The following is a 63,042-nucleotide window of genomic DNA, read 5'->3' as shown; positions in this document are numbered from 1 at the left end:
GGAGAGGGGGAGAGGGAGAGAGGGAGAGAGGGAGAGAGGGAGAGAGGGAGAGAGAGAGAGAGAGAGAAATGGAAGAATTGTCTCATATATACGGGTTGTGACGTAGTAGTTCCAGGTAAAGGTGGGAGTTGAACCCAATGGATTCTGGGAATATGGTGGCCGTTGCCCTGGCAACAGGTCTGTGGACCCGCCCATATATCTGCCGCAGGTTCTGGATGCTAACACACACCATGTTCAGCATTTTATATTGGTGCACTAAGCACACAGTTCATAGTTTAGAAAAACGAGATGTAACTTGCTTCAGGTGAAAACCAAGTTGACCTAAGATCACTGTAAACCCTCAAATAACCTGACCTCTGGATCCCATATGGGGGTCATCTAGACTGAGATATCCACAAAGGAACGCACTCAGAGACAAGGTTGGAAATATGGCTCCTTACAGGTGAATTGCTAAAAAACAAGAACAAATAAACAAAAACAACAACAACAACAAAATACCTAGTGCACAAGGCCCATGAAAACCAAAGCCTATTGGCGGAGTAAAAGTAGACAGTAATGTAACCGAAGGTATTACCGTAGCCAAAGAAAGAACGTGCAGATGAGAAGAGGGGGATGGGTTAGTGTGGGATCAGGGAAAACAAACTCAGGGTTGGAATTTCGCTCTTGCAACTCCTAAGTAGAACTTTCCCAGGCAGGAGGGGCGGGCTGATGCGGCAGGTGTGGCCTGACACAGGAAGGATGCAATGACAGCTGACTCACTCCCTCGCCTCCCCCACTCCAGTTCCGGTGGAGCCGGCAGGTCTTTTACCATTCGCTTCCGCCCATAGGGATTGCCTAATAATAGCTCCCACGTGTTGTGCGGCATCTGTGCTAGGCCCGAGCCTACACCCCTCCCTGCCTTTCAGCCTAACTTGGGGTGGGGTTGAGAGCCTGGGAAGGCTACCGGGCTTGCCCAACATCAGCAGCTCCAAGAAAGGCTAGAACAGGGTTTGGACACAAACTGGCTAGACGATCTCGTCTAGTCTGGGCATGCCCCGCCCAAAATATAATGCCTGGATGTTGTGTAGAAAATAACTAAGTTGGCTTCCTTCTGGCGTATGCCTTTTGTGAGATGGTTTCTCAACCGCCTTCCTTTCCAGTATGTACAGACTGGAGTTCTCCTCCTCTGCCCTCAGCTGCTCCCTCCCACGGACCAGCTCACACGGGAACACAGCCATTCTCCCATCTCTCTTGCCTTCCTTAACTACATTACCCTGCTCTCCTGGCATCGATCCTTACAAAACATCTATCACCCCTTATTGGTACTTGATAGCCTTAGTCCTGATTGGCAACTTGATAGGATGGAAACCCATCTCTGGATATATCTGTGTTTCCAGAACGGGAAAAGGGAAGATGTGCCCTGAATGTGAATATGATGTGAATATGTGAATGGTTCCATCTCAGGGGCTGGGGTGTCACAGGTTGAATAAAGAGGAGGAAAGCAAGCAAGCAAGAAGCGCTCTCTCTCTCTCTCTCTCTCTCTCTCTCTCTCTCTCTCTCTCTCTCTCTCTCTCTCTCTCTCTCTCTCTCTCTCTCTCTCTCTCTCTCTCTCTCTCTCTCTCTCTCTCTCTCTCTCTCTCTCTCCTTCCCAAGTGTGGATACAATGAGACTTAAGTGCCTCCTGGTCCTGTCGTTATGGCTTCTTATTAAGCGGCTTTTTGTCGACTGTTTGGTACTCAGCTAAAGAGAGGACTGGACGGGCAGTGGTGGCTTAATCCCCACACTTGGGAGTCAGAGGCAGGCGGATTTCTAAATTCAAGGCCAGCCTGGTCTACAGAGTGAGTTCCAGGCCAGCCAGGCCAGGGCTACACAGGGAAACCATGTCTCAAAAAAAAAAAAAAACCAAGAGAGAGAAAGGACAGAAGGTGAAAGGTTGCTTTCCTCAAACCAGTGAACAGACCACGGTTCTCCTATTGCCATGTGCCAGGGGCAAGCAGCATGTTTCTAATTATGCCTGGAACATGGACAAAGGCTAGGACTGACCCCCAGCAGAGGGGACATGCTCCACCCAGGCCCTTGGAAAAGACCTGAGCAGTGGCCTTGACTCACATCAGATAGCCTTGTGAACTTGGAAAAGGCGTTTAACGTCCTTGAAATTCAGATGCATCAGCTTGGAAACCATAATGACTGAACTGAAAGACTCAGCATTCGGATGCCCTTGTCTTCCAGGGCTGAAGAGGCTCAGAAGAAACCGCAGCCAGTCCCCGCTTAGTCCCCGCTTATGCATCATCAGACACCGAGCACGCACAGGATTTTAGACTTTTTTTTCTGCCTAGTTCTTTGTGGACAGCGTGGCAGGGGATGAGGGCGGTACCAGATAAAGGTGTCTAGGGGTTGTGACCCCACGGCACTCTCTGCCTCCTGGCTCCTTCTCTCTCCCAGGCTCTTTAAAGACTGAAAACTATCACATCAGGTGCAAATGCATGGAAACATATTCATGATTATTCAAATGAAGCCCTGAAAAATAATCAGTGCCTCTCTCATAAATATTCATTGTTACTGGGCTAATCACCAACAGTCTCACTGGAGGCTGTGCTTCTGTGTCCCTGCTCTCCACTCCTCTGTCCCCCCACCCCCTCCTTTTGTCCTACAGACTCTGCCCCTCCAGTCCTATGCTTCCAAATGTCTCCCTAGGTCTTCACATTTCTTATTCAGGGAAAAGATATTTCTGGTTCATGAGTTAAAAGCTTGCTTTATTTATCTGTAAGATGACGACTCTACCAGGAGGCTAACCTTCTCCAAAGTGTACATGATCAGGTTTCAACAGCTGCAGAGTCTCAGGCACCGTGTGTGTGTGTGTGTGTGTGTGTGTGTGTGTGTGTGTGTGTGTGTGTGTGTTTGTGTGTGTGTGTGTGTGTGTGTGGTGTGCACGTGTACTTTTTATTTTATTTCCTTTTTGAGGCAAAGTCTTAGCATGAGGTTCCAGGTCCAGCCTGGAAGTGCATTATATAGAGTAGGCTAGCCACAAAATTGCAGAGATCCACCTGCCTTGGCCTCATAAGTATTGGGAAATTTTAAAGAGGTAGATTTATTTATTTATTCATTTAGTTAGTTATTTTGGTTTTTCAAGACAACGTTTTTCCGTGTAGCCCTGGCTGTCTTCAGAACTCACTCTGTAGACCAGGCTGGCTTCTATCCAAGGCCTGTGCCACCACTGTCTATCTTACTGTGTAGCTCATGCTGACCTCCAATTCCCAATCCTCTTGCCTTAGTCTCCCAAGTCCTAAAAGCATCTCCTTCCCATACTTTGGCAATTGTACTTTTTTTGTTTGTTTGTTTGTTTTGTTTTGTTTTCCGAGACAGGGTTTCTCTGTATAGCCCTGGCTGTCCTGGAACTCACTCTGTAGACCAGGCTGGCTTCGAACTCAGAAATCCGCCTGCTTCTGCCTCCCAAGTGCTGGGCTTAAAGGCGTGCACCATCACTGCCTGGCTGGCACTTGTACTTCTAAATGCTCCCTATGATGGAGCATGAGGATGTGTCTGCCATAGGGTATTTTGGTCAAGCATAGTGTTAGAGCTGTGGGCCACCCAGAAGCAGGACACATTGCAGCATACTACCCAGGCAAGGCAGGGGAAGCAGCAAGCCCTGGGCATGGTGGCCTGCATCTGTAATTCCAGCGATGGTCCCAAATTCCAATCTACCCAGTTCCAGTCAGCCTGAGACGTGGGAGTGTTGCTGAGCGGATCGCTTAGCATTTAAGAGCAGTTTTGGCTTTGGCAGGTGAGTTAGGTTCAGTTCTCAGCACCTACACAAACGACAGCTCACAACTGTCTTGTAAAGCCGGTTCCAAGAGGATCTGATGCCCTTTTCTGGCTGTAGTGGCCTTACCAACGTACACAGCAGGCAAACACTCAGGCACATAAAATTAAATAAATATAGATAGATAGATGAGCAGAGAGAGAGAGAGAGAGAATCTGTTAGTGCTCTATTGGGGGCATGAACCTAGGAGAGTGGATCCTAAAAATGAGTCATATTAAAGTCTCATGCCATAGTCATCTTTATGGAGGGCACCAGACAATTTATGTTCTGAGAATTAGGCAAGGTCATGTGAGCAAAGTTCACTCAAGTTCATGTTGTATAGAGTCAGGAGGGCAAGGTCACATGACTTTAGGCTTATACAGTCCTGAGGACAACTGTGCTTGGAAACATTGTTCTGAATAATAATGGGGAGGATGATGGGAAATCTGAAGTATGCCCACTGCCGTCTGTTATACCTGGGAGGCGCATGAAAGCACAGCGGAGAACAAACCCCCCTGTTGTGTAGGAGAAGGGACGACAAGACATTTGTCTTGTTTACTTGGAGTTTCTTCACAAGCTCAGAATTCTCACACAGCTTCATTCGTAGACCGTGTCCTGCCAGGAAACAGTATTCTGTAATAATGTGCACAGTGAAATACGTACAAACACTGTCGGCGTGTGTGTGTGTGTGTGTGTGTGTGTGTGTGTGTGTGTGTGTGTGTGTTACAGTACTTTACCCTGTAGCCAATGAAACCCAGTATAGCCCAAGCTGGTCTTAAACTCTTTGCAACCCCCCTGCCTCAGCTTGCCCAAGAGCTAGAAAGATCGTGAATCGTCATACCTGACATCCCCTCAGCCTCTACACCTGGGGACCAAACTCAGGGTTTCACTGACAGTAGGCAAATGCTCTCCCCCTGAGCCCTGCTCCCAGCCCCACTCATCATCCTCAAACGCAATGTTTCCTGTTTCCTTCTTTCTTCCTGGGGCCTCCTGTGATTGGATGCAGCAATGCAGAGTTAGAAACAAGCCGAAAACAGGGGAGGCAGGAACATAGAGATCATTTAAAGATGGGACTGTGGAGATTCTGTGTTTAGATGAAGTCCTCTAGGGGCTTCATCAGCTAATAAGATTAGGTTCAGTGGCAAGAAAGAACCCCGATTCAAGTGAGCCAAGACCCAGAGAGGCCAGAATGCAAGGTTGGCTCAGACCAGCATTCTTTGTCAGAAGCAGGCAGAATGTTCCCAAAGAAGTCACTTGGGAATTTTATGGCAAGGAAGTGTCTTAAGCCATTATATCTTTTAATGAAATAGATAAGAGAAGAAGAGAAGACTTTGTACAGGGACTTTTATGGGGTTATTTGTTGTTATTTTGTTGTGTTGGGTTTTTTGGTTTTTTTTTTTTTTTTTTTGGTTGTTGGTTTGGTTTGGTTGTTTTGAGACAGAGTCTCTCTATGTAGTCCAGGCTGTCTCACTGGGTAAAACAGGATAGCCTTGAACTCACAGAGCTCCTCTGGCCACTCCCCCAGAGTGCTGTGTTTAAAGGCATACACCGCCATGTCACATCCACCTTTTGGGTTGAATGTGACAAGTTCACAACTTTACAAGTTCAGGTGTTTGAACATGATTCCAGGCTGGGGGCAGTTGTTTTGGGTGGTTATGGAAACTGTGGAACACTGGAACTGCCTAGATCACCGAGCGGGGGCAGGTCCTATCTGTTAAGTGGTATCTGACTCCAGTTTCAGTTAGAGCTTTCTGTATCCTGTGTGTACCACCAAACCACCACGTCCGTAAACTCTGCGACGACCTAAGGGTGGAACAGTCCCTGCACCTCGATCCCCTCCCCAGGCAGAGCAGACTGTTTCTCCCTTAAGCTCTTCTCAGAGACATTAACACCAGGGATTTAGAAATGGCAACATTTAAGTTGGGGGAAAGAATCATAGTGGCTAGCCCAAAATGCAGGAGCATCTCACTGTTATATCAGTTTATAAAAGTTGACATTATGTTTTATTTTGTGCAAGTTATTTTGTGCTTTCATCTCCTCCCCCGCTGTGGTGTGTGTGTGTGTGTGTGTGTGTGTGTGTGTGTGTGTGTGTGTAGTGCACAACTTGAGAAGAGCTCTCTCCCTCCACCAGGACTAGGACTCAGCTCCTCAAGTTTGATGGCTCAGTGCCTTTACCTACCTGCCGGACCACATTTACCAGCCACATTTTACATCTCAGGGTTCAAGGAAAATCTGCTATTGCTTATGGCTCAGCTAAGAATCATTTTCTCTATCTATGGGAAGTAGATTACTCTTAACAACCCAAGATATATAGGATGAAAATAGAGTTTCATTTGTCTCCGTAAAGGTCTGACAATAAAATAGCTTTTCAGAGAAAGCCACGTGTCTCCCTTTCAATGATGACAGAGAATGTGGCTGGGACAGAGAAAGAGCACGGTGACAAAAAGCCATTATCAATTTCTCACGGTTGATTTGCTAGCGGCTCCAGCAAGATAAATAATATTACTTTCTAATCCGAAGTGGTGTCATACCTGTATTTGCAACATTATTTCTTAGATCAACAGAGCTTTTTCTTGCTGGAAATTATCACACACACACACACACACACACACACACACACACACACCCAAATCAGGAATTCTTGGTTTGATTTAATGAGATCTACACAAAAGGGGTTGTCAGTAACCACAGAAACCAGGCAGGGTTTTCATAATGATGGTGCTTGAATTGTATCCCCGCCTGAAAAGAGCCTTTTTAATTATAGGGTTTGGGGTGGGGGGGAGTGGAAGGGGCAATGGTGGATGTAGTCTTTTATCTACTTAAAGGGAGAGCAGGTGGGCCCCTCTAACAAGTCTTAACCTCGGGATTTGGCTTAAAAACCCTAGAGGAAAAAGAATTTTTTTTTTCTCATTTTAACCCTATGTGTTTGCCTGTTCTTCCTGCCTTTAGATGACAAGGTCTGATTCAAAAGGGGCTCAGGAGGCCCACTAGACCAGTTCAGAGGTTTGCAGTTCCTCCTAAACACAGAAGTCCTGCCCAGGTCGGTGAGTCTGCAGGCTGCTCAGCTTGCAACAATGCCTGGAGCTATTTTGAAGTGGGTGACATTAAAGTCTATGACAGTCTCTGGAATATTTACAGGGTTAGGTAATTCTAGCCCCTCTCAATTTCTCATGTCAAGTCAGCAACAGTGTAATGCACGCTAGCAGGCAACACCAGTTAAAGAAACCAGCATACACCCAGGGCTGTTACTCACAGCCGTCTCATGGTTGCTCACGGCCATCTCCTGGTTGAAAAGTAGCTGCCGCCGCTGTAGACATCACATCACCACCTGAACAAAGGACAAAGAGGAGAGTTTGGAGTGACAATTGTTCCCTTTCATCAGGGAATGAAGAACTTTCCTAGAATCTTTCTAAAGTTTCTGTTCACTCCTCAGTGTCCAGAGCTGTCTGATGGTCAACTGCATCTCAGAGAAAATCAGACTGGAAACTTGGTTAGCAGGGTTGTCAGTCAACTTGGTCCTGGATTTGGTTCATTAGCAGAGGTAGGGGTGGCCATGGAGTAGGGGTTACGTAGATGTCTGCCACCACAACTGTTCTGGACACTGGAATTTAGTCTGCATTGTGTTGTCTGGTGTGCAGCTATCTTTGAAATTCTGGAACTGATGTTTCTCTGTATACACACTGGATCTCTCAAACACATGACTGTAATATGCTTGGCAAGGCCTGTTAGATGGCTCAGTGTATAAGGGTACCTGCTGCCAGGCCCTGAGAGCTGAGCTTGATCCCCAGAATCCACATGGAGGAGGAGAACTGCTTTCCTCAGGTTGTCTTCTGACACACACACACACACACACACACACACGCACACACGCACGCACACGCACACACGTACACATGTACACACACACACACACACAGGTACACACATACATGTACACACGTGTACATGTACACACATATACATATACTCTCATACACACACGTGCACACACACACATACATACATACACACACACACACACACTGTGGCATCCCCAGGAAAATAAATGAATAAATATAATAAAGAATGTAAATGCATGGTGGAACCTTTTATACCCCTGTCTTGCCCAATATGACATAGAATTTGGCTCTCTTAGTGGCGTCCTGAGTTACATAGCTGAAAATTAAATTTAACTAGGCAAAAAAAAAAAAAAAAAAAAAAAAAACAAGCAACATCCCAGAAATGAGATGCGTTCAATTTCTTGTTGTGAGGTGACATTTATATTGCTCATTAGAAAGCCATCAGATGAAAGTACGAATTATGTGTGCGTGCACACGACCCATCTGAAACGCCAAACCTATTGCACAGTATACCCAGTACATTTCGGCTCAGTAAAAACTGGCATGAATGACCTCAGGTCTGAGCCACACTAGCCGAGGACAGGAATGGAAGCTTAGTCCCCGTGGCTGTTTTTGTGAACTCAGTAGTAGTGCCTGCCTTGAAGCCTTATGTATGTGCTCCTCTGCCACAGCTGCTCTGCTGTCTGACAAAACTCTTAGATATTTCACCCAAAAAAAAGAAGCACAGGACAGGAGAGATGGCTCCATGGATAGCATGTTCACTGCTCTCGAAGACCAGAGTTTGGTTCCCAACATTTGCATCGACAGCTCACAGGGCCCTATAACTCCAGCTTCAGGGGACCTAATGCCCTCTCTGACCTCCACAGGCACCTACACATACAGAGAGAAAGAAAACATACTCTTACAGCTGGTGATGTGTCTATGTGAAAGCACTTCCTACTTCCTTGAGACCCCAGATTCAGTCCCTGGCACTGCATAACAAACACAAAACAACCTTTGCTTGGCTTTTACACTGAACTGAGTTTGATCCCTGGAACCCACAGGGTAAGAAGAGACAATGACTCTCCCAAGTTGTCCTCTGATATCCCCATGCCCACTATGGGGGCACCAATCTAATTAAATAAAACTAATATGTAGTAATATTATATACATATATACACACACACATATGTATATGTATGTATGTGTGTGAGCCATATATAGAGAGAGATGGCTCAGCAGTTAAGAGCACTGACTGCTTTTCCAGAGATCCTGAGTTCAATTCCCAGCAAGCACATGGCGGCTCACAGCCATCTGTAATGGGATCTGATGCTCTCTTCTGGGGTGTCTGAGGAGAACGATGGTGTACTCATATACACTAAATAAATAAATAAATAAATAAATAAATAAATAAATAAATAAATAAAGTTTAAAAAATACAAATGCTAATTTAAAAAAAATTTAAAAGTCAGAAACATGCTTTTAATCCCAGAACCCAGAATCAGAGAGGCATGTGAATCTCTGTGAGCTTGAAGCCAGCCTGTTCAGCCAGAGCTACATAATAGACAGACCCTGTCCCAATAAATAAACAAACAAGCAAATAAATAAATATAGAAGAAAGAAGCAGAATGAGACATTGTCTCCAAACCAGCAACAAAACTACCATTTAAAAAAAACCCAAAGAGGTTCCTTGTGTTCTTACTTTCTGATAAATGTAGAGTACTCCAGTGGACAATGTGGGTGTGCTTTGAATGTAGTAAAATTTAATAAAACTTAAGACCAACTCTGGCGAAAGGAAGTGGATACTGAAATGGCCCAGAAATCTTTAGCAAGACAAAGAAAGTAAAGAGTATTGCTGTTTCCTTGGGATTGTCCCACAAAAATCTCATGGGTGTTTTTGACAAGTGATGGAATTTCCTGCGGATAAACACAACAGGCCCTTTTCTAGAGAGGGAAATATTCACTAATTCAAAAAGAAAATCTCCCAGAGGATGTCTAAACGTCCACTTTGCTGTTGTCAAAGTATTGTCAAAATGAGGAACGGAAATGTCTGGCCACCTCCAGCCCACTGTTCAGGCTAGCAAGAGGCAAATGTGCATAAAGAGGAAAGCCAAGTAGAGGCTTGCTGGCTCTGCCTGGGACGCTGGCAGTGAATCATTCTAAAGAATGATGACTTCAACGAGTCTAGAGAGGGGGAGAGAATGGGCTGTCTGATAGTTGACATCCATCCTTCTGTAGAATGTGCTGGATCTCTCCTAGCTCTTCTGCGCTCAGGAGCTACGAGAGGCAGTGCCCCCTGCCCAACACCTTCTCTTGTTTTGGTTTGGTTTTGGTTTTGGAGATAGGGCCTCATATAGCCCAAGCTATCCTCCAGTCTGCTATGTAGCCAAGGATGACCCTCTTGCCTCCATGTTACAAACGCTGGGCATCATGCCCACACTACCACATCCAGTTTATGGGATCTAAGAGTCAAATCCAGGGCTTCATGAACGCTAGGCAATCAACTCTACCAACTGAGCTACAACAGCCTGGCTATGGCTTCGTGACACAGGACTTTTTGCCTCCAAACCTGCGACCCTTTCCTTAGTTGCAGATACATGCTTCCCTGCCATGCACACAGATGGTAAAGCTGCAGTAAGTTCCCTGGAGCAACACAAGTACACAGGCTTCAGGGAACAAGTGGGGTAGCCCAGTGGTGGAATGTGCACCTAACAGCTGTGAATCCATAACACCACCCAGCAACACTGTCCCCCCCACCCCCCCAGTAACCCAAACAGGACACAGGAATGGGTGGATACATCCTCTAGTTCCTCTCCTTCCACGGGACAATTCTCGGGGAGTCCTCTATAGTCTCTCAGAAGGGACTCTGCAGGATGACCCCTCCCCCCCAGGTTATGTAAAGAGATAAACCCATCAAGGAGCACACGCTAGTGTCTCGGTCACGTTCCCTGTCTCACTTCCTCATTCACTCACAGAGCTTCCTGGAGTCACCTCCCAAATAAACCACCAGTACCTGGGGGAATCCAAAACACAGCCACACCCTGGGGCCTGGCCACTCAAGCAGCCAGAAACCCAAACAAATAGAAAGCTTGCCTTGCAAAGACAGCTCTAAAACAGCAGCCTCCTTCCCTGTTCTTCTTACATAGAAGTTGGCAGGCTGTGACAGTCACTTGTATGGTGGGGTTGTGGAAGAGCCTGAAGGGGAGGGAGGAGACAAAGAGGGGATTCGATTTTATTTTTTAGTTCATTCACTTTGAGATCTGATCTGATGTATCCCAGGCTGGCCTTGAATTTGCAGAGTAGCAGAAGTTGGCCTTGAACTTCAGATTCCCCTAATGTTACCTCCCTAAAGCTGGGTTTACAGGTGGGCAGGATTGCAGCTGGTTTACCTGGTGCCGGGGACAGAAGAACCCAGGGCTCCATGCATACAAGGCACATACTCCTTCTGTGGAGCTGCATCCCCAGTAGACTCCTATGTTTAGATCTACCCATTTGGAATGATGGTGTCACCTCTGAGCTAGGGGTGGCTGAAAGGATGGGCGGTTTATGTTAAAACCTCATCGGGTGCTCATTTCTTTGCCTAGAGAACCTGGCGCCACATTCTCCTTAAGTGTTACCTCTTTACTGCATAGGTAGCTGCAGCTAGAACCAGATATACGATTTTTGAGTTTGGTGGCTCAGGCTCAGCAGGTAAAAGCGCTTGTCACCTAGCCTGACGATAAGTTCAGTCCCTGAGACCCACATGGTGGAGAGAATCAGTTCTCACAAGTTGTCCCCTGACTTCTACATGCATGCTGTAGCATGCATCCCCTCACACTCCACACACACAGAACAAAAGTAAAAATATAATTAAAAAAAAAACAAACAAACATAACAACGCGAAAATGCAAAGCTCTTGTTCCAATGTTAAGACACTAAAGACAGCAACAACAGAGCATTAAACCAAGCAAGGGAACCTCCTGAGTGCTGGGCCCTTTGGTACTTTGAACCTAGCCCCTCTTGAAGACAAGAGGAAGGGGCTAAAGCCAGGTTCTCACCCAGCTCACAGGCAATAGCAGCCCAAAGATGAAAACTGCCCTAGTTAGGCCTCTTTGTTGCCGTGATAAATGCTGACCAAAACGAATCTAGGATTAGAAAGGATTTCTTTCAGCTTACAACTCTCAGGTCACACTCTATCAGGAAGGGAAGTCCAGGGAGGGACTCAAGGTAGGAACTGAAGCAGAGGTCCTGGAGGGGTGCTGCTTAGGGGCTTGCTCAGCCTGCTTTCTTTTCTTTCTTCTTTCTTTTTTCTTTTTAATATTTATTTATTTATTTTATGTATAAGCTGCACAGATGGTTGTGAGCCTTCATGTGGTTGTTGGGAATTGAATTTAGACCTCGCTTGCTCAGTCCCTGCTTACTCTGGTCAACTCTGTTCAATCCAGACCAAAGATTTATTTATTATTATAACCTAAGTACACTGTAGCTGTTTTCAGACACACCAGAAGAGGGCGTCAGATCTCATTATGGGTGGATTTGAGCCACCATGTGGTTGCTGAGATTTGAACTCAGGACTTCTGGAAGAACAGTCAGTGCTCTTACCGCTGAGCCATCTCACCAGCCCTCAGCCTGCTTTCTTATAACACCCTGGACCACCTGCCTGGACCGGTGCCTCTCACAGTGGACAGGACTTTCCCTCGAATCAATCATCAATCAAGATAACATCCTACAGGCTTACCTACTGGCCAACCTGATGGGACAATCCCTTCAATGGCATTCCCTCTTCTCAGACGACTCTTGCTTATGTCAGGTTGACAAAAAAACCCAACCAACACAGAAGTAAACAAGATTTATAGCATCCCTTGTCTTTTAGAGACTCAGGCCCAAGTATTTGCCGACGAAACCATCGGATGTCTGAGTTCTTGCTTTAAAATAATGTCGGGGATAAAGAGACGCAGGGAGTGTTGTGATTGTCTCGGGGTTCCAGAAAGACCACACCAGATCAAATCGTTCCACGTGAGGCTTATTGAGAGAAAGAAGGGCAAGGTGGTAGCGGAAATAAAAGGAGGGAAGAGAGAGAGGTCAGAGGGGTCTTTCTTTTATTTGTGGATGGTGACATACTCACAGGTAAAGGTGGGAGGTGAGCCAAGTGGATTCTGGGAATATGGTGGCTGTTGCCTTGGCAACAGGTATGCAGGTCCCACTGTTACCTATGTGATGTCATGGGTTTCGGAGGTCCTGATACCAGCAGGGAGTGGGTGCGCTGCCTTGGATTCATCGCTGGGGTGAAGGGTACAGGAAGATGCAGCAGCATGTGCTTTAGAATTTTGTATATGTTTGATGTTTTCTATAATTCAAAAACACTTCAAGCCTGGCGTGGTGGTCCCTGCCTGCAGTCCCAGCTACAGAAGAGGTTTAGGCCCAGGAGTCCAAGGCTCTGTTCAATGTAAGCAGCATCGTAAAACTTTGTTTCAAACAAACAAAAAACACGGAGGGGTGGGGGAGGGAGTGGTTTGAATGAGAAATGTCCTCCATAGGCTCTAGTATTTGAGTCCTTGGTCCCCAGTGGTTCGTGCTGTTTGGGGAGATAAAAGGAAGCATAAGTGCGTAGTGCCTTGCTTGAGGAAGGAGTCACTGGAGACAGGCTTTGAGAGTTTACGGCCGTACCCTCACTTACAGCTGGTTCTTTCTGCTTTCTATTTATAGGTAGAGATGTGCTCTCTTGGGTTTTTGGCATTGGCTGCCTGCCGCCATATCTCCCCTGCCATTACGGACTGTCCCCCTGGAGCTGTGAGCTCAACTCTTCTTCCTAGAAATGGTTTTGGTCAGGTGTCGCTCACAGGAACAGAAACTAAGTGCAATGCACTGTGTGAAGCCAAGTGTGAGTTTGGTGGTGCCTTTTGGAGCCTGTATAATAGAAATATACAAAGTCCAAAAGGAACACATTTCCAGCATACTGTTAGCCCAGAACAGGACAGACCAGCTCTTGATGTGTAGCTCATCTGCCATTTAAATGACTCGTGTGCACGTGTGGTATGTGCATATGTATGTTTGCACATGTTTGTGTTTGAGCATGTGTGCATGAAGGTCAGTGAGAAACATTAGGCGTCTTCATCAATTACTCTTTACCTCATTTTTTTGGAGACCGGTGTCTCACAGAACCTTGGGCTCTCCGATTCATCAAGGCTGGCTGGCCAGTGAGCACCAGGGGTCTTCCTGTTTCTCCTACCCTGAGATTACAACTGTAGATGCTAGAGATCCAAACTCAGGTCCTCAGTTTACCAACTGAGCCATCTCCCCACCCTCCTTACTGGCTCTCTCCTGAGAGCAGACTTGCTCCAACATGTAGCTTGACTGGTCTGGAACTCTGTAGACCAGGCTGGCCTTGAACTCATTGAGATTCACCTGCCTCTGGCTCCCAAGTACTACGATTACAGGCATGCTAGGCTACTTCTTCCTCTTTTGAGATAGGGTCTCATGTAGAACAGGACAGCTCCAAACTTGCTGTGGAGCTGAGGATGACACGAAATCTTGATTATCTTCCTTCCATCTTCTGAGTGCTGGGACTAGAAGGGAATTAAAATTCTAGCCCCTCAATTTCTGTTTGTTGGATTTTTTGAGACAGAGCTTCTCTGTGTAGCCCTGGCTGTCCTGGAACTCACTCTGTAGAACAGGTTGGCCTCCATCTGCCTGCCCCTTCCTCCCGAGTGCTGGGATTAAAGGCGTGCACTACCACTGCCCAGCTTCCAGCTTCCATGCCCCCTTTTTTTTTTTTTAAGATTTATTATTTATTTATTTAGTTGTTAGTTTTTTCGAGACAAGGTTTATCTGAGTAGCCCTGGATGTCCTGGAACTCACTCTGTAGACCAGGCTGGCTTCAAACTCAGAAATCCGCCTTCCTCTGCCTCCCAAGTGCTGAGATCAAAGGTGTGCACCACCACTGCCTGGCTATTTATTGTATGTAAGTACACTGTAGCTGTCTTCAGACACCCCAGAAAGGGGCATCAGATCTCATTATAGATGGTTGCGAGCCAACATGTGGTTGCTGGGAATTGAACTCAGGGCCTCTGGAAGAACAGTCAGTGCTCTTGACTGCTCAGCCATCTCTCTAGCATCCAATGTCCAGTTGTATGCAGTGCTGAGAATTGGGACAATTCATGCATGGTAGGCAAGCACTCAACCAATCAAGACTTTTTTCTTTAGCCCCAGCCTCTAACACCTAAATTACAGGGTCCAGACTTGGGCTGGTGGGAGACTTGTCTTCATAGTAATACAAGATTTGGGAAGCTGTGTCCTGTAGGATCATAGCAGACTCCACGAGGAAGAGGAGGTGCTGGGGCTGAGATCCTAGTATCGGCAGGGGAGAGGTCAGGACTATGTCTTGGGAAGAATTACCCAAACTGTGGTTTCTAAGAAGATACATGCCTAAGTCACAAGACTTTATTTTATTACAGCTCTGGAAATTTGAAGCCCTAGGTCAAGTGTGGACAGGCAGGGCTTCTTCAGGCCCTTCCCTCGGTGTGAAATCCCTGGTGTCTTTCAATCCTTGTAAGGATGCTGGTCATACCTGGGTGCCACTTTTATGTTCTCATTTAACCTCAAATACTTCAGAAGGCCTTAGGTCCACAGTTACTAAGGGGTAGAGTTTCAAAACATGAATTGTGGAGGAACATCACTCAGACTCTCTCTGAACCTTGACTTCATCGTCATTGTAAAGAAAGGATAATCAAGGCCGGGCGGTGGTGGCACCCGCCTTTAATCCCAGCACTTGGGAGGCAGAGGCAGGCGGATTTCTGAGTTCGAGGCCAGCCTGGTCTACAGAGTGAGCTCCAGGACAGCCAGAGCTATAACAGAGAAACAATGTTTCTCTGTTATAGCTCTGGCTATTCAAGAAAACCTTGAAAAACAAACAAACAAACAAAAACCAAAAAACCATGCACTTTAAAAAGCAGCCCATTGGCAGAAGCACTGCTCCCACGGCCTGTATGACTTGGTCTCAGTTAAGTCTTGCCGCTATTAATTTTGCCACTAAGGGCCACCTCCTCCGTCCCTTCACTTACACCATTTGCCTCTGAATTAGTAATGATTTGGCTTGGCCTTGAGTGAAAGAAAACCCCAAATAACATATACTTAACAAGACAGACAAATCGAACAGTAGCGATCTGTTTTGGAAAAATCTTCAGGCGTCAGTCCTTCCAGTGACATCAGATTCCAACTGTCAGGATGTACGGGAGGGAGGGCGCAGAGGAGAAAACGGATAAACAACTAAACAAAGAAAGAGAACAAAGGGAAGGGCTGTGAGCCGCAGAGATTTCACATCCGTCCGTCCTGCTGGCTCCAATTTAGTCCATTGGCCACGCTTGCCTGACAAGGGCAACCAGAAATCATGTCCATTCTGGGTAGCTATGTGTGTCATTAAAATTTTTACTGCCAGGGGAGATGAGAAAAGCAAACATTGCTGGGGATTGGGAGTCGGAACTTCTGCAGGTCCATTAATCAACCAAGATGTTGACTGAAGAAAAAAAACTTTAATAGGTACAGCTTTATATTAAAAATCTTTTTTTTTTTCAGGGCTGGAGCTCAAACTCAGGGTGTTGTATATGCTAGGCAAGTATTCTACTACCAAGCTATATCCTTAGCTCTTTAAAGAACAACTTAGGGCTGCAGAGATGGCTCGGTGGGCAAACTGCCTGCTGAGCAAGCATGACGACGTGAATTTGGATCCCTGACATGTGGGTAGGCAGCCAGGCATGCTAGTGCATGTAACCCCAGTGCTTTCAGTATTTACAGAGATGGCAGATCATATGGGCTCAGTAGCCAGCCAGGCCTGCCAAAACTGAGAGCTGCAGGTTCAGGGAGAGGCTCTATCAAAAACCCAGGTGGTTGGGACTAGAGAGATGTCTCAGCAGTTAATCATCCTTACTGTCCTTTCAGAGGACTCTGCTGAGTTCACAGCATCTGCATGGATTAGAACTGTCCCGAATTCAGTTCCAGGTAACTGACACCCTCTTAGGGACTCTGTGGGGACCAGGCACACATGTGGGACACACATTCAGGCAAATGCATATCCGCATAAAATTAAAAAAAAAAAAAACTTTTTGTTTTTGTTTTGTTTTGTTTTGTTTTTTGTTTCTTTTATTGTTTTTTTCAAGACAGGGTTTCTCCGTGTAGCTCTGGCTGCCCTGGAACTCACTCTGTAGACCAGCCTAGCCTTGAACTCAGAAATCCGCCAGCCTCTGCCTCCCAAGGGCTGGGATTAAAGGCGTGCGCCACCATCACTGCCCGAATAAATCTTTTTATTGTTGTTTTGGTTTATTTTTTTTATTTTTATTTTTATTTATTTATTTATTTCTTATTATTATTTTTGAGACAGGGTTTCTCTGTGTAGCCTTGGCTGTCCTGGAACTCATTCTGTAGACCAGGCTGGCCTCGAACTCAGAAATCCTCCTGCCTCTGCCTCCCAAGTGCTGGAATTAAAGGCAAGCACCACCACTACCCAGCAGCTTAATTTTTTCTTGAGTATAAAACAACAACCAACCAACCAAAAGAAAACAAAAGAACAGAGTCTCAGGTAACTTAACTGGTCTTGAAATCACTGGGTAGCTGGACATGGCCTTGAACTTCTGACCTTCTGATCCTTCTACCTCTACCTCCTGAAAGCTTTAACTAGACGGGTGTGGGCTGCAGGTCCAGTTTACACGAGGCTGGGGATCGAACCCAGATGTTTGAGTATGCCAGAGAAGCACTTTCCCCACGGAGCCATGTCTTCAGCCCTCGAGTTAGAAATGTGTACCCGTGGGTTTAGAATGGGGCACACTGTGCAGAAAGAGATAGGGCCATTTAAAGGGGACAGAAAGAAAATAAACTCTGAGCCCTTGTCTTGAAGCCCACTGAGAGCACACTGCAGTGGCTCATGGCAGTCACCACACTCTCCCAACGAAAGCAGGGAAAGCTATTAACTAAAAAAAAATCCTTGTCTCATGAATGCTATTGGTGAGGCCCCAGAATCAGCTTCAATATCAACCTGTCAGAACTAAGTCACAGTCTTTGTTCTTTGTTGACCTGAAAATTCCTAATTTTGGAGGTCCCACAGCTGGGCCATGCATTATTGACTTTCCAGTGATCTGCAGGAGAGAAGACCGCTGATGTGGGTCAGAGAAGCGGTTGCCTAGGTTACTTCTCAGAACTTGAAGGAGACCTTTGAACAACCCTGGCTTTTCACTGTATCCTCCCAGACAACGTCTGATGGATGACTAAAGTGACATAAAAGTCTTGGCGGGTGTCTTTGTGTCATGGCTGTTCCCTTTGCTCCTTAACCCTGTGGTCAAATTCTTCAGAGCTTTGTGTGTAGATACGGAGATCATTTAAAATGTTGCACCCAAGGGCTGGGGAAGATGTCGCAGTTGGTAAAGTGTCTGCCCTATCTATAAACCTGAGGACCTGAATTCGGATCCCCTGAACCCACATGAAAAGTTGTGTGTGGAAACATGTGTCTGTAACTCCAGCAATGGGAAGATGGGAGGAGGAGCCGGGGGGAGTCCTTGAAGCCAGGGAACTTAGCCAATCTCAAAAACATAGATGGAGGAAAGACAGTGGATCTCAGCCTTGGGTCTTCCACACCTGTGCTTGCACACAGGCATGCAACCTGCACGCACCTATACTAACAAGTACACACAACACCCACACAAGGCACACACATACATACACACATACTCACATGATTGCACACACATGTACACACACATTTTCTCCAAAGCTAAAATACATTTTTTTAAAAGATTTATTTTATGTATATGAGCACACTGTAGCTGTACAGATGGTTATGAGCTTTCATGTGGTTGTTGGGAATTGAATTTAGGACCTCTGCTCTCTCTGGTTAGCCCCAAAGATTATTATTATAAATAAGTACACTGTAACTGTTTTCAGACATACCAGAAGAGGGTATCAGATCTCATTACGGATGGTTGTGAGCCATCATGTGGTTGCTGGGATTTGAACTCAGGATCCTTGGAAGAGCAGTCACAGTGCTCTTACCCTCTGAGCCATCTTACCAGCCCGCTATAATACATTTTTGTGTGTTTGTTTTTAGGACATGGTCTCACACTGTCGCTCAGACTGACCTATAACTCAGAGTGATGCTCCTGCTTAGCCTCCTGTGAGCTGGGATGAATGGGCATGAACCATCATGTCACAGGATTAACTTGACCATTGTCCACTGGCCTTGGTATGTGAACCTCATTCTGTCTCTCAGCCTTATCATTAAGTCCCCAAAACAAGCATAGGCCAGGAAGCTTGTGAAAGATGATGGCAGCAACAAGAGGAGACACTCACCAGTTCCCGAGCTGAGTCATGGCCCTTGGCCAGTGAACCTCGAGGCAGGAACACCAACAAACACGAGGCATGCAGGCAGATGCTCGTAATTTCAGCTTTTATGAGGCTGGGGCAGTGGACTGAAGTGAATTAGAGATCAGCCTGGGCTACACAGTTAGACTTTGTCCCTAGATTAGCATATACACAAACAAATAAGTAGAACAAATAAAGGCAAACACGTGCCCATGATCACCAGACAATTACCAAACTTAGATGTACTTGGAAAAATCAGCAAGTGTCTGCCATTTCCTTGGTCCAGTGAGGAGCTGCCGTTATCTATCTGGGTGTCCTTGCAGTTAGAGGTGAGATCCTCCAGGAAGTCCTCCAGCAAGTCCTCCAGCTCTGGCCTAAGTCTCAGGAAAAGAAGCCCTTGCTTGTCTTGGTTGTAATGGCTGGCATTTTTATGCCACAGATGCCTGGTGCCAGGTAACAATGTTATCCCTGGTCACAGGAAGAATTCCAGGTTTTGTTTAGCAGGAGTGAGGGGATAGAACACGGAGGCACTCCATGAACAGTGAGTGCTTCATCATCAACCAGCAGAGATGGACTGCCAGCTCCATCTGCATGGTGACTTTTTAGTGTCCTTATGAGGGCAGGCTTTGAGCACTGGGACTGAGACATACAAGCTCGCAGGAAGCATCCAGACCACATCTGAGGTTCAGCTCCTTTACCCACAACCTGGGAGAGCATCTATAACTCTCAGAACATGAATGAGAGCCCAGTGAGAAGTGTGTCTCTTTGCAAATCAGCACTAATCTCTGCTGGGTTGGTTGGATCTTTTCAAGATCTTCTAGAAAGTTTGGCCTGTGTGGTGGTTTGAATATGCTTGGTCCAACAAGTAGCATTATTAGGACCATGTTGGCTTGTTGGAGTGGGTGTGGCCTTGTTAGAGTGGGTGCCACCTTGTTGGAGAAAGTGTGTCACTGTGGGGGCTTTGAGACCCTCCTCCGAGCTACCCAGAAGATAGTCTGCTCCTGGCTTCTTTGGGATGAAGGTATAGAACTCTCAGCTCCTCCAGCGCCAAGCCTACCTGGACACTGCCATCCTTCCTGCTGTGACAATAATGGACTGAACCCCAGAACCTGTAAGCCACCCCCAATGAAATATTATCCTTATAAGAGTTATCTTGGGGGCTGGCAAAATGGCTCAGCTGGTAAAAACACCGACTACTCTTCCGAAGGTCCTGAGTTGGGATCCCAGCAACCACATGGTGGCTCATAACCACCCATAATGAGATCTGACACCCTCTTCTGGTGCATCTGAAGATAGCTACAGTGAATTATGCTGGAGCGAAAGTGGGGCAGGGCTGGAGCAAGAGCAGGGCTGGAGTGGGGCCAGCAGAGGTCCTGAGTTCAATTTCCAGCAGCAACTCACATGATGGCTCATGGCCATCTGTACAGCTACAGTATACACATAAAACAAATAAAATAAATCTTCAAAAAAAAAAAAAAAGAGTTACCTTGGTCATACATGGTGTCTCTTCACAGCAATGGGAACTCTAAGACAGCCTGGATTTGACTTCACACTACCCACAGCTGCTTGAGTCTATCCTAGCTGAGAAACAAGGTGTGTGTGTGTGTGTGTGGGTGTGTTTTAATGACTGGTCACTCCATTGATACTCATGTACATAAAGCACCTTCCTCATTGAATGAGATTTCTTATTCTTCCTTATCATTATGAAAGGGGTGGGGCAGAGAGATCCCTAGTGAGTAAAGGTGCTTATTGCAAAACCTGGCAGCTGGCGTTTGAGCCTTGAGACCCACATGGAGAAGAGAGCCGATTTTCTCAATTTATCCTCTGAGTTCCATGTTCATGCTGGGGTATATGTGGAATCCATGATAGGCAAGCACTCTACTATGATCTATGTTGAGAGTCCTTGAAGCCTAGAAGCATTTGTAAGCCGCCAGCACTGTGAATACCAGGTTTGTACTGTTTCCTGCCATTGATTGAGTCCATAAGCTGCTCATGGCACTGAAATGATCACTTCTGACTCCCTCTTGTGAGTTGTTCACTTTGCTTTCTATTAGAGACCTTCAAGTGACAGATTATTCAAAGACAGCTGCTTGAATTTCTTCAAGAAATAAAGAAATCTCTGAGGGCTCACCCTCTATGAACATTGTCTATTTTTTTTTTTTAATGGTTCATTTCTCTCAAGAAGTCCTGACAGGTATTATAAAAACACATCCTTGTCATGTTTTTAAGCACTCAGGAATCAGAGTCAGGCAGATTCATATCTCTGTCAGTTTGATGTCAGCCTGGTGTATATAGCAAGTTCTAGGCTAGCCAGAAATACACAGTGGTGAGAGCTTGTCTGAAACAACAAAACACACAAAACAAAACAAAAAGACCAGACAAACAACAAAGAAACAAAGTAACACACACACACACACACACACACACACACACACACACACAAGAAAACCTGGCCAGGTGCAGTATGCACATCTATAATCCTAGTATGAGAGACATGGAGAGAGAAATGGAGAGAGAAGAGAGAGAGGAGAGAGAATTCTTTTTTCCTCTATAGTTTGTGCTTCCATCTTTGTTTCTTTTCTATCAGTCTCAGAGGGGGAGCTAGGATTTAAAACAGAAGCAGAGAATAGAAAGTTGTAGAGTAAAATCTTCCATTATAAAAAAACAAAGACCTCCCAAAAGGGCGCCTGTTGTTTGCTCCAAGAAAGTGTCTTTGTAGAAGACCACGTTCCTAAGCCAATGCTCAGTTGTATTGTCTTCAGCTCCTGGCAGAGCCTCAAAGCAAAGCTTCTCCAGGGCTGGCAACTTCTTCCCATCAGAGTGAACATAATTGGGCCTAAAGTTACCGTTATTTGGTTCTCGTCTCAATAAATGAGAAATTCCTTCAGAGGCAGAAACTCTCCAGGTTCCCTGTGAACCGCTCGCCTTTGGCCTGGCTCTGGGAGTGTTCACTTCTAAAATACCGCTATGTCTACCAAGTGCTTTAAAATGTGGCTTCATCTTCCCTCTGAACCACAGCAGAGAGAACACACTGTTTCCTTTCTGAGAAGAGTGACTAGAGATTACAAGAATCAGGGCTATCAGGAGAGGCACCGGGAATGTCTGTCCAATGGTTGCTATGGAGAAAGATATTTAGAACCTTGGCTCCAGTGGGACGATCCATGTTTGTGGTCTCTTCTCACTTCTTGAAATGTAAGCTCAAGTACAGTAACTGGGACTTAATATGTAACCATATGTCTCTAATATGTAACCATACTTTGCTTTTTCAAAAAACTCTTCCCAAACTTGGATAAATATTAAGTCCTCACAAGGTAGCTTAGTAATAACTATAAAACATTTATAACTACAAATAGCAAATTAAATATATGTACTGAAACTACAAGGATTTTTATTTTTGAGACAGGATTTCTTTGTGTCCTGAAACTAGCTCTGTAGACCAGGCTGGCCTTGAACTCACAGAGATCCACCTGCCTCTGCCTGCCTCTGCCTCCAGAGTGCTGGGATTAAAGGCAACCACTCAGCATTGAGCCTGCTTTCTTACTCAGCCCAAGACTTTGCGCCCACGGTTGGCACCGCCCACAGTGAGCTGGCCCTTCCCACATTAATCATTGTTCAAGAAAATGCCCAACTGGTTTGACTACCAGTCAATGTGATAGAGGTGTTTTCTCAGTTAAAGTTCTCAGATGACCCTGGCTGTGTCAAGGTGACAAAAACCAACTAGCATAGCAATCTAGTGAGTACTTGTATTACAGCAATATTTATAAGAACAGGATATTGCTCGGTGGTGATAGTGGTGCACCACTTTAATCCCAGTACTTGGGGGGCAGAGGCACATGGTTTTATGTGAGTTCCAGTCCAGAACAGCCAAAGCTACACAAAGAAACCTTGTCTGTGGAGGTGGGGGAAGGATCAAACAAGATGATTGAATGCTACTGAAAACCATGGACCCTCAAGTTGTATCTGTCTGGTTGGATGCATTGCAGCTGTTCAAAGAGCCTGTTTTCTTATATTGAAATAGAGGAGCCTCTAAGATGTGTTGCTGGAAAACACCAAAAGGAAACAAACTGAGAAACAATATAAATACAATGTAAATACAATCAATGTAAATACAATGGATTCTGGAGGTTGTAGGGTGGGGGTTGACACAGGTTCTTGCTTGCTCTGTAGCCCAGGCTGGCCCTGAACTTGCACAGTTTATGCACCTCCAGTGCTCGGATTACAGATGTGTAGCATGACTGGCCTCTACAGGGGTTTTGGACTCTGCGTATGTGTTACAATCACCAAGGGGATTTAAAAACTATAACTGAGACTCCTTTCCCGAAAGGTTGTAGTTTGCATTCTCTAGACAGCTTCTGCAGGTGATTCTAATGTACAGCAAAGTTGAAATGAACTGGTTCATGGTATGTGGGCCCTCTGATTATCGTAGAAATTGAGCCATGTCCTTCTGATTGTATGTATAGCTGCAAAGAAACACGATCATCCATCTCAAGTGTCATTTATCCTTCCGTCTATGTACCCATGTATCCATGCAAACCTCAGAACACTACCCTGAACACTTGTGTAGTAGGTACAGTGACCTTGATTTTGAGGAATTTGTTGAACTGGAGGAAGAAATTTTAAGCAATAATAATTACCCCAAATGATGAATGCTACATTAGAAATGTATATAGAATGTGTTTCTTTCTTAAATGATTGGAACCCCTCATGCCAAGGAAGGGAAGAAATGAAAATCTCATAGAGAACATTAGTGTTTATGCTTTGTCTGCATAAGCTCACAAATGTGGGTCCCATATGATGGGAAGACTGTGTCAAAAGAGGCAAAGAGCACAGAATATTATTCTGCATCAAAATATACCCCCAACTCCTCCAGTAAATTTTCACACGGGGATAAGGTTTCTATGTTCATAAAAATATGATTACATTAAATTCACTGAGCCCAGCATTGTTCCTGCCCCTTTCACAATCCAACTGCTTAATTTGCAATACATGTATTTCAATTTAGCAAACATTATATCTCTCCATTCAAGGCACCGAGCTAGCTGCTGAGATGTACAGCTAAGCCATTGGACAGGACACTGCGCATGCCCACGCTGCCCACAGCCTCCTTCAAAGCAAGCTGCCAGCTCCTTATGCAAAGGCCATCTGAGGTACAAACAAATATGTTGGATCTAAGCAGGGTGCCATTAACCGTGGGTAGAGAGCAATATGGGATTAAACAGTGAGACATTGGGAATGGGATTTGAGAAGTATACAATTTCCTTTGGCAAAGAAAGGCATGCCACCAAGAAGGAGAAAAAAAAGTATGAGACCGTGGAGGCTTGCCATTATACAGAGTCAGAATGACTGTAAGTATCATGGATGAAGTTGGGGGAAGGAAGATGGTAAGAGATGAACTGGGTTACGTGGTGACATGAATTTGGGCCTGTCCAGTTGCCATGAAGACTCATATCTTGGGAGCACAGGGTTGATGTATGTATCTATGTTTGTGGAAGGAAAGTCAATGGCCAAAAAAAGAGTTGCAGTTTGCCCTTATGAGGTGCAAAAAGATGAGAGTAAGTCTAGAGAACAAGTTAATGAGCTACTGCAGGAACCAAAGAAACTGCTCAGTGGTTAAGAACATTTGTTGTGAAAGCAAGACAGTTTGAGTTCAAATACCTGCCACCCTTGTGCATAGTCCACACAGCACAGCTATTGCAGTGGTGTGGAAATTGCAGCAGTGTGGAAATTGCAGTGGTGTGGAAAAGCAGGAGGGTGGGATGGTGGTTTGAATAGGAATGGCTCCCATAGACTCCTGTGTTTGACTCCTTGGTCCATAGGGAGTGGCACTATTAGGCAGTGGGGCCTTGTTGGAGTGGGTGTGGCTTTGCTGGAGTGGGTGTGGCCTTGTTGGAGTGGGTGTGGCCTTGTTGGAGGAAGTGTGTCACCATGGGGGCAGGCTTTGTGGTCTCCTATGCTCAAGCTACATCCAGTGTGACACACAGTCCCCATCTGCTGCCGGTGACTCAAGATGTAAAACTCTCAGCTCCTCCTCCAGTACCATGTCTACCTGCAACGCTGTCATGCTTCCCACCATAACAATAATGGACTGAACCTCTGAACCTGTAAGCCAGGCCCATTTAAATGTTTGCCTTTAAAAGAGTTGCTGCGGTCATGGGGTCTCTTCCCAGCAATGAAACCCCAACTAAGACAGATGGTCTGACCAGAGCTACAGTTGTAAGGAGGAGTGACAACAGTCTCACTTGACATGGTAGGACAGGGAGAGGGAGGGATCACAGAGACAAAAGTGCAGTAGAGAAGACTCCAGAGGAAGTGTAATTATTTAAGGGTTTTTTAAAAACTGTTGTTGCTTTGTTTTAAGATTTATTTATTTACTTATTGTATATGAGTACACTGTATCTTTCTTCAGACACACCAGAAGAGGACATTGGATCCCATTCCAGATGGTTGTGAACCACCGTGTAGTTGCTGGGAATTTAACTCAGGACCTTGGGAAGGACAGTCAGTGTTCTTAACCACTGAGCCATTTCTCCAACCCAATTATTCAGTTTTTGTTTTTGTTTTTGTTTTTTTGTTGTTTTTTCTTCGAGACAGGGTTTCTCTGTATAGTCCTAGCTGTCCTGGAGCTCACTCTATAGACCAGGCTGGCCTCGAACTCAGAAATCCACCTGCCTTTGCTCCCAAAGTGCTGGTATCAAAGGCGTGCGCCACCACCGCCCTGCAATTATTCAGTGTTTGATTGGGTTGAATCTGAAGTGTGGATGAGATCCAAAAAGAGAAGGAGTAAAAAGCTAATGTGTAGACATGGGATTCCAGATAAAGAGACAAACAGAGAGATTAAGACTCAAAGTGTTGAGAACGTTGATTCATACATTAAACATGAATTATTGCAGAAATGTGTTGCCTGCCAATGTTTTGGTCAATAATGGACTAAAAATACATGAAAGTGGTCCCACAAAAATATGCTGCCTAGTGAAGTTACACCTCTTTTATACTGTATGTGGATGTTCTATGATGCCTGCACGATCCCTAGATTGCCTAGCCATGCTTGGATTGTTTGTTCGTTTGCTTGCTTGCTTGCTTGCTTGAGTCAGGGTTGCTCAGTATGAAACCCTGGCTGGCATGGAACTTACTATGTAGATCAGGCTTGGTAGTTATCCTTTTTTTTTTCTTTCTAATATTTATTTTATTACACGAGCACACTGTAGCTGTCTTCAGACACCCCAGAAGAGGGCATCAGATCTCATTACAGATGGCTATGAGTCACCATGTGGTTGCTGGGAATTGAGCTCAGGACCTCTGATGGGTCAGTGCTCTTAACTGCTGAGCCATCTCTCCAGCCCCCGGCAGTTATCCTCTCGCCTCTGTGTCTCAGATTCTGGGATTAGATGGGTGTGCTCTTCCGCAGCCAGCTCTTACCATGCATTTGTCAGAATGTGTCTCATCACTGATACATCATCACGTGGGTGGATACATGACATTTAACCCAGGAGGAGGATGGAAATCTCCTTAGAGTCAAATTTGAATCAGCAAAACTTGAAATTTACGTCTCAGCTTTGGTATGCTTGGCACAAACCTTCTACTTCTATTTACAGTGGTGAGCTAGTGTGCATTACAGTAGTGAGCATCAGGGTCACAGGACAGCACGATGCCTGCTAGACAGATAGTAGTAATAGAGCCCTACCTCTTTCAGGGGCACACTTCTAAGCCAAACCCAAGGAAGTTGTGACCCTCCTACAGCTGAGGGCTGATTATGTCAGACCCCGCCTTGCCACATATCGCCACGCCTCTCTGCCCACCTCCTGCTAATAGCCACGCCTCTCTACAAGTTCCGGTTATGCCGGAAGTCCCGCCTCCAGAGACTGAAGATGAAGCTGCTGATTGGGCCAAGTAGCTGACGGACTTGGGGGAGGGGGTTTGCTTTACCTATCTACCTGTTTGCTTGTAACAAAGGGATTTCAATTAAGGATGGCGGACTGAAAGCACACCATGTGTCAGTCTAATTTTTTCAAATCCCTTCCCGCATTCCCGGTACTCATAATTTTTCAGGCCCTGACACCCATTCCAGACAACCCATTCGTACGTGTGGCTGCAGGCAGCTACAGACGTGAACCCTCAGGACACCTGGATTTGTAGGATGGTGTCTTAGTTGGGGTTTTATGGCTGTGATGAAACACCCTGACCAAAAACCAAGTTGTGGAAGAAGGGGTTTATTTGGCTTACACATCCAGATCATAATCCATCACTAGAGGAAGTCAGGACAGGAACTCAGACAGGGCAGGAACCTGGAGGCAGGAGCTCATCATGGCAAGGCCATGGAGGGTGCTGCTTACTGGCTTGCTCCTCATGGCTTTCTCAGCTTGCTTTCTTACAGAACCCAGGCCAGCCAGCCCAGGGATGGAACCACCCACTATGAGCTGGGCTCTCCCCCGTTGACCATTAATTGAAAAAAAATGTCTTACAGCTGGATCTCATGTAGGCATATCCTCAATGGAGGGTCCTTCCTCTCTGAGGACTCTAACTTGTGTCAAGCTGACACATCATAAAACCAGCCGGTACATATTGCATAAGAGACATAGGACAAAGTGGGTGAGTGAAATTGCTCGGCAGGTAAAAAATGCTTTCTGTGCGAGCCAGACAACCCGAGTCAGATCCTCAGATCCTACGTTAAAAAGCTGGATATACATCTGCAATCCCAGCACTCCTAGTGTGGCCTGGAAGCTTGGAGGATTGTGGGACAGTGAGCTTGGAGTGTGTGGCACATTAGAAACGAGAGAGATCCTGCATTAAAGCGTGGTAGAAGAACTGACTCCACACACACACATTGAGGGGCATCTGTTTCCATACTCACGCATCATACTCATCCACATGAGCATGATATACAATATCACACACACACATATACATACATATGTATATATACATACACACACATATATACATACATATACATACACACACACACACACACACACACACACACACACACACAGTAAAGTAGGACTTAGGCAAGCGAGTGCACAAGAAAGAGAAGGATCTGGAATAAAAACTACTCTAGAAGCCAATGCTGCCAAAGTGTGAAGGAGGGCGAAGGCCAAAGAGAGATCGAAATAGGGAATCTTCTAGAAGCTTAACAAATCTGATGAAATTATAGAGTAGAAGTCAGGGAAATTGAGTGAGTGTACACAGATATTTAAAGACAACTTTATTAGTGTCCAGAAAACAGGTCATAGGCTGGAGATGTAGTGCAGTTGGTAGAGCTCTTGCCTACCGCCACATAAATAGGGTTTGATAGGAAACACTTGTAAAGGAAGGATTTAGTGGGCAGGGGTGGAGTCAGAAAAAGCACAACTTCAAGGTCATCCTCAGCTGCATAGTGAAGCCAGCCTTTCTAAAAGAAAGAAGAAAGAGGAGGGACAGGAAAGAGTCAAAAAACACAGTCCTTTAGCCTTAGCCCTTGGAAAGTTAGGGCAAGGGGATTTTGAGATCACTCTGGGCTAAACAGTGAGTTGGAGACCAGCTTAGTAGAGACCACTGCTGAGCATGTGCTTAGAAGTGGGTTAATGAGTGAAATAAACTTTCAGAAAAGATAAAGGCGAATGGAACCTGGTTGTAAGAAAGGTGGTGTTTCCTAAACTTCCTGGGGCACAGGAGTTAATTAGGGCACTTAAAAAAAAAAAAAAAAAAAAGCCAGCCAGCCAGTATGTTCCCAGGATTGTCTGATTTGTGAGGCTTGGTTCTGAGATCCGGAAATTTGTATTTTTAGTTAGTTCTCCTTCATAATTAATGCATGAATCCAGTCATTAAAAATTTAGGGAGTGCAGGGGTGGGTGGAGGGGGCAGTGGCTGGAATGTAAATAAATAAAATAATTTAAAACATCTTTTAGGAAGACATCGCCTTGGAACTGGCAGTAAGAACAATTCAGGAAGCAACACCTTCTTCAGGTATTGCAATACAGGGAGGTGGGTTTCAAGTAGAAATCAGCCATCTTGTCTACCTGTTACCAGAGTCTAAGAACTACCGAGCCACTCTTTATAACAGGGAGATGTCAAGAAATCTTAAATGTCAGTCAGCAGTAGGGAACATGAAGAGATTGTCATGTACTCACAAAGTGGAATACAGACACAGCAATGACTCATGAAAGACCTGTCGGGCTGGAGAGATGACTCAGCCGTTAAGAGAACTGACTGCTCTTCCAGAGGTCCTGAGTTCAATTCCCAGCAACCACGTGGTGGCTCACAACCATCTCTTAACAGGATCTGATTGCCCTCTTCTGGTGCGTCTGAGGACAGCTACAGTGCATTCATATACATAAAATAAATAATCTATTCAAAAAAGAGAGAAAGACTTGTTATACCGGAAGTATTTATGTGAGTCCCTGCCTTGATTTCTCCTGGATACAGATCGAGTAGTGGATCTGCTAGGTCATATGACAATGAGAACTTTAAAGGAACTGTCCAGCTATCCCCTATACCACTACCATAAGTTTTATAGCTACTTTTCTCCAAGAGATGCACTCTAAATAACACTTAAGGTTTTCTACCTGAGACTTTTAAAAATATTTATTTGTGTGTCCATCTGTGTGTACTATGTATGTAAAAGTTCGTGAGGAGGCCAGATGATGAATTTGCATCCCCTGAAGCTGGAATTATAAGCAGATATAAGCACCGGAGAGTAGGTGCTGAGTATTTAACTCAAGTCCCCTGAAAGAAGAGCGAGTGTCTTAATGCCTGAGTCATCTCTCCTGCTCCCTTTTGGGGACATATACACAGTCATACCAGGTGTGATGATTTGTCTATGCTTGGCCCAGGGAGTGGCACTATTAAAAGGTGTGTTGCAGGGCGGTGGCCTACAGAGTGAGTTCCAGGACAGCCAGGGCTACACAGAGAAACCCTGTCTCGGAAAAAAAAAAAAAAAAGAGGTGTGTCACTGTGGGTGTGGGCTGTAAGACCCTCGTCCTAGCTGTCTGAAAGCTAGCCTTCTACCAGCAGCCTTCAGATGAAGACGGAGAACCCTCAGCTCCTCCTGCACCATGCCTGCCTCTAGGCTGACATGCTCTTGCCTTGACATAATGGACTGAACCTCTGAACCTGTAGCCCCAACTAAATGTTGTCCTTGTAAGTATTGCCTTGGGGGCTATCTTCAATGGTGTCTGATACCCTCTTCTGGTATATCTGAAGACAGCTACAGTATACTCATACACATAAAATAAATCTTTTTTATTTAAAAAAAGGGCATCAGACCTTGTTACCGATGGTTGTGAGCCACCATGTGGTCACTGGGATTTGAACTCAGGACCTTCAGAAGAGCAGTTGGTGCTCTTAACCACTGAGCCATCTCTCCAGCCCTAAATAAATCTTAAAAAAAAAAAAAAAAAAAAAAAAAAAAAAAAAGAATTGCCTTGGTCATGGTGTCTGTTCACAGCAGTAAAATCCTAACTAAGACACCAGGTCAATTCTCCTTTGCTCAACATCATATTGGAGACTGTCCTGTGGTATATATTCCCTTTAAGGTGAGAGCCTACATACGTCAAGACCTATCCTGTGCACAGTACAAACAGCCTACTGTTCTCCTCCAACCACTTTCTCAGTGAACACTTTCCTCTTAATATTTAGTTATGCTGCTTGAGAACTTTATGTGGAGCCAGGCAGTGGTGGCACATGCCTTTAATCCCAGCACTTGGGAGGCAGAGACAGGCGGATTTCTGAGTTCGAGACCAGCATGAGTTCCGGGACAGCCAGGGCTATACAGAGAAACCCTGTCTTGAAAAACCAAAAAAAAAAAAAAAAAAAAAAAAAACCTTTATGTGATTAGTCACCCCAGGCTCAGCATTGTGTCACTATCATCCCTGTCATGCTTGTGTCCAGTGCTGTGTCTCTCTCCTCTTTGGGGATACTTGACAGCCTCCTCACGAGTTCTCCTACTTCCAGACATGGAGAATGTTCCAGAATTTTGGCCGGTTATGAACTATGTATGGCTCAGTGCTTCCTGCACTCTCGTAGCACACAAAGCAAGATGGCCACTCCCTACTCTTAACCCTCCTCCCTGTATTCAATCCCTGTGAAATACCTAACGTGGGAGTGGCTTCCCAAGGAAACCACTGCTAATTGTGTCCTTATCAATATTTCCCAACATCCCCATCAGTGATTTTTCTAGTAGCCTTACCAACACTTGTGATTTTTTTGTATTGTTTTGCAAATAGCTGCCCCAATAGAAGAGGCTGAAAATTTACTCTTATGAAGAATCTCATTTTCCAATGTTAGCCATGAAAATGAATGAGACCTTCCTGTATTTTACTGAAGTGAGCATTTTCTCATCTCTAGGAAGCTAGCCAAGGGTTCTCATTGGAAGTGGGTTCCATGACTATCTCTGTTCTATCCATGGAGACTTCTGGCATCTCTTATGCTGTTCTTGGGACTGTGGGGTATGTTGATCACATAGGAAACGGGAAAAAGAAGAACTTGAGAGCTCGCTCCGGAGGACATTCAATGTGTTCTGTCAGCACCACATGCTCTCTCACACACAGGGTGGTCAGCAAGCCAACTTTCTCTCTCCATTTCTGGATTTTCCCACCGGTCTTCCTTTTCCTCCTGTCCTTTTTTGTTTTCCTACCAATCCCTGTGCACACACTTGAAACGAGCTCTTGTTATTCGCTCCAAGTTGTCTATTTCTATTGTAAACATCACCAGCTTTCATTTCCAGGTAACTGCTTTGCTCCAAACACTTTTACTTTCTTAACAGGTTCATTGATTACAAAAGCCAACTGCCATTCTTCCCAAGATTAAAAGGGACAAAGTCTGAAACCTTAGGGTGAGTGATGCCCTCCACACATGCAAACGAGTAAAGGCCTGACTATGAAAGATTGTCATGGTGCAGCCGTCTGTGCTGGCTGGTCCTCCTGTCTGTGCTTCTGTCTTGCTGTACAAGTGCTGGCGTCATGGATGTGCCCCACACAGCCTTTCACATGGGTTCAGGGAGTTAAACTCAGGCTGTCAAGCTTGTGCCCTGTATTATTTTATCTGCTGAGCCATCTCAGCAGCTCCTTATCTTTTTCCTTGCCCAAATACCTTTCCCATCCTTTAACATCCTATCAGGCTCTTTTGTCCTGGTAAGTCCTTAATGATCTCTTTCTGTCTTTTTTTTTTTTTTTCGAGACAGGGTTTCTCTGTCTGTGTAGCCCCGGCTGTCCTGGAACTCACTCTGTAGACCAGGTTGGCCTTGAACTCAGAAATCCACCTGCCTCTGCCTCCCAATTGCTGGGATTAAAGGTGTGTGCCACCACTGTCTGGTTCCTTCTGTCTTTCTATCTGGATACTTTTAAAAAATATTTATTTATTTATTTATTTATTTATTTATTTATTTAATGTATGTGAGTACACTGTAGTTGTCTACAGACACACCAGAAGGAAGAGGGAATTGGATGCCATTACAGATGGTTGTAAGCCATCATGTGGATGCTGTTCCCATCCACATGTTCAAACTCAGGACCTTGGGAAGAGTAGTCAGTGCTTTTAACCGCTGAGCCACCTCTCCAGCCCCTCTATCTGAATATTTTTAAAAATTACATTTACTTAGTTGTGTTTGGCAGGGGCATGTGTCAAGTTCAGAGGGCAACTTGTGGGAATCAGTTCTCTCTTTCCATCATGTGGAAAGCTCCCTTTAGCCACTGAGTTATCTTTCAGCCTTCTACCTGGGTATTTTTGAACCACATCATTTGTCAGCGGACTACGTCTTTCTCTATTTTGAAGTCTTCCTCTTGTTTTAGCCGTAGGTCCTGAGTTAGAATGTAAACTCTCTGTGTGCACTACCACAGCGCTAGAAAACGAAGTAAGGCAGACATCATCTGGCTACAGAATCCGTTCAAAGCAGCCCGGGATTCGTGGGATTCTGGGGAAACAAGGAAGGAATCCTTTCCCAGCTCACAGTTTCCGAGCAACAGGAGTACCATATGGTAGGGCCCACAGGAGAGCTGGTGGTGGGTGGTTTTCACAGGAAGGGCAGGCAAGGTAAGCTGAGCAGGGTGGATAGGCTCAGGAAGGGGCAGGTTTGATCACACTCAGGCATGGGCTCTGTATTGGCTAGCGTGCCTGTACCACGTGGGCTAGACGCTGCTTCTAAGAACTGGCTATCTCAGGTAAGGGCGCCTTTCTGCTGTTAGTGAGACCTTAGCGGAACATCAACATCACAGAATGGTAAATCAACAACAACAACACAGTTAACATGGTTGCTGAGTGGGTGAATGGAAAAAAAACAAAAAACAAAAGGAAGACATGACTGCTCCTGGGTATGGTAGAGGAGAAGGATCAGTGTACATGTGAGGAGGAGCAGAGGTAGAGGTAGCGGCAGGGGCATCTGGGAGAGTACAGACTGAACACTACCAGCAAACTGAGCCAAGCCATGTAAGCAGAGTAGGAAGGGGGAGAGCCAGAAGCCAAGAGACCAAAAAGGGCCCCAGAAGACAAAAGACCACATAGCCAAAATGGCTGGGTTATACAGAGACAGGCAGGTAGCAGAAGGGCAACCCTGTCCCAGGTAAGGGACTGAGAGATGCTGAGAGAACCTGGTGGCCAGCATCAGCTTTGATATGTTAATGGTCACCTTAGTTATGGGGGAGGCGTGGCTTGAGACCTAATAATGTCTCAGCCTTCTTGTTGTCAGTAAAGGTTGAGGAAGGACAAAGGGCCGTAAAGGGTGACATAATCTTTAACTACTTTCTGATGAAGCTGCAGTCCATGAGACCTGGGAGGCAGGAGTGTCAGGATCACAGAATATTTAATAAACAACAAAAACACTTAACAGGGTTGTTGAGTAGGGAACACAGACCGCATCTTAAACACATGGATTCCTGGATCTATTGGTCCAAGCCTTCCCATGGCTCCGGAACTACTTAATCTATTGGCCTGAGAAGAGTTATTAGGTAAGTGGCCTCTCTTCCCTTAGCTCCCTGAAGGGTCTGCCTTCCCCCACCCTATCCACTCTGCTCCCATCACGCAGAAAGGTTTAAAAGACCTCTTGATAAATATCTCAGGGAGGTTAAGAAAACGGCCTTGACAGCAGCAGGGCGAGATGTTCACTGGAGAGATGCAGACATGCAGACAGCTCTCTGCATCTCTCAGAGGAAACCTTACAAAGAAAAAAAAAGCAAGAAGACTAATAAACATGACAATAAATGTATTTTTTTTTTATTGAGGGTCGTGATTCAGCTGTAAAATCTCACTGAAGTCTAATCATGAAAAAAGAAAGAAAGAAAGAAAGAAAAAACTCTGAAATAATAAACCCCGGTCTAAATTAGGGGCACTGGCAAATGTAGTCATTTCTACCTAAGAGGCTTTGTGTCCAAACATGTCATTTGAGATTGAAGGCAGACAAAGGAGAAGGCCCTTGGTAACAAGGCAGCCATTCAACCCACAGCCCTAGGGCATTGGATTTCCTCGCTGGGCTCAAAGCATTTTCAGCCACATTAGGCACCAGCTTCAAACCTGGTGGGAAGCAAACTTAAGTGTCTCTTTGAGTGGGAAACAATGAGAAAGCTGTTTTTCCACAAAGGAGAGGAATTCTACCGCTTTTCGGGTTGGCAGGCCCAGACTTCTATCCTAAAGATGAAATTGGACAGTTGCTTGTGCTTCTAGTTGTGGATGCTTAAAAGATGTTTTTGGGCTGGCAGACCTTCTCCCAAAGGAAGCAAAATGTCCCAGTTTCCTTAATAAGCACAAGTTCTTCAACAGCCTGGGAAAATGTTTATCCTGTTCTTATTTATCTTTGGGATTCCCCAAGGATAGATAAATGAGGCTGTGCATGAATGGATCCTATAATTAGATAGGAGCCTGTGGTACCGATATTTTAGGGTAATAGACAATTTTTAAAAAGCATAATGACTCATTCACCATCGATTTCATTCACTCAAGGCCGTCTTCAGCTGAGCATGCTACTCGGGTGGCTCCTACATGCCAGGAGAAAACCCCGTGGAGAGAATTAGAAATGGAGGCGCTTGGGGTAGGGAGTGGACTAGCCATGCCTGCTCGTGGAGAAGAAAGATGTTCAGAGCTAGGGAAGCTAGGGAAAGTGAGGAAGACGCAGGTGCTAGAGAGAGTTGTGGTTCCTGGTGTGAGAGATGACAGGTTTAAAAGGGAGAAAAAGGCATTAGGCAAGATGGTACAGTAAGGCCCTGGAATCTCAGCACTTGGGAGCTCAAGGCAAAGGAGTGTGCAGCGTCCATCCTGGGCTACCTATACAATTCAAGGCTAGCCTAGATGCTGGAGCAAAAGCTGTTTCAAAACCAACCAAGCAAACAAAATGAACAAGGGGTTGAATTTTTGCCTCATGGTCTAAAACTCTAGGTCCCAACCTTCACGATACATAATCCAGGCAGGCACAGTAGCGCATGTCTATGATCCCAGCGCTCAGAAGACAGGGAGAGAGGAAGGAAAATTCAAGGGCATCCCTCCAGCGAATGGTTGGTTGGAAGCTAGCTTGGGCTACACGAGTTCTTGTTTCACAAACAGGGCACGTGAGAAGGCTCAGTGAGTGAAGGGGCCTGCTTGTCAAGCCTGGGAACCTGAGTTTGATCCTTGGAACCCATATGGTGGAAGGAGAGTACTAATCCCCACAAATTGTCTGGCTTGTACAGTTGGGGTGCATGCACATGCGTGCGTGTGCAAATGTACACACACACACACACACACACACACACACACACACACACACACACACACCGTAGCCCGCGCAGTCATCTCGCCAGCAAGAAGACACGCGGACACTAGGTTCCTTCTGCAGCAATGTTTATTGCCTCCTCCAGAGGGAAAAAAGGGTCGAGCCAATAATCCGCACTGCTTATATACACCACAGTGCAGCGTGTCTGCCCACAGCGCAGCGTGTCTGCCCATGATTGGCTGTTCGCTCATCACCCCACGTGACACCCCCGTGACACCCCGGAATGGGCCGTGACATGGCGTCTTTTCACCCTACGCACATGCGCAAACAGTTCTCTACGCACATGCACAAACAGTTGTTTACTAGGAGTTGACAGCGGAAGTAGGCGCCATCTTGCCATGGCGCATGCCTCTCCAGCTCCACCACTCCCCCCCCCCCCACACTCTAAAAATGTAGAAACAGAAACAAGAAAGGATGGGGGTTAGAATATACTCACCGTCATGCAAGAACCTAAGTGAGAGCAGAGGCTAGGTGCTACAGCAGTGGTTCGCAACCTGTGGGTCACAACTCCCAAGGCTGTTAAATGACTCTTTTCCTGGGGTCACATATCAGATATCCTGCATATCAGGTATTCATATTGCAGTTTATAATAGTAACTAAATTACAGCTGTGAAATAGCAACAAAAATAATTTTGTGGTTGAGGGGTATGTGATGGTTTGTATATGCTCGGCTTAGTGAGTAGCACTATTAGAAAGTGTGGCCCTTTTGGAATAGGTGTGGCCATAGTAGGTGTGTCACTCTGGGTATGGGCTTTACGACCCTCATCCTAGTTGCCTGGAAGTCAGTATTCTGCTAGCAGCCTTCAGATGAAGATGTAGAACTCTCAGCTCCTCTTGCACCGTGCCTGCCTGGATGCTGCCATGTTCCTGCCTTGATGATATTGGACTGACCCTCTGAACCTGGAAGCCAGCCCCAATTAAACGTTGTCCATAAGAGTTGCCTTGGTCATGGTATCTGTTCATAACAATAAAACCCTAATGAAGACAGAGGGGGTCATCACAACATGAGGAAAGGGTTGCAGCATTAGGAAGGTTGAGAAGTACTGTTCTACAGGATGAGGTTGTGAACAGACAAATGTGATCTTTTAATTTAATTTGTATTGATGTATTCATATGTGTATTCATGTAAGTGTATGGGCATGTGCACCTGTGTGGAGGTCAGGGGAGAACTCAGACGAGCCAGTTTCCTCTTCCAATACAGGGTGGAACCAGAGACTGAATTTGGGACTTGGCAGCAGGTGTTTTTACCCAATGAACCATTTCACTGGTCCAGAAAGGGCTTCTTTTAAAGCCAAAGAATGATGACCCACCTCTGTTTGATCTCTTCCACTCTGACTGCTGGGCTTAAGTATTAGACACACCTAGGACTGAGGCATGAGCAGATTGTGGGAGGAAGAGGGACCCAGCTCTGTCTGCCATTATCCGAGGTGCCCAATTGGGATCAGAGTTTAACTAAGTAGAAACTGCAGAACTCAGGACCTGTCTCCCCTGGATCTCAGGCTCTTGTATGTATTCTCGTGTGGCAGGAAAAAAAATTCTCAAAATGCCCTCTACCCATCAGACTCTCTGTCCTAAATAGACAAAGCCCTGTCTATTCCATTAAGTAACAAAAACAGCTCACAGATGTCGTTAAGGTTACTAACCAGTTAAATTAGATTTAATCAAAAGGAGGTTATCTGGGTGGGTTTAATCCAATCTCCAGTACATTAAAAGCAAAAATTTTATTGACAGTTCGCAAAAGGGCGAGTCAGAGGGAAGGCTGGGTGCACCCTACCTAGCCTGAAGATGGAGGGCAGGCAGGCATACTGTTGCCCAGAGCAGGCCTGGCTGATCCCACTCTGTCAGCTGCTAGGTAACAGGATTTTCAGTCTTGTAGCTGCACGGAACTAAACATTGCTAACAGTCTAAGTGAGCTCAGGAAGTGAGTTTCTCTCCAGGCTCTCAGCTGGCCAGCAGCATTTTGCTGTCATGCAGTGAGACCCAGAACACAGGCTTTGGTGGAGAGGACAGTAGAGACTGCTGGGATTTCCGGACTTGTCAGAAGGAAGTGTGGCCTCATATCAGGGGTTGTTTAAACAGCCAGCGGTGGTCATTTGTTATGCAGCCCTAGAAAACCAAACCAAACCCTCAACTTCCTGAGAGTCACCTCTGAGGTAGATCACACAGAGACATAGCTGCTGGCTTCCAGAACCTTCACAATAGCCTATTCTTGAAGAGAAAAGTAATGAGAGAAACATGGAGGAAAAAAAAAATCACTGAAAAATCTCTTCTGAGATGTTCTTAAAAGAGAGAGGGGCTATAGGTTGCAGCAAAGAGGGTGGAGTCTGGGCTAAATTCTGTGGCTGCAATGATAATTTTACCTCCAACATTTAGGTACCCCTAAAACCTTAACGATGCTCTATGGAGGGATGGATTTGCATATGAGAGCAATTTTTTTCCTCTCTTTTAAACACACCAGAATCAATGGAGAAAAAAAATAGAAGACTAAAAATGTATTTAAGGAATAGAAATAGAACTAACTGCCCTTTGTTCCTAAAAATTAATAAGCTTTTCCCTGTTTATTTTTATCACAATAATAGACTGAATCTGCTACTATGAAAGAGACTGCTACTGCCCAATTATCTAAATATAATTCTGTGTTGTTTTTTTTTTTCCAAACGGTGCTGTATAAAAATCAGTGCATTCAAATAAAAGGAATGTTTGGGAACCCTGGGGAGATGAAGCTGTCAGCCAGCTGAGGCTGGCCCTGTCTAGGGGACAGATTAATTCCTTCTCTTTTATCTTGGCAGACTTTCTCAGGACCTTCCTTATCACAAATGACTGAGGACATCAGCTAGAAAGCACACCTATAAACTCCTCCCTTCTCCAGGGCCTGAGAGAAGGAAAGCTGGGATGAGTGGAGGATGGGCTGCTAGCTGGTGTGAAAGACAAAGGAATCATGCTCACTGAGCTTTGACCAAGAGATCCTTGGAAAGCTGGGAAGGGGGTGGCTTTGAATCCCCCCATCCATTCACTTTTCCAAAAGCACTGATATTTGGATGTTGTACCGGCTGGGTTTTGTGGGTCAACTTGACACAAGCTGGAGTTATCACAGAGAAAGGAGCCTCCCTTGAGGAAATGCCTCCATGAGATCCAGATATAAGGCATTTTCTCAATTAGTGATCAAGGCAGGAGGGCCCATTGTGGGTGCCATCTCTGGGCTGGTAGTCCTGGGTTCTAGAAGAAAGCAAGCTGAGCAAGCCAGGGGAAGCAAGCCAGTAAGCAGTGTTCCTCCGTGCTCCCTGCCTCAGCTCCTGCCTCCAAGTCCCTGCACTGGGTGATTCCAGTCCTGACTTCCTTTGGTGATGAACAGCAATGTGGAAGTGTAAGCTGAATAAACCCTTTCCTCCCCAACTTGCTTCTTGGTCATAATGTTTTGTGCAGGAATACAAACCCTGACTAAGATAGATGTCAAAACATAAAAATGTCCATTGACTCCCTGCCTTAGATAGTCTGCCAGCATAGCCCAGGGTGGCCCCAGTCTTGTCACCTTCCAGCCTCTGTCTTCTGGGTGCTAAGATTCCAGGCTGTTCCATCCCATACTCCCCTGTCCGTCCGTCCATCAGCTCCTGTCATGTAGGCTCACTGTAGTACTCACAGTTTGCTTTCGTGGGCGTCTCTTCTTCAGATCCATGAAATCTGAGTTGCCCCTCAGCTCTGGAGTTCAGCGCCAAGCACTAGGATCGCAGACCTTGGAGGGGGAAAAAAATCAGAAATAGTTAAAACTACACACGTGGACCTCTTAGCATCGACTTCACGAAATTTGTATACTATGAAGTATCAAGGACTCCATCTGTTTAGGGGGCTGAGGGTGAAGCTGTGCTGATTGGCACAGCTGTGTTCTCATTCAGCCGTTTGCCCTCCTGAGAAGTGTTCTGTGGGTACCTTGGTGCTAGGTGTATGCAGCCCTGTTTCAGGGTCCCCCTCAGCGTCTGCTTGAAGGAAATTGCCTTTCTGTGGCCTGCCACAGCTTGCCCCTGACCATGTCTGGCTTTATATTTGGAACTCATCCTTCACACTGTGTAGTTCGGCTTCTCTGCTCCGGACCTGTTCTGCCTTCTCTGGGCCCTTGTGCTAACTTTCTCTTTGTGATAGTGTTTCTCTGTCAATAAATTTCCGGGTGCCTGTCCTTCTCTTTATAGGCAGAGTCCTATTTCAGCTTCAACTTCATTCTGCTAAATTCTCTCTCTCTCTCTCTCTCTCTCTCTCTCTCTCTCTCTCTCTCTCTCTCTCTCTCTCTCTCTCCCCCTCCTCCTCCTCCTCCTCTTCCTCCTCTTCCTTCTTCTTCTTCCCTCCCTCCCTCTCCCTCAACTGTTTTGTTTTGTTTTGTTTTGTTTGAGATGGGGTTTCTCTGTATAGCCCTGGCTGTCCCTGGAACTCATTCTGTAGACCAGGCTGGCCTCGAAGTCAGAAATCCGCCTGCCTCTGCCTCCCAAGTGCTGGGATTAAAGGTGTGTGCCACCACTGCCCAGCAAGAGGTACCATCTTGACACCATTGACCACCCAGGGACACAAAGAAGAATCCCAACAAACAGGGCTTGCCCAGTTTTCCCAGTGTATGGCCTTCAGACGGCACATTTAGCTTTATTACACAATGGCCCGCTCTTCATACATAACATAAAGATGCTGACTTAACGGTATGAGTCATTTTCTCGTGAAGGTGTTTATGTCCTACAAAACTCATAATTAAGTTCACATGTCTTTTTTTGCTGGTCTTTCTTTTGTCACAGGGACCTTAGCCTTGACTCTTAAGATGAGTAGAAGGAAAAAAATGTTCTTATCCTCTGCTCTTCATTTTCAAAGACCCTTCACCTGGACCATCTGTCACCTTTACCTGGCATCCCTCTTATTTACCGGGGTTTTATTCGCTTGATGGCTATTTGTTTGTTTGTTTGTTTGTTTTTTCAATTCCCCTACTTTACTGGCTCCTACTCTGTTGTTAATAATCTGTTTTTTTCCTTTCCTTTTCTTTTTTGATAGTGAAGATGGAGCCCAGAGCATGAAGTGTGTTTACCATCAGAACTACGCCCCCTCCCCCAGCTCAGAGAGTCATCTTTAAAATTTCCTTGACTTGAAAAGAAACACAAATATAAAACCACCCACCTCTATTTGTGCGGTGATGCTGAGTCCCAAACCATCCCTTGCCGTTTTGATGGCACATGGCAGAGAGATCCACACACTTCTGTCTTCGCAGCATTAAGCTATAAAGTTTTTGGGCCTCGTGAGCCACACGGAGTCTCTGCTGAATGCTCACTTTGTTATTTTACTCTACAGCCTGTAAAAAAAAAAAAATGTAAAAGTCATTCATATGTTTCGGAGGCTATATAAACTCACACTGCAGACTCAATTTAAAGCCTGCAGGCCATAATCTGTAGGCTCTTGGTTTATGGAAAGCATTTGCCCCTGAGATAGTGTCTAATATCAGCTCTCTCCTTAGAAAGATGGCGCGTGTGGCCACGCTTGATTGACAGGAGAATATTAGCAGGCAAGAGAACAAGGCTTGGCTACCTGCTAGCTCACGGGTGATAGACATGTGGAGAGTAAACTCTAGCTCAGAACCTCAGCCAACCTGTGATGTCCTGCAACATGAATGTTGGACAAGTTTAGAAAAGGCTGCAGCCTGGGGTAGAGCTCAGGGTCAGAGTGCAAGTTTAGCCTGCTCAAGTGCTCTGGTTTTGATGCACACCAAGAATGAAACAGGAGCAGGAAGAAAGGAGAGAGATAGCCTCTGGGGGGTATGGACTGGGGGGAACTATTTAATAACTGCAGTGCTTTCTCTTTAGCTCAGGAAGCACTTACACAAAACGCTTCTTTTACAACTCTTAAATTACTATTTGTGCGATCCTGTGCATGTCTCGGGGTATGTGATCGCTGTGGAGCAAGTAAGTTCACAGAGCAATTAGTAGTCACTGATTTCCTCAGATTAGGAGGGTTACCTCAGGTTGTTAGGCTTGGTGACAAGCACCTTTCACTGATACACAAAGTACTTCCTAAAGTGTGAGCGGGGACTACCTACAAAGTATCTCCAGAATCACCCGAGATGGTTTTCAGGTATCAGTTCCCTGGGTCCTCACATCATAGAAAGGAATACTTTAGGCTAGCAAGGGATAAACATGCCATGGATTGTAAAACCTTATTTTATCTATCTATCTATCTATCTATCTATCTATCTATTTATTTTTAAGACAGGGTTTCTCTGTGTAGCCCTGACTGTCCTGGAACTCCCTTTGTAGACCAGGCTGGCCCCAAACTCAGAAATCTACCTGCCTCTGCCTTCCAAGTGCTGGGATCAAAGGCATGTGCCACCACTGCCGGAAGTAAAACTTTTTTTTTTTCCTTCCAGCACTGAGGATTGAACTCAGGGCCTCAGGCATGCTAGGCAAAGTTTTACCAATGAGCACCCCGCCCCCCACCATACCAGACTTTTTTTTTTTTTTTTTTTTTTTTTTGGTTTTTCGAGACAGGGTTTCTCTATGTAGCCCTGGCTGTCCTGGAACTCACTCTGTAGACCAGGCTGGCCTCAAACTCAGAAATCCGCCTGCCTCTGCCTCCCAAGTGCTGGGATTAAAGGCATGCGCCACCACTGCCCGGCCATACCAGACTTTTAATGAGTTCTTTGACTTCTATGGACAATAGCATGCAGTGTCTCTCCATCTCCTGTTTTGTTGTAAAGATAAGGTCTTACAGAGATCAAGCTGGCTTTGAACTCCTTCCGTATCTTCTTGCTTCTATCTCCCAAGGGCTAGGATTACAGGTGTGCACCACCATGGGTTGCTAGCAATAACTACTATCTATCTATCTATCTATCTATCTATCTATCTATCTATCTATCTATCTACCTATCTATTCATTTATTCACTTTACATTCCAATCGCAGTGTATGTGTAGAATTACTCTACACAATAGAATAACTATTAATATTGTGTCCTTACAATGTATCTTCTCTTCTTTTTTTCACCCTCTGTATTTTGGGACTAGGTTTTATGGGTCCCAGACTGGCTTTGAACTAGCTGTACAGCTGAGAATGACCTTGACCTTTCACCTCTCTTGATTCTGCCTAGTGGATGCTGGGATCCGTGTATGCAGTGTTGGGATGAAACCCAGGGCCTCATTCATTCTAGACAGTGCCCTGCCAACCAAATCACATGCCCAACTCAACAGTGCTTCTTAGCACAATTAATAAATATAATAATAAGCTGGTGTGGTGGCCCAAGCCTTAAGCTCTTGCACTTGGGAGGCAGAGGCAGGCAGAGTTCTGTGTGTTTAAAGCCAGCCAGTTCCTGCTCTGGCCTACCCTCCCCTTTCCAGGAAGTAGAAGGACATGGAGTCCATTTCAGGACCCCAGCGTTGTGAACTTAGCTAAACTGCATGCCACCAAGTGGGCCCTGAAGAGCAAGCTCTTAGCTGGTCCTTGGTATTCTAGACAGAAGTCTACTGTTTTCTCGAGGGTCAACAGGACCCTTTCTGTCCCTGACACCCACCCTGAAGATCTTCCACTTCCAAACCAGTGTGAGTGTGCACAGCTTTGAAGCTTTGAGTTGTCCAGTGTTCGAGTCCCACCCCAAACCCTCCATGCCCATAAAGCTGGTGGCAATATACTGGGCCACTTAAGGCTGATCACTAAGCCAACTAAACTAGATTGGTGACCTTTGAACTGCAGTGTCAGCCCCTTGGCTTAGTCCCCCATGTAGGCCCAAGACCTGGAGCAATAGTTTAAGGTTCAATTTGGCAACCACTGGGTGGCCCCTGACCTCCCCAGCCCTCTAGCCTGTGACCCCAGACGGCCCTTCCTGCCATAGAGACAGACTGTGTGTCCTTGAAACCAAAGAGAAAAAGTAAGAAAAACCCCCAAACTCAAAACCCCCAAACAAACAAACAAAAACCATATGCATTCAGCTTTGGGAAAGAGATGAACATAAAAATACAGTCTTTAGGGGAAATTTTTTTTTCTTTAAGTAATTGGGATAATTGTCTTCAGGCTGAGGTAAATAAAAAGCAAATCCTTTAACCTCCTGCTCAGGGCTGTAAAGGGGCCAGCCTTTGTATATCCCTGGTGTTTTTTATGACCCTCAGCTGGCCTCTCGGCTGCTGAACGGGGACCTGCACAAAGCCAGACTAATCATGGAACAGTTTCGGAAATGAGGGTCTTGAATGGAATTTCCTCAACTCGCCCTCCGAAGGCTTCAGCCTGCTCACTGAGCTCGCCCTTCTGGAAGGCTCTGGGCCAGCTCTGGGCAGGGCTGGAGAACAAAGGGCTGTTTCTCTGAGTCTCCCCGGAGCCTGCTGAGCCTGCCCTGGTACAGAAATTCAATGAAAGCAACTCTTATGCTTCCCCTCCAATCTCACGGCTGCCCGAGGAACGTAAATCACGTGGCACATAGTTATGGGTGCTTTTATGCTGTGTAAAACTGTGGGGGGAATAAGAAAGTGTGTGCTGTGGATATGAGTCTTGCCCTCAAAGAGCTTAATGTTTGCTTGGAATGTCATGACTAATCACATTGGGGTGGGGGTGGGGAGTCCAATCCTGGTTCCTGGCGGCTATCCAAGCCATCTTGTGACAACTCAATGTTACAGGTCTTCCTCTGGCCAAGATACAGGATGGCAGGAACCCTGGGGGGGCAGGGGGGGGGCTGTCTTGTGTCAATATCAATTCTTCCTTCTGTGGTCATGTCGGGAGAGGGACACTGTCTCCCACACCGTCTCCAGTTTGAGCTGGCCAAAGACCAAACAGACGATGATGGGAGTGGTCCTTTATTAGACTTCAGCCTTGCCTTCGAGAGGGAGGCTTTTTGCCTGCTTATTTATTTTGAGACAGAGTCTTTCTCTGTAGCCCCCTGGCTGGCCCGTGTACTAGGGACCCACGTACTAGGAACTCCTGACATAAACCAGGCTAGCCTTGGATTCACAGAGATCCACCTGTCTCTGCCTCTGAAGCCTGGGATTAAAGGCCTGCACTGTCCTTACCATGTTCTTGATATTTAGACCATGGGTGACATGCTGGTACAAAGTCCAAGAAGCCACCTGGAAAGTCCCAATGTGTGTGTGGTGGGGGACGGGGCAGGAGGGAGGAGCAGGAAGATAACACGGTTATGACCACCAAGGCACTGAGCTGGCCAGCTATTTGAGAGCTGTTGAACTGGGTCTTCTAGTTCCCATTATTGCACTTTCAGTTTACTGTTGGGAGCAGGGCTTGAGCTAGCTGTCCTTGCTGAGCTTGGCCCCAGTCGCAGAATTATAAACAGATAAATGACGACAGTTGCTTCATTCATGCATCTGCTTTGTGTTCACAACACCCGCTATAAAGAAGGCATTGTTAGTATTACTTCCATTCTGCGATGAGGGGCCGGGCTTGAAGAGGTCACATAAATTATCCAAGGTCACACAGGTGGTAAGTGGAGAAATCACAAGGGCACAGACTGCGTCCCCGGGGTTAGCGCATATCCCAATTTGGCAGGAGTTGGTAGATGTTAATTAGGAAGTCCTGTGACATAAAAACAGGAAGATGGATGGGTTGGGATCACATCGAGATGGGATCTACATGGTAGAACAAGAAGCTAGTGGTTCGTTAAATAAAGGCCTCCTTGAAAGCCAAATGGTGGCTTCTGAGATTGCACCAATGGGCGATGGGATAAAGAGAACCTAAGCAGAGTTGAGCAGAGGGTGGTTTGAAGGGACAAGAAGCTGAAAGCAGATGGTCCAGCAAAAGCAGAGCTGATCAGGAGGAAAGCAGTGGTGGGGACACTGCCCCTGCCCCAAGTAGCAGCAATGGGGATGGAACAAGACAAATTACAAGAACGGAAAAACTCAGTGGGAGCATCCCATAGCCAGTGACTCAAGAAATGAATCTGGGCATCCCAGAGGAGAAGGAGAAGATGCTCTGACTCAACTGGACCTGGATGCCGTAGGGAAAGCCAGTTTGAAGAGTACTGAACACTCAGAAGGTTCTTATGGAGCCAAACCAAATTCAGCCAAATAAGGGGTTGTGGGTAGGCTGAGGCTGAAGGGATGACAAGGAAGATGTGTAAGCCATGGCTTGGCCTGCAGGCAGCTTGGAATACCCAGTGCTCACTCTTAACACACACACACACACACACATAGTCATACGTTCACATACAGATCTCTGTTCTACACGGAAGTCAAAATAGTACATGATAAAGAATAATAAAGTAAGCACTGCCCCAGAAGTTGTCACTGAGACTGAATGCTATGAGCAGTGTGGGTAGGAGGGACTGGGCCCTGCAACACTTAAGGGGGTTACAGTAGAACCAAGGTAGGGTTAGGAGAGGTGTACTGCTATAAGACACACACGTAGGCTTTGAGAGCTGAGACAGATGTCCTGGAGGATGGTAGGGAAGAAAGATGTCATAGGCTTTACATATTCTTTGAAAACAGTGTTTATTTATTTTGGTGGCAGGCATCCAACTCCTGACACTACTTCTTCTCAAGTGCTGGTGTGTGCCACAATGTCTAGCTTTAAAAGTGACTTATTTATCGTTCACCACTATGATAGTGCACACCTTTATTCCCAGCCCTCAGGAGACAGAGGCAAGTGGGTGTCTCTGAGTGTCTGAGACCAGCCTGGTCAAGACAGCGAGTTTCTAGGCCAGTGAAGGCTACATATTAAGACTCTGATCACAAAGAAGTCTAAGATGGGAACTTATTATGTAGCCTAGGCTAGCCTGAAAGCTACATAGTCCAGGCTGGTCCTGATCCTGATCCTGTGAGTAATTCCCTGTCTCTGTCTAACAAATGCTGGTATTACAGGTATGTGTGGACACCTGGCCTTTAAAAAGTGATTTTTTTTTCAATAAAGAGTATTTCATTTCATGAGCAACCATACTTTATAAAACTATTCCTCTATTTTAAAAAATATTTTGTTAATTCTTTGCGAGTTCTATACATATTTTGATCATTTCACCCCGACTCCTTCCAGACCTGTCCCTACTTTGTGTTCCTCTAGTTTTTGTAAAATATTTATGAGGCTACTTTATTATAAATGACACTAAAATTTCTATATGTTTTTATATGCATCTAATCATTCTTTTTTTCCTCTTTTTCTGCATCTAATCATTCTTGAAAGAAAGATTCACAGAAACGGAACTAGTGGGTTGAAAGGTAAATTATCCTTGACAAATCACTGCTGAAAAAAAAAACAAACCAGAAAATAAAAACAAAAACCAAGCCTGGCAGTGGTGGCACAAGCCTTTAGTCCCAGCACTTGGGAGGCAGAGGCAGGCAGATTTCTGAGTTCGAGGCTAGCCTGGTCTACAGAGTGAGTTCCAGGGCTATACAGAGAAACCCTGTCTTGAGAAACCAAGAAAAAAAAAAAAGAAATAAAAAAAAAAAAACCCCAAAAAACACCCCACAAAAACTAGCTCCTAGCTCCTGCGTTTTCCGGAGCTGTGCAAGGAGCCCATGCCACTACATGAACAGAGGAAGGCAGGGGAGACATCATAACTATATGCTGCATGACCTTTTTTGAACACTAAATCCATGAAGAAAAATTCAGAGATAACCCAAAATGTTAGCATCGCTGACCCTGGTGTTGGGTCATATGGGCGACCTAGTTTTCTTCTGCACACATTTCTATAGCTTGTGTTGTCTAAATACTGTGGGTATTACAACATTTTTGTTTGCTTGGTTTTTGTTTTTGTTTTTTCCTTTAGACAGGGTCTGATGTATCCCAGGCTAGCCTCCAACTCACCGTGTAGTGGAGGCTTTCCTGAAACTCCTGGCCCTCTTTCCTTCCACCTCACGAGTGCTGATATTAAAAGGCATGTGCCACCGGGCGTGGTGATGCATGCCTTTAATCCCAGCACTTGGGAGGCAGAGGCAGGTGGATTTCTGAGTTTGAGGCCAGCCTGGTCTACAGAGTGAGTTCCAGGACAGCCAAGGCGACACAGAGAAACCCTGTCTCGAAAAAAACAAAAAACAAAAACCAAAAACCCAAACAAAAAACCCAAAACAAACAAACAAAAAAGGCATGTGCCACTATATCTGGTACAAACAAACAAACAAATGTGGAAAAGTCTGTCAATAGTGTAAACCAGGACAAGTTGCTACTGTCTCTTCCTGGACTGGGCAGAGCAATTCAAAAATACTTTTCCTGAGTCCCTCCCTAGACAGACAGACTCCGTGTATGTTTGCAAGGTTACATGGCGCAGATGGTTTTCTTGTTGCCGTTGTCTGTTGGTTCATTTTAGTTTTTTGAGACAGGGTTTCTCTGGGTAGCCCTGGGTGTCCTGCAGTGTACTACATAGACCACCCTTGCCTTGAACTCTGGGAGATCCTCCTGCTTTTGCCTTTGGAGTGCTGGGATTAAAGGCCTGCATCACCACGGTCCAGCCGAGACATGGTGTTTTTTGTTTGTTTGTTTGTTTGTTTGTTTTTAAAGCCTCCCCTGAACACCAATTGTACAGCTTAGGGGTGAATATCCCCAGAATCCTCCCAAATGCCCCAAGACTTATCAGCCATGAAAGAGGGAAGACTTGGCCGCCAGAGACAAAGCCCCTGAGCTGCACAGCACTTGGAGCCCCTGCTGCTTTGTTGGGCAGAGTTCACAGAAATGGAATCAGAAGATCTGGGAAATCCCCATTCGCTAGGGAAGAAAGCCAGTTCCTTCCAGTTCTGGGCTCTGGAAGAAACCAGAGCCCTGACGGCCCCACAGCCCGGCCTTGACAACCCTTCCAGGGATAAGGGGGCAGAGGTGCGGCTCTCCTTTTGGGAGGTTTGCCGTCTCTTTTTCTAAGGAGAGAGAAGTGGAGGTGGCGTCACGGTGGAAAAGGCGCCGGCCTTTGGCATCTACTTCCTCTGGGTCAAGGGGAGCTCAGCTTCCTCTGAAGCTGGGAGATTAGAGCAATTTAATCCCCAGGCTATTTCTGTGGAGAAGCGGGGGCTGGGCTGTTGGCTGCTGGTTTCCCTCAGCAACAGGGTCTGGCCTGGCTCCTTTGTGAGGAGGCCCCAGTGGGAAAAGTAGTGGGAAGGAAGGCAGGAGGTAGCGTTTCCAGGGTCTTCCCTTCTCAGAGGTGGTGGTGGCTGTCAACACCCAGGTGCCCTTGGTTCTAGGAGGGGAGGAGAAGCCTCTGGGGACCTCACGATGGGTCTCAGGGAGAGAATACCCAGGAGGGGCCTGTGGGCAGTGAGCTCATTTGTTTACATGTGGACCCTGCGTCTTGGGGGAGGTGTGGTAAGAAGATTAGGGCAGACTTTCCCTTTGAATCTCGGGCTATGAGGCCGGCGAGAGTCTCGCGGGCCTGCTGGCTGGGCCTCTGAGCCCTGGCTGGCATTTGCCATTTTCTGATCTGGCTAGGCCACAGCCGGCTCTAGCACTTCTGTATGCAGAGTTCAGGGCTTCGGTCTCAGCAGGGACTCTCGGGCCTTTAGTCTTCTCTCTCTCTCTCTCTCTCTCTCTCTCTCTCTCTCTCTCTCTCTCTCTCTCTCTCTCCCCCCTCCCTCCCTCCTTCCCCCTCTCTCTCCCTGTTTCTTCTACCTCTCCTATTTTCCTGTCACCCCTACACTCCGCCTTCCTATTTCTTTTCATCTACTGTTGCAAAAACAGACAAATCTCCATTGCTTGCCCTTGTCGGTTTCACTCAGGATAACGAAAATTCTAATACCTTTAGAGGGGCTGGTAAAAATTCTCTAGGCTGCAATGTCTGCAAACTGCTGACTTAGAGGTCTACCAGGTGGAATGCACTCACTGTCTTTTAACAGTGCTTTGTTGTCTGAAGCCTGGAGCTTCCAAATAGAGAGTAGAACGTGGTCTCTGTGCAAGTCACCATTCTTACCCCACTGGGTCAAGAAGATGGTGGTTTGCTTTAAAATTATTAGATTTATTATTTATTTATTTATTTATTTATTTATTTATTTATTTATTTATTGTGTGTGTGTGTGTGTGTGTACATGACACATCATACAAGTGGTGGTCAGGATAACCTTTGAGAGCTGAGTCCTGGGGCTCAAACTCAGGTCTTTAGGCTTGCTTGGCAGCAAGCACTTTTATCCGCTGAGCCATTTTGAGTCTGGCATGGTAGAGCATGCCAGTAACCCTAGCTCTTGGGAAGCTGAGATGAGAGAATCTTAAGTTTAAGGCTAGCCTGCACTACCTAGGAAGACTCCATCATCGTCGTCATTGTCGTCGTCGTCGTTGTCATCATCATCATCGTCATCATCATCATCATCAACAACAACAACAACAACAAAACACCAGAAAAATAAAAGAACTATTTCCTAGAGAAATATATTGCAGTTTTTAGTAATTCCTATGATGCCATTTCCTTGGGAACTGTTGTCCCAGCTTGGACAGCATCCTTCATTCCATGCCACATGGAGGTGACCCAGTCTCCCACTTCATGATGTGCCTTTAATTGTGTGTGCAGTATGCCAGCAATGTGGAGGGCCAATACCCAGCGTCAAGAGGAAATGATATGTGAATTCAAATCCTACTTTCTCTGAACCCTTGGGTTTTTTTTTTTCCCCCAACTTCAAATTAATTTAAAAAGATAAGTTACAGGGGCCGGAGAGATGGTTCAGTGGTTAAGAGCACTGACTGCTCTTCCAGAGGTCCTGAGTTCAATTCCCAGCAAGCACATGGTGGCTCACAACCACCCGTAGTGAGATCTGATTCTTCGGGGGTGTCTGAAGACAGCTACAGTATACTTACATATAATAAATAAATAAATCTTAAAAAAAACCCAGAGTCTATTGTGAGGGTGAGGATCATATATGCTGGGCTGGGGTGTGACTGGGGTGTGACTGGGGTGGAGCATATGTTCAGCACGTGTGAAGATCTGCATTTGATCCCAGGACAATCAAAGAAAATACTATTATGTATCAAGTGTTTTGCACTGGGCTTGGCACATAATAGCAATATTACTATTGTCCTTGATGTCTTGCTATTGTTTCTACATTGTTTTGTGGGGGGTTTATTTGTTTGTTTCTGAGACAGGGTCTCAGTATGTAGCCCTGACTGTTCTGGAGTGTAGCTATGGAGACCAGAGGTCATCTGCTTCTTTCTCCAAAGATGTGGGATTAAGGGCACACTATGCTTATATTGTGAAGAATCAGTAAGAGTTTGGGATATAGGTTGGTGGTATGGCATCTGCCTGATGTTTATGAGTTGTTGCTTTGGTCACCAGCATGATTAAAAAAACGAAAGAGTGAATAAAATACTGGATTATGAAGAGTCACAGTTGAGCGAATCAACTGGTGGCAAGGATTGGCCTTAATTGTTGACAGAGGTGGCAGTATAGGCAGGTTTAGTGACTTGCCCAGGATCACCCATGTTTGATGGTGATATGTGGATTTGAACTCTAAGCAATCATCAGAATGAACTGTGAGCTATCTCTAGAGCAGTAACTACCTCTACTGCATCTTGACAGGGAGTTGTAGATGAGTTGCCTTCACTGAGTCCCTGAAGGCCTGTGCTGGGAAGCCAAGGCCACTCTGTCAGGGTGTGGGAGCAGTCTTGCATGGCGAGACTTTTAATGTCTATTAATCAGGTGGTCCAGGAGGAGGGGAGACGAGGGATAGCTGCAGCTCCTGCTATGGCTTGGGGTTCTGGCCCACTGTGGTTTCTCAGGAGAGGCTGGGCTGGATTTGTAAGAATTCAGAGGAGAACCACTTCACACAAACACGGAGGAGGTGGGTTGTCCTCCCTGGTTTGTTTATCTTAAGAACCGGGGAAGATTCATACCAGCATGTGTCCTAGATGTGTGGTGGAACTGGGTCTCACACCCTTCTTCTGGATCTCTGTCCTCTTTTCAAATACTTATGTTGAACTGGGGATCTAGCCCAGTGGTTTAGTGTTATCTAGCATGCACAAGGGCTTGTGTTCAATTCTAGTTCTATGTGTGCGCGCACGCACAAACACACACACACCATACAAAGACAAAGAGAGAAAGAGAGACACTCACTGGCGAGAAGGAAATTGCTAAAAATGACGTCAGTCTTCCTGAAAAGCAAAGGCTAGGGAAAGGAGACATTGAGAACCATGTTCTTTCTCCAGGAATCTTGGAAGACATCCCAGGCTTGGTATTGGTTTCATGGTCTTTGCAGGGCTTTCTTTCTTTCTCTCTTTCTTTCTTTCTTTCTTTTTTTTTTAAAAGATTTACTTATTATTATACACAGTACACTGTAGCTGTCTTCAGACTCGCCAGAAGAGGGCGTCAGATCTCACTACAGGTGGTTGTGAGCCACCATGTGGTTGCTGGGATTTGAACTCAGAACCTTCAGAAGAACAGTCAGTGCTCTTACCTGCTGAGCCATCTCGCCAGCCCTTTGCAGGGCTTTCTTACCCCTCCTTGTTAATTTCTGGCTAGGAATGGAGCAGAGAGACAATAGCTATAGGAGAGCTGAGGGGGGAGGGATGTAAAATAAGGAAGGTGCTGGTTGCTTAGTTTGGGGCAGGGGCAGGAGAGAGGGACACTGTTATCGCCAGTGCGTGTGTGCACATGTTATAGTAACACCACATGACACATGTGTCAGATGCGCATGACACACCTCACACACATCCCATGTGCTACACTCTGTATATGGTATATGCACACACTGCACACACAACACAAAATGTGCACATACAGATACATACCATATATGTCGCATGCGTCAATACACACCATATATATGTGTATACACACACACACACACACACACACACACACACACACACCACATGAACTATCATAATAGTCTTTACAGGACATGCCACCAACACCACAGTTCAGTCGCACACCCTCTGCTGTTTGTGGAGAGTAACATTGCCACCTGCTGGTGCTTTGCATGCAACAGCATTCCCCGCCCCCCCCATTGAAGAATAGTAACAAATACTATTTAAAATGGTACTTAGTCACACTGGCTCTTCATGATAGAAAATCTGTCTCCTGCTTCCCCTTCTTCCACTTTTCCCTCTTCCTCTTCCTCCTCTTCTTCCTCTTCCTCCTCCTTCTCTTTTTCTTTTTCTTCCTAAGATTTTATATATGTGAGTACACTGTAGCTGTCTTTAGACACATCAGAAAAGGGCATCGAATCCCATTACAGATGGTTGTGAGCCACCATGCAGTTGCTGGGAATTGAACTCAGGATCTCTGGAAGAGCAGTCAGTGCTCTTAACCGTTGAGCCATCTCTCCAGCCCTGTCTTCTGCTTCTTGATGTTTTTTCAGGAAAAAGATTCAAACCATAAACACTGTTCCGAGGAAGGAGTCACAGGGTGGCTGGAGGCTCTGGGTGAAGGGCTCAGAACCTCTTCCTGACAGAACTGTGTTCGAGTCTCAGCACACAGGGCTCTGTGCTCCTTGGGCAAGAAAGCAGGGAAAACCGTGAGTTCAGGACCCAGTGCCAGCCACTGTCTGATACTTCGGGATGGGTGTCCCCCACCTTTTTCGTTTTCTTAAAAAAAAAAAAAACAGTTTTAAAAATTATTATTTGTGGGCTGGAGAGATGGCTCAGTGGTTAAGAGCCCTGACTGCTCTTCCAGAGGTCCTGAGTTCAATCCCAGCAACCACATGGTGGCTCAAAACCATCCGTAATGGGGATCTGATTCTGATGCCTTCTTCTGGTGTGTCTGAAGACAGCAACAGTGTATTCATCTACCTAAATAAATTAATCTGAAAAAAATAAATTTACTATTTGTGTGTACCTGCACATGTGTGTACATGTGTGTGTGTATGTGTGTGTGCATGTGTGTGCATGGATATGCATTTTTATGACATGCATGTGGGGGCGTCAGAGGACAAGTTTGTGGAGTTAGTTTTCTTCTTTCACCTTTATGTGAGTTCTGGGGATTGAACTTGTGATCCTAGGGCTTGGGCAGCAAATACCTTTACCTGCTAAGCCATCTTGCTATTCCCTTCATACACATAAGCACACATACACACGTACGTACATACATACATACATACATACACACATACATATATATACACATACATACATACACACATACATAATACACACATACACACATACATACACACATACACACATACATACATACACATACACACACATACATACATACATACACATACATACATACACATACATACATACATACATACACACACATACACACATACATACATACATACATACACACACACACACATGTACGTATATTGAGGCAGTGTCTTGCTATGTAACCCTGGCTGGCCTGGAACTTGCTATGTAGTGCAGGCTGGCTTCATTCATAGCGGCGTTCCTCCCTTAGCTTCCACAGGTCTTGGGTAACGGGTGTGTGTCACCATGCACAGCTGACAGTGTACCTTTCTAGGCATAAATTAGAAGACCTGAGAGCTCTGTGGTATTTGAATCTAGCTCTTGTCGCTCTGACCCAAGCTTAGTATCTTCAGTAATGGATCCTCTCATCTTATAGGAATGAGACAGGTGCCACTTCCTGCTCTGTTAGTGGCTTCTCCAGGGCCTGGACCAGTCTTTGGTGCCTTGTCCCGGGTGACTTCATCCTTCAGGGAGATCCAGACACACACATTCCGCTCTACAGAACAGGCAACTCAGGCAGCCCACTAGAAGGCCTGCATCCGCTTCCAGTATCACCATAGTAATGACTTTCTCCACAGCTCACGTGTATTGTGAAGGACCGCACACACGGCCTGGCTCATTCTAAGGGAAATAGCTGAGACTTACACGGCTGGCTGGGGAACACTAAGACTCATGACAAGGCACCAGAATTCAACTTTGGAGACTTTGGTTTGTGAAGGAATTCGTGGAGTTCTTTCCAAATGATCACTTGCAAATTTTGGCAACATCCCCAGGGATGGCCAGAGAAAGGAACACAGGCCCAGCTATAAATCAGAGTGGCAGGCAGCAGGGGTGGCGCAAAATAGGAAGAGCTTTTCAGACCTCGGGAGTCGGGTGCATCAGAGCCCGTGTTGCAATCAGGCCCGCTCTTCTGCTGTGTGTCCTCCTTAAAGGGAGACTCCTCATTTGTCCTAAGGCAAGAGAGGAATGCGGTTCTGACGAGGCTTTAGGATGAATCTGTGCAAGGGAGAGCAAGGAGCGGGGGTGGGAGGTGGTGGGGGAGCGTGAAGGCCTCTGCCTATCCTCCTTCTAGACACAGATACCGAGAACAGTGGCCATCAAGAGGGTATGGGTTAGGAGCTCAGAAAGGTCTGCAGAGGGCTGTGAGCCTAGAGGACCTGAGTCTCCTCCCTTGCTTCCTTCTCTTCCTCCCTTCTCTTCCTTCCTCCCCTCCCTCCCTGCATTCTTCCTTCCCTTCCTTTTCTCCCTCTCTCCTTCTCTCCCTCCTTCCTTTGCTTCTTCCCTCCTTCCTTTGCTTCTTCCTTCCTTCCTTCTTTCCTTCCATTCTTCTTTCTCTTTGCCCTCTCCTACCATCCTTAATCCCTTACCTTGACATCTCTCATTATAGCCAAAGGTTTGGCCTTAAAGATTAGATCCTCCTGCCTCACTTCTTCCTGAGTGCTAGGATTATGGTATGGCCCACCATGCCTGGCTGAAAAAAGAAATAACTTTCTCATTCTTTTTTCCTCTCTCTGTCAGATACAGGTCTCTGATAGTTCAAATTCCTGAGCTTCTTCCCTCTGTCTCTCAAGTGCTGGGACTGCACACATGTACCACTGTGCCTGGCTCCTCTCAAGTGCTGGGACTGCACTACCATTGTGCCTGGCTCCAACTTTTTATTCTGAAGCAGTAAAGAACAGTAGCACAAGAGTTCCCACATGCTTTTCTCAAAGCTTCTCCCTCATGTTAACATCCTACAGAACCATAGACAGTGATCCAGACAATAAAATTTACAAGGATACCACACCACAGATCACACTGTGGGTTCTATGTGGCTTTTTTTTTTTTTTCAGGAATGCCACATTTGTGTTTTCCTGTCAAAAAGCTTGTTCTCCATCTTACTGTCCTGGCTCCTTAGCCTCCTCCCCTCCATGAGAATCCTTTCCTTGCCTTTCGTCCCGTTGACGGCCTCTTTACATAGACAGTTCTTCAGTCTGAGCTGGTTTGATGTTTCACGTGGTTAGATGAAGGTGATACATTTGACAAGAATCCCATAGAGGTGATGTTGGGCAAACTGTTGGCAGGCTGGAGCGGCGGGGGGGGGGGGGGGGGGGGATGCGATGCTGACAGGGCTTGGGACTGGTGATGTTCTTTGATCACAAGACTAATGTGGGGGGCATCTTCTAATCCCAGTCTGTGCTGAAGTGTCCCTTCCCTGCAGGCCTCAGAGTGGGAGGAAGAGCCTGTGAGTGTTCTGAGCCTCAGAGTGGGAGGAAGGGCTTGTGGGTATTCTGACTCTGTTCACATTTCCAATAGTGTAGTGTAATGTTAAGTGCAAGTAGATTCACTGGAAGGGTTTAGAAAAAGTCTTGTATACCCCAAACTTGCATACACTTCCAAGTCCTGGTTGGCACCTTGGCAAGCACAGAAGTTTAGAAGGAACCAGTTCCAGGACCAGGGTAGGGCAAATCACTGTCAGAGCAGAGAACTTTCTTGGCTTGTGTTTCTTCAAAAGCAGAGCCTGACACTGAAGCTTTGACACAGGCCTTTGATTCAGGACGTGCTGTTAGGAAGCAGAATGAGGGAGCAGGGTGGAGGAGACAAAGGCAGGAACCTTAACAAAAGGCAGTGTGTTAACAAGCTGATTCCCACAGTGGCAGAGCAGAATTGATCCCATCGGAAAGCCAGGAAAGGGTAGAAAAAATATGAACCTCAATCCCAGGACTCCAGAAGTAGTGGGAGGAGCATCGTGAATCTGAGGCCAGCTAGGTTACATGCATTCTGGTTTTTTGTTTTTTGTTTTTTGTTTTTGTTTTTGTTTTTGTTTTTTGTTTTTGAGACAGGGTTTCTTTGTGTAGCCATGGCTGCCCTGGAACTCACTCTGTAGACTAGGCTGGCCTCAAACTTAGAAATCTGCCTTCCTCTGCCTCCCAAGTGCTGGGATTAAAGGCATGCACCACCACCACCCGGCCTGAAACTCTGTCTTAAAACCAAACCAAACCAAACCAAACCAAAACCAGTGGCTAGAGATGCAGCCCAGTCGTAGAGCCCTTGCCTAGTATCCATTCTCAGCACGGCAAAAATCAAACAAACAACATGCAGCACACAATTATTCATCTAGAATAGAAACAGAGGGACTTATACACTAACTGCCCCAGGGCTACTCATTGAGAGGGAGAAGGCTGCTATGGACTCTTCATCACTTTCTAGCTGCCGAGAGCACAGAACCATCTGGAAAGAGTTCTAGGCAAAAACAATAAAGGTGCAGCTGCAAGTGTCTGGAAGCTGCTCAGAGCACCCTGAAGGATGTGACAGATCTGTAGCCTATGGGCAGGCCACCAACAGTCTGATGTAGATAGGAGAGAAGGGAGGAGGAAGAGAAGCGGGAAGGAAGGATGAATGGGAGGAGAGGAGGGGGAGAGGAAAGAAGGAAGGTTGGAAGGGAGGAGGGAAGGGAGGAAGGAAAGAAAAAGAGAAGGAAAGGGTAGAGGGGAGGGAAGGAAGGTTGGAAGAGAAGAGAGGAGGGAAGGGAGGAGGGAAAGAACTTAAAGTCTATCAAGAGAATCTGCTCATCCTGAATTCCAGAATTCCATCTGAGTCCACTTCTCCCCACATCCCCCAGGCATGTACTGTGTCTGTAGTGAGTGTTCCACGTGTTAAGGAAGATTGCTTCTCAGGCAGAAGAGGGTAGAAAGCACAGGAAGTAGGCAGGGCATAGACAACAGATGGCCAGCTTTGCCACGGAGGGCCACATTCCCAGCTTTTCTTATGTTTCAGGAAGTCTGTGTCCCAGGATGAATGTGGTCTGGACTTTGGTTCTAATTAACAGTAGGACCTCAGGTTATTTGAACCTATGTGAGCCTTGGTTTTTATAATTATATAATGGAGGCAATAATACTTACCTTGTAATAAGTAGGATCATGTTCATAAAAATCAGATTGCAATGCCCACCACAAATAGTGCCAGCTCAAAGCCGGGCAGTGGTGGCGCACGCCTTTAATCCCATCACTTGGGAGGCAGAGGCAGGCAGATTTCTGAGTTTCAGGCCAGTCTGGTCTACAGAGTTGCTGCGCCCACTCGTCTACCCCAGTAAAGTCTGCAGTATCAGGGTTAAAAGCTTGATCATGAACAAGAGGTGTTATGACTTCAAAGGGAGTTTGTGCCTCCTGGGTATTCAGTCAGTCGTTGGCATCTCCTAACTCAGATGTGTTCCAGATTGGTCTCTGCTAAAGTCTATGGAGAGATCTGCATCCTTTCTTTATTCAAGCATAAAGGTGCCCTAAGAAATATTTCGTTATAGCCAAACTAAATTGAACAATGTTTCCTGGCCCCCACAATGTTCCAACTAATCCTAATCGGTGCTGAGCTAATTCTCGGTCTGGAATTTCACAAGGAAGTTACCTATTCAGACAGATTGTTTCCAGAGAGGGTGAAAGATCAGGCATTAAAGTTTACTGACAACAAAGTAAGTTTATGGCAAACTACTTTACATATTAGAGGGAAGTTGGTCGGCTCCCCTGGCAAATGGGGAGTCTGTTACTAATGCTCCCAGGAATCACTCCCAGGGCTAAAATAAAGTAATTCATGAGAGGTTAGCAAGAATGAGACCCCCCTGATGCATACTTCTGACAACCCAGAAGAATAACACAGTTGGGCGTTTGCTTAGGGCTGCCAAGGTAGCCCAGTGAGGGAGAGCACTTCCGAAGGGATCATTTACACCTGGCTGTTTGATTTCACTGACTTTGACGTGACTGCTACCTGCCTAGGTAATCCCTGACATTCGCCCTGTTTCTGTATACTATATAAGCCTGATTCTTGTTTTGTGCAAATACACTCAGCTCCCACACTTCTTTGTGTCGTTTCTGTTTGTCATGCGCCGAATTCCTTGCCCACCTGGTCAAAACTCTCATCACCCTGCGGAACAAGGGGTTCCCCGAAGAAACCCAGTCCGTGGCACAGAGTGAGTTCCAGGACAGCCAGGGCTACACAGAGAAACCCTGTATCGAAAAACCAGAAGGAAAAAAAAGTAGTTAAATTCTGGGACTCTGGAGTCAGACTGCCCTGTTCTGAGCACCTGTGGGAAGTCTCCTGGGTCCTGGCCTCCCATGGTTCAAGGGTTTTAATGTCTTGCTTTCCCGCTCTTCCACCTCAGATACCATCTCCTCAGCCTGCTCCTGGCAGGTCTCCTCTGGGTAACCTTTGGAGGTTGGAGGATGGGAGATGTCCTTGCAGATATCCAGAGGCTGCAGCTGTAGACTCTTGTATCCTGATGATCTTTGGGACTATGACTGTTTTTTGCTCTCAATTGGATGCCTCCCCGCAACCCACCTAACCACCAAGAATGGCTTCAGATCTCCCCCCATGAGGCTCCATTTCCTCTTGCCTACTTTTTATTTATTTTATTTATTTTAAAGATTTATTTATCTATTTTATGTCTATGAGTACACTGTAGTTGTACAGATGATTGTGGTTGCTGGGAATTGAACTCAGGACCTCAGCTCACTCTGGACCTTGCTCCGGCCCAAAGATTTATTTATTGTTGTAAGTACATTGTAGTACTTACAACAGATCTGTAGCCTATATACTTATTGTTGTAAGTACAATGTAAGTACATTGCAGCTGTCTTCAGACACACCAGAAGAGGGCGTCAGATCTCATTATGAATGGTTGTGAGGCACCATGTGGTTGCTGGGATTTGAACTCAGGACCTCCGGAAGAGCAGCCAGTGCTCTTAACCGCTGAGACATCTCTCCAGCCCCTTGCCTACTTTTTATGCTACAGGTGTTACTTGTTAGAGCTGTAAACCTTGGCCTCCTGGTTGTGAGGTAGAACAAGGAAGGTGATGTTAAAAAAAATGAGCAGAGCAGTTGACAAGTAGCAGTGGCCTGACTGTAAGGCCTGGCATGTGTCTGAAGCCTTGCTGGCCAAGTCTGAGGAGTTCAAGAACCCTTTTCATCTGGGTGACAGCAGCCTCAGGACAGACCGTAGGCATGCCAGGAATTGTCTCCCAAAAGGCCTGCTCATCTGGGGACCAGATAGGATCAGAGGCAAACCTGTGAAGGGTGAGGACCAATAATACCTTAGTTGTCAGCTGTGGCTGAGAGTGGGATGGAAGACTCAAAGGGAAGAGAAAGTCCTTTGAAGACTCTATCATGTGATCTGTACTTCTGGCCAAATGGAGCTACAGAATTATCTGGGATTAAAAAGAGACAAGAACCACTGGAGTGGGGCTGGTGAGATGGCTCAGTGGGTAAGAGCACCGACTGCTCTTCCGAAGGTTGTGAGTTCAAATTCCAGCAACCGCATCGTGGCTCACAACCACCGGTAATGAGATCTGACGCTCTCTTCTGGTGTGTCTGAAGACAGCTACAGTGTACTTATTTATAGTAATAAATAAATCTTTGGGCCAGAGCAAGAAGGGACTGAGCGAGCAGGGCCGGCCAGAGCAAGCAGAGGTCCTAAAGTCAATTCCCAACAACCAGATGAAGGCTCACAACTATCTGTACAGCTACAGTATGTACTCATATACATAAAATAAATACATCTTAAAAAATAAAAAGATCCACTGGAGTGAAGCCTTTGCTTTACTGGCTGACATATACTGGTTAGCTGGGGCTGATAAATAGCTGTGATTAATAAGACCAGTGTCACCGAGGTGGTTCTTTTGGGAAATAGTCACCTTCAGCACACAGAGGAGGGAAGGCGGCATCTCATGTCAAACTTGTTAATGTGTAAGAGTCTCCCACATGGTTCTGGCAGGGAAAAAAAAAAACCAGCTTTAGGAAATGTCAGGACCACCAAGGGCAGCAGCAGGTGTGGACTGGAGGCGACCTGAGCTTATGAGATAAGCTATGTTTGCTGTGGAGGGCAGAGCCAGAGAAGTGGAGCTTCCCAGGCCCCGTGGAGCCCAGATCATCGAGTAGGTCCCAAACATCAGACAGCGATCTGTTTCTGCTTGGAATCTTGCCCTGGTTCCTTCCTCTTGAGATTAGGGTTCTAATGTCAGCTGATTTTTGCAAACGATAAGGATTTCTGAATTGAAGGTCAGTTTCTGAATTGTATGGGGTCCCAGAATGAGGCAGATAAATCTTGGCTCCCGGGGCTCCCCTTAATATATCAATGGGTTGGGGCCTCCCTCCTGCCTCCTTTCTGCATCCAGCTCTGGTTCCAGCTCCGTGACTCATCACTAGATCGATCTACTCAAGGCTAGAGCAGAGCAGGGCCCAACACCAACAGAGGAGGCTGGGAGCCGTGCAGAATGAGCTGTGGGTGAGGGGCAGAAGGAGTTCTGCTTCTTCCCAGGACAGACTAGATCTCGCTAGCTGCTTCCTGCTGGTACACTGGACATGCCCGTGCTATAGACTCGGGGAATAAAGAAAAGGAACGGGCAACCCTGACCCAAGACCGCTCTCTCTTCCCCTCTTCACTGCAGCACAGAGGGAACAGAACGTTTCCAAGCAAGTCATCCCTCAGCTGCCTTTTCAAACACCGAGTGGAACTAGATCCTTAGACACGCAAACGAAAAGCCCTGATATTCTTCAGTCAGGAGGCATGGACAGCGCCCACACTACAATTCCGTGTATTACAAGGTGCTTTGTGTCCCATGGCAGTACCCAGCCTGGCAATGTCATTACCAGGGAGGTTGGGCGTCCCGGCCTTATTAACGAAAGAATTTAGCAACAGACTCAAAAGGAAGCTAGAATAGAGAATAGAGAGACCTTGAGAGAAAATCAACGGGGCAGGGAAGCTGTAGATCTTGGCAGCTGGGGTGGGAGATGGGGAAGAAGGAAGAGAGAAAACCGTGCCTTTTGTATTCAGTTTTGAGAAAGATGACATGTCTAGCAATGGAGGTCAGTCACCAGCTAGATGGCAGGAGAGGGGGGTCTTCAGAGAGTGTGGAAAACCCAGATTGGGAATAGCATGCCTAGGCTTTGAGCAGTATCTGAAGGGATGAGACAGAAAGAAGGAAAAGAGTCATTCTTTTCTGAATGAAAATGAAGGTTGGGGGCTGGAGAGATGGCTCAGTGGTTAAGAGCACTGATTGCTCTTCCGAAGGTCCTGAGTTCAAATCCCAGCAACCACATGGTGGCTCACAACCACCGGTAATGAGATCTGACGCTCTCTTCTGGAGTGTCTGAAGACAGCTACAGTGTACTCACATATAATAAATAAATCTTAAAAAAATAAAAATGAAATAAAATGAAGGCTCAGCAGGGGAGGTCTGAAGGGGGCTCCTCGGAGTGAGGAGCCTCATTATGCCATCAAAGGGGCAATCAGTCCTATGGCCTTAGTGAGTCAACTGAGACAATCAGAGCTCCAGTAGGATGATCTCACAGGTGATGGGCAGGCACAGCTGGATTAGATCTTTAGAGAGGAGACAATGGTAGACAATGTTCTAATCTTTCGAGCAGATCATCCTGTTATGTCTCCACCCGGGGTTAAGAAGTATTCTATTCTTCTGACCAGAAAGCCTAAGGAGGAGCAGTTGTGATTTTTTTCCATTCTAGTGTTACCAGGGAAATGGGAGGTGAGGTTCAAAAGTGAGGGCGATTAACTCCCTCCAAGGCTATCTAATCTCCCCTCCAGGGCTGAGACTCTCCAGTCCTTTCAGAGATGGGCTGAAACCAAGGAAATAGAATCTGTTTTCACCGTGAAAAATCTAGAGATCCAATTCCAAAGCTGTTAGCCAGAGGTGTCTAGCCTGTAATGGTGGCCACCCCTTCCAGGCAGAGCTACTCACTCAAGGAAGGAGAGATTAGGAAAATCAGTTCAGGCCAGAAACCCAGAACTCCCTTCTTGTATTTCTGGCCTTTGGCTGGGACAGATCCAAGGACATTTCCAGTTTCTGGGCAAGACGAAAGTTAGAACTCTTCACGTTGGGGTTTCTGCTCCTAAACAGGCACAGCTAGTTCATATCTCCTGTTCTTGTCAGTAAGGCCTCTGGGGGTGGGGTGGGGAATTAGATGTGCTCGTCACAGCTCTGTGTGTGTTTTCATGGTAGTCATGAGTGAGTGCTACTGGTCTCCAGTGGACAGAGACTGGGGAGGTTACTAACATAGCTCACAAGTGACCAGAGGTGCCAACAGCAAAGGGTAGACTGACTCCTGAAGGCCAGGAGAGTGGAGGTTAAAAAGCCTCAGTTTAAGGCTGGAGAGATGGCTCAGCGGGTAAGAGCACTGACTGCTCTTCTGAAGGTCCTGAGTTCAAATCCCAGCAACCACAGGGTGGCTCACAACCATCCGTAATGAGATCTGATACCCTCTCCTGGAGTGTCTTAAGAGAGCTATGGTGTACTTGGCATGTAATAAATAAATACATCTTTAAAAAAAAAGAATTAAAAAAGTCTCTAGAGCAGTGCTTCTCAACTTTCCTAATGCTGTGACCCTTAAATACCGTTCCTCAT

General features: G+C 46.0%; 1 long non-coding RNA gene across 1 annotated transcript; it reads left to right on the top strand.

The window, feature by feature from the left end:
* Window positions 1–12,853: 12,853 nt before the first annotated feature.
* On the top strand, window positions 12,854–24,152 carry LOC116087276. The gene is made up of 2 exons (XR_004117344.1): window positions 12,854–13,021; window positions 23,946–24,152. It is a non-coding gene; the product is annotated as an uncharacterized LOC116087276 (long non-coding RNA).
* The last annotated feature ends 38,890 nt before the right edge of the window (window positions 24,153–63,042 follow it).

This window comes from Mastomys coucha, unplaced genomic scaffold (assembly GCF_008632895.1).
Source record: "Mastomys coucha isolate ucsf_1 unplaced genomic scaffold, UCSF_Mcou_1 pScaffold13, whole genome shotgun sequence".
Taxonomy (NCBI): domain Eukaryota; kingdom Metazoa; phylum Chordata; class Mammalia; order Rodentia; family Muridae; genus Mastomys; species Mastomys coucha.
Note: the sequence above shows the minus strand (reverse complement) of the source record. Positions and strands in the feature narration are given on the sequence as shown.